The sequence below is a fragment of the Haliotis rufescens genome, unplaced genomic scaffold (genome assembly GCF_023055435.1).
Source record: "Haliotis rufescens isolate VD_foot unplaced genomic scaffold, xgHalRufe1.0.p SCAF_35, whole genome shotgun sequence".
Classification (NCBI taxonomy): Eukaryota; Metazoa; Mollusca; class Gastropoda; order Lepetellida; family Haliotidae; genus Haliotis; species Haliotis rufescens.
Genome location: NW_025964057.1, coordinates 1,407,030 through 1,479,118, shown reverse-complemented (window position 1 = coordinate 1,479,118; position 72,089 = coordinate 1,407,030). Strand labels below are relative to the sequence as shown.

The 72,089-nt window shown below is 41.3% G+C and overlaps 4 protein-coding genes across 4 annotated transcripts in view; 2 read left to right on the top strand and 2 right to left on the bottom strand.

Annotated features, from left to right (window-relative positions):
• The window catches only part of LOC124134393 (transmembrane protein 184C-like), a 9,438-nt gene extending 15 nt beyond the window's left edge, over positions 1-9,423 (top strand). Inside the window, exons 1-9 of the mRNA XM_046499174.2 lie at positions 1-330; positions 1,004-1,040; positions 1,749-1,954; positions 2,577-2,651; positions 3,151-3,244; positions 3,738-3,850; positions 4,928-5,030; positions 5,570-5,744; positions 6,286-9,423. The exon at positions 1-330 is cut by the window's left edge and continues 15 nt beyond it. Of these exons, the coding sequence (XP_046355130.2) occupies positions 86-330; positions 1,004-1,040; positions 1,749-1,954; positions 2,577-2,651; positions 3,151-3,244; positions 3,738-3,850; positions 4,928-5,030; positions 5,570-5,744; positions 6,286-6,932 (1,695 nt within the window). The 5' untranslated portion in view covers positions 1-85 and the 3' untranslated portion in view covers positions 6,933-9,423. The remainder of the gene's footprint in view (positions 331-1,003; positions 1,041-1,748; positions 1,955-2,576; positions 2,652-3,150; positions 3,245-3,737; positions 3,851-4,927; positions 5,031-5,569; positions 5,745-6,285) is intronic.
• Positions 9,424-10,640: 1,217 nt separating this feature from the next.
• LOC124134391 (protein arginine N-methyltransferase 9-like) lies at positions 10,641-23,033 on the bottom strand. Its single transcript, XM_048381110.1, has 10 exons — positions 22,706-23,033; positions 21,174-21,410; positions 19,244-19,414; positions 18,838-18,955; positions 17,734-17,813; positions 17,140-17,314; positions 15,939-16,146; positions 14,125-14,671; positions 13,183-13,339; positions 10,641-12,522 (listed from the first exon to the last, which is right to left on the bottom strand). Exons 1-10 carry the CDS (start codon positions 23,029-23,031, stop codon positions 12,163-12,165), a joined length of 2,379 nt encoding a protein of 792 aa, XP_048237067.1. The 5' UTR covers positions 23,032-23,033; the 3' UTR covers positions 10,641-12,162.
• Positions 23,034-23,246: 213 nt separating this feature from the next.
• LOC124134390 (NADH dehydrogenase [ubiquinone] 1 subunit C2-like) lies at positions 23,247-29,448 on the top strand. The gene is made up of 3 exons (XM_046499169.2): positions 23,247-23,425; positions 27,699-27,842; positions 29,260-29,448. Exons 1-3 carry the CDS (start codon positions 23,329-23,331, stop codon positions 29,307-29,309), a joined length of 291 nt encoding a protein of 96 aa, XP_046355125.2. The 5' UTR covers positions 23,247-23,328; the 3' UTR covers positions 29,310-29,448.
• A 4,623-nt stretch (positions 29,449-34,071) lies between these two features.
• Positions 34,072-68,640, bottom strand: LOC124134389. Its single transcript, XM_046499168.2, has 20 exons — positions 68,174-68,640; positions 64,483-64,618; positions 62,061-62,300; positions 59,773-61,138; positions 58,488-58,654; positions 57,550-57,715; positions 56,364-56,568; positions 55,168-55,266; positions 54,543-54,671; positions 53,304-53,474; positions 51,545-51,629; positions 50,026-50,053; positions 47,824-47,917; positions 45,032-45,130; positions 44,299-44,421; positions 42,265-42,423; positions 40,981-41,113; positions 39,555-39,782; positions 37,677-38,447; positions 34,072-35,879 (listed from the first exon to the last, which is right to left on the bottom strand). Exons 1-20 carry the CDS (start codon positions 68,198-68,200, stop codon positions 35,611-35,613), a joined length of 4,695 nt encoding a protein of 1,564 aa, XP_046355124.2. The 5' UTR covers positions 68,201-68,640; the 3' UTR covers positions 34,072-35,610.
• Between the last annotated feature and the right edge of the window lie 3,449 nt (positions 68,641-72,089).

Below are 72,089 nucleotides of genomic sequence, written 5' to 3'. Positions count from 1 at the left end.
ATCACATGACAGCAAAATGTCGGCTGCTATTCGAAATAATAAGATTTAACGTGAAGCGGTGGGTTTTCCGAGTTGAAGAAGCACCATGGATTGTTTTAATCGATGGAGGCGATGGATCCGGCCTTTGGTTATGCTTGTCTACATACTGTTATTGACAATAGCATTACCTTTATGCATATGGGAATTAAATAAGAGGAAAAAGGAGGTTCACGTTCAAGCCTGGTTTGTGGGTGGACTCTTTGTTATGATGTCGCTGCCAATTTCTTTGTGGGGAATTGTACAACACCTGGTATATTGTACACAACCACTGTTGCAGAGAAACATTATAAGGTATGTCTCATTATTCTGCTGCTCTGAATTGTCACGATTGTTAAGTTCTATGTTACTGTTGGATCTACAGAATTACGCTGATCATCATTGCTCATAGTCACTCTTGCAAAACATGGATAAAGTCACTGTCAGTTTCCTTGTTACTATTTGCTCAAGTACGTTTGAAATATTAGTTCAGTACTTTCAATCTCAGGAAAGTAGAGCATGGAAAAGTTCCCCTTGCTTGGAGATTAGGTCATGGACAGAAGGTCACACCTGTCCATTTTAAATCTTTCCACTTAATAGGTACTAAGAATTCCCTGTTAAGTTGTGTTATTTGGATATCTGTCATAGAGTTTACATTATCAATATTGTTTATAAATGTTTGTTTCATGATAGAAAACAGCTTGGACCTATTTTCAAATTTCAAAGTTGAGTATGGAAGTCAAGGTGTCTGTCATTAAACTTTAAAAGTTTAAAATTGGGGGAGGGGGGGTTCTTTAAGTTGAGATTTAAAAAAACTATAGGCGCAAACCTAAAGTACCCAAGTGGTCTATTAACTTCAAACCCTGATATTATACGGAAAAGTTAAGACCAAGACTGTGTATTTAGATATATTTTTACATTATGAAAGTATTAATTATTCTTAACTTGATTATGAATGTGAATGACTGGTACATTTCTTTTTTTTCAGAATTTTGTGGATGGTTCCAATTTATGCTCTTAATGCTGTGAGTGTATTTTTTTTGTATTGGGTCACTTGAACTGAAGGTTCATGTGAACTTATGACATGGCACATTGTTCGTCATCCATCTGTCTAACCCATGGTGATTTTGGTAATAACAGATTGCCAGCAACCTATGCTGGTTATAACTATAAGATGTGAATTGCTTGATTGGGTGGTAAGATCCTTGATTTGGTTGATTGCATGTCAATGTACACCCAACAATGTGGAACGTTGCTCACAATATCAATCACTGGAATGTTTGGTCCAGACTCAATTATTTACAGGTCGCTGGTCTCTGCTATCATATAGCTGAAATATTGCTGAGTGAGGTGTCAAGCAGCAAACAAATAAACAAACAATTTATCCTTTCATTTCTCTCATAAAGTTGTTATCCATAATATTGCCAATATGAAGAAAGATAAGCTACATGACACTATGTTTTGGGTTACTGACATTGACGACCTCAAATATAGGATATTAGTTCTAATGGGCAGGTATCACAATTCTCCTTATTAACGATATTCCAGGTGTGCCGTATCACGTTTTTTCTCAATGAAATGTTAATTGGAACAGCCAGTACTGGTCAATTATTTTATTAACTTTATTTTGGTTGCTAGCATTTAAATTAATTGTTGTGATTACAGGCGCTTTTGTAAAATATCAATGCTCATTAAATCATTAATTAATAAAATATTTATTTTATTAATTTCAGTGGTTAGCTCTCAGATTCCCAAGGGCTGCTATTTACCTTGACACAGTGCGAGAATGCTACGAGGCATATGTCATCTACAACTTCATGCGCTACCTCATGAACTACCTTCATCAAGAACATCCACATCTGGATATCGAACTGGAGAATAAGGCCCAGGTCAAACACATGATCCCATTCTGTCTTCTCCCACCATGGCCGATGGGCAAGTAAGTACAGCAGTGACGGTTCCTTCAGATTCATCCATTCAGATCATGTCGGCCAGCCAATAAAAAATCCAACCTGTCCATATCAAATCTGCAATTTACTTCCTGGCTGTTGTATGCCATAATATGCACAATTATTACTATCTTTGCGGATGTTTTCCATTCAATTTGCATGTTCCCAATAATACAACATGTGGCTGTAAAAGCCTTGTATAACATTAGCTTCAGGGACAAGATGGTGCCCGAGTGACACGCTTCTCTGCAGTGAAAGAGAGTGGTGCTCTGCTAAGCTAAATGTCTTTTCCCTGATGATCCAGTAGGTGCCCTGTCTCAGGGAATGACTACTTTGTCAATCTTTCCAGATCTTAGAAGTGCAAGATTTCTAATGGTTAACATGGTTAAGTACTGATTTCAGTAATCATAGCAATTCCAATTGTAATTCCTATTATATTTTATGAAACATGTTTAAGAGTAGGACTGTTGTTCAGAAAATTAGCAGGCCCTAGGTCCCTTGGATAAGCCTTTATACATCAGTAGGAATGTCACAGTTGGAACTGCAGTTATGATAAGTCAAAGGCTGTGGTGGTAGCTGTGTATGAAATAAAAGATTCTTTATCTTCAACAGATTGTTTCTGCAGAGATGTAAGCATGGGGTGCTGCAGTACACAATAGTGAGACCGGCTACAACAGTTATTGCTTTGTGAGTACATGTATACGTCACTACAACAACACAAGAATATGCCCACCTACAGCATGGGTGCTTTGTGATACAAAATGTTAATTTAATTGAAATTTAATAAAAACAAAATAAAAACAAATAAATAGCCCTACTTGTATATAGGATATTTGTTTTCAACCTTTAAAATTCATGCTAGCCTGCAAGCCCAAGGCTGCTAAATTGTGATGAGGACAAGTGAAAATTCTATGATGGTAGTCCTCATTGACCAGGAGTATTTGAGAGCTATTATTCTGAACCACTGTTCAAGGCTTCAATTTTGCTACAAATTAGAACTGAAAGATACTGATAGAAACTGTTAACATGGTAAATATCTCGGTCTAGTTTGAGCAGACTAACTACAGAGTCTTTACGCCCAGTGAAATAAGTTTTCCACTAATCCTCTGGACTAGTCTTAATTGTTTTTTCTAAGGCTGTGTATATGTTTTGACAAGGAATGTGATGAAGTTATTTCCTTGTGCAGACTGTGTGAACTCGGTGGAAAGTATGATGAAGGGGACTTCAACTTCACCACTGCCTGGTCCTATCTTGTCATTGTCAACAACATCTCACAGATTGTAAGTATTAGTCCTGCGACTGTGGATTTTATATAGTTATAGCTATTTTATTTTACTAAAAGCCTAGGCAAATCTAGATCAAACTAAACCAAGTCTAGTTTCCTTGATTCCATAGCAAAAGAGGAAAGTTCATTTTAAAGAAATGTTTTCATTGACTAAGTATTAGTCTATGTAAGTATGTGTTCTCTTAATAAGGATTCACACATGTCAGAGATTTTTGGAGTGTTTTGGCTTATGGTAAATGAAGTTCATGTGAATGTTTATTAACACTGACTATGGGGATTCCCCATGTGGATTCAGGAGAAGAACAGTTCACTAGTATCTCATCTGTGTTATTATTTTGTCATCTTATTAACTGAGGATAATGTGAATGAATAGTTTAAATAAGGCAATGAACAATTGTTACGAACCAGGAGATGAAAGAAAGGTATAGTTTAGCTGTCTTAGCAACAAGAAGTCCAGGAAATCCAAATAGCAGTTTTGTATTTTTTAGTGGGCCATGTATTGCCTGATCCTGTTCTACAAATCTGCCAAGGAAGAACTAGCTCCAATCAAGCCCCTACCCAAGTTCCTGTGTGTCAAGGCTGTGGTCTTCTTATCCTTTTGGTAAATGTCATCTGTTGTCATCTATTGTGAAATCAGTGAAAGGCAGCTTAATGTAAACTCTCAGACTAGTCACACAGAAATCCCAAGCTTCGAGGGATGTAGTTGCTTAATACACCACCTGTATACAGAGATAAACAGAAAATCTTAGACTAGTATCAATCATTTCCTGACCAAACGCTTTCAGTTCAAACAAGCTTATTCCTAATGATGATAATATTCAGGATTGGTTTGTTCGTTTGTTGTTTTACGCCGCACTCAGCAATATTCCTGCTATTTAACGGTGGTCTGTAAATAATCAAGTCTGGACCAGCCAATCCAGCGATCGACATCATGAGCATCGATCCACACAATTGGAATCGATGACATGCTTCAACCAACTCAGCGAGCCTGACCACCTGATCCCGTTAGTCACCTCTTACTACAAGCATAGTCGCCTTCTACGGCAGGCATGGGTTGCTGAAGACGTAATGTACCCCGGATATTCACGGGTCGGTTATTCAGGAAGGATATACAGCAGTAAGGGCTATGGTATCGAAGCTCTTGAAAGCTGTGATTACTATGGTCCTTGTCGGACATGTTTGTTTACATTATTAGTTGAGTTGAAGATGAGTAGAAGAGAATATCAGATGTTGAGTTGTGGATGTGATGGAGAAGATGTAGAGTATGGGAATGAGTGAAGGTAATCATGGTTGAGTGTGTCCTGAGCAGGCAGTTGTAAATAGCTACTGATGCACAAAGGTTAAACTTGGTAAATTTAAACAATGCAATGATATGTTTTATTCTTGATTCGTTTCTTCAATTACGTCAGGGATGATATCAACTCAGGACAAGATGGAGGATGGTCTTCACCTTTAGAAGTTGGCACTAGTCCTCTAGTCCTTGCCAAACTGCCCAATAGTTAAGGTATCATAAGGACAAGTAGAAATTTGGCTTTTTTAGGGTTTTGCTGTATGTTATCATTATAAGGACTAGTGGGACTAAAAATGTTAGGTTTTATGCTGGTATTCTAGTATGTGTTTTGATTCTGATGATTGTGAGTAACAATGGGTTGTAATGTCACTGTTGGTCTTGTTACAGGCAGTCCGTAGTGATCGCAGCTCTGGCTAAGCTTGGAGTTATTCCACAGAATGGGCCATGGTTGTTCTACAATTCAGTAAAGGAGGAAGCAACGGGATTACAGGTGGCTACTGACAGGGATGACCATTTTATGAAATAGAAATAATTCTGTAAATATGAACAAAATGTTTTTACTTGTATTTAGTGATAATGTTTTTTTGATGCCAACAATAGTTCCATCAATTGTGGTGTGTAAAGAAATTATGTACCAGAAGTCCCTGGCAGTGACATGTTGATTGAGGCTTAAAATGTTGACCAGATTCCAACTTATTATCCCCCGCCACGAAGTGAAATGGGTGCTGTCCGTCCATCACGTTTTGTTTCCAGAGCAGAACTCAAAAACCATGAGAGATATCTAAACCAAACTTGGCACATACACAGGTCTATTGGTGAACTGGTACCTTTTGATAGTTTGGGATTTTTGAAAAATGTATTTTTTTAGTTTTCATAGCAACAAATTTGACTTTGACTGAAAATGGTGGTAATGCTTGTTTCCCGAGCAGATCTTGAAAACAGTACAATGCTTCTTATCTTGCACACAACCGGACATAATATTGGCGGGGATATGAGTATTTCATGCTTGTTTGTTTTACTTTGTTTCAGGATTTCTGTATCTGCATCGAGATGTTTTTTGCCGCAGTGGCTCACTACTTCTCCTTCTCACACAAACCGTACATGGACGAGGAGGCCGACCAGAGTAACTGCTGTTCCTCCTTTCTGTCCATGTGGGACGTACGTGACGTCAGGGACGATGTCATCGAACACGCGCGCTACGTTGGTCAGTTCCACTGCATCAATCTTACCATCCATGCTTCTGTACTGTTGAAAGAGAAGAAAGTGATTCCTAACATGAAATGCAAATGTTCCTTCTGGGCAGATATTTGGGTGTGGGGGATGGGGACAGATTGTTTGCAAAATATCGAGGAGGGGGTGGGGTGGGGTGGGGTGAGGACGTTATATAAAAAAACCCACTGCTTTTCATTTGTAACAATTTCTTTCACACATTTCAGTTTTTTTGAGTCAGTGGATTTGAAAACCAAGTTTTAAAAAAGGTCTAGCCTCTGCAAGTTTTTGCTCTGTTGAAAATAGATAATTCTACTTTCATCATAGAATGGAGTTAACAGGCGATTGATGTAAAAAGGCTTCATTAATTGATGATCAATGTTTTCACTAAGTTTCACACATTAAGTCCTTATGAGGGCCAGGAAGAAACCTAGCTGGAGCCTCCAACTTAGCATTATGGACTTTCATTTCTTTTAGCAGACATCGATATTTTTGCCTGCAGCCATTATATTATATGTTTACTCTTCACTTACCAGGAAAAGGTTTAACGAGGAGATTGGTGAGGAGGAAAGACGATAAACGTGGGGAGAGGACGCCACTACTAAACGGCCCCAGTAACTGCGCCACATCAATTAATGATGAAACAAGGGGGACCAAACTTAACACACCTCCTATAGTCGTCAGTGATGACTTCATCGAATCTGTTGCCACTGACTGGGATGGGTCGTCAGTGGACCAGACCCACGATTCCTTCGTGAATCAATCAGCGACAGCCAGTATGAACAACTATGTTGACTTCAGCACGAGTGTTGAGGCAGCTGCTGGTAGAGATTACCAGGACCAAAGTCTTGCTGCCGCTGGGTCCATGTCCAGCTTAAACAAAGTCGGCAAGAGTGTGAAAGGGAAAGTTGAGACAGAGACTGTGACAGTGCATCCAGTGACTGAGTCGGGAATAGCTGTACAGAGTGATCCCCCTTTAGTAGATTTGTCCGGTGAGGATGCAGTCAGTGATGACATTCCTGCTTCAGATCAGGAGGCGGGTGCCCCACAAGAGGGACCACAGTTACAACAAACACAAAACACAAAGGATGAAGAGGTGGATATTTCCATTGATAAAGACATTTCACAAACAGGAAGTCCTCCTCCTACTCGACCGGATACAGGAAGGACAGAAAATGTGTAGCAATGTGTATTTGTGAAGTCGACATGACACTTTATAAAATGCTGAAAACACCTTATATTACAATGTACATGTATTGTAACTAAATGTAAATATGGATATGAAAGTTGTGAAAAAAACCCTTTTGTTTCAACTCAAGGTACCTATTTTATCATGTCAAATGCCATGAATTCAATTTGATATTCAACATATTCCAAGCTAACCGATACACGGAGTACTAATGAAATCAAGTGTGGGCAAGTGGGTACAGACTGTATCAGTGATATGTAAATTATGGGTTGACTTTCAGAATGCAGTGTTTTTTGTATACCCTGGAAACTGCTATCTTCATTGTAATTATTAAGGTAAATCAGTGGATTAAGATTGCCTGGGTAATACTTAATCTAGTAGTGATGAATTATGAAGAAATATGAAGGATTTGCAGGCAAATATCAATAGCAAGAGTCTAGATATTTTCCTTAAATAGCCAGAATGTATGAGATACTATCAGTCAAAATACAAAGACTGAAGGAGGTAGAGTGCCTTGTCCAGAAGTATCATGTTGTTTTATCATTCCATCAATACCATGTGCTCTAATGTCAAAAAACAAAATCATGCATGAATGTGTGGTGTTTCTACACAAATCAACCAAGATATTGTCCATGTACAATTATTTCAGTACGCATGCAAATTAGCATACTGTGGACTAATCTATCCCACCTTTGAAATTGTATAATATTATGTTTCCATTGCTTGCCATGTTTACAAGTGCTTGGTGTTGTCAATCACTCTGGGGTGTCATGTCGCTGTGGACTCCCATACCTAACATCTGGACTTACAAAGTCATAGCATCAAGATTGGTTTGAGGAACAAGGCCAAGAGAAGTATGTTGTTTGTTTCCCATTTCCACATACAGTCAAGTCCCGTTAATCCGACATGGCTGGTTGCATATGATTATGTCGGGTAAATGAGTATGTCAGATAAACGAAATTAAGTAGTACCAACATTCGTCGGTCATAGTTAGTGAAAGGTTCTTCTGACGTGACCTGTAATGGGATGTCCTCGGCAATAGCGAGAACTTGTATCTGATTTTAATGAGACTGATGTAATCTAAGCATGTGATTAATCCTGTTTTCTTTATTTAAAGCATTATTTGTTTATGTTAAGCAAAGTTTATCTCTGCAGCTTTGTAATATGCAGCTACCAGCCGACTCGTCTCGCATCAAAACACTGGCTGTGTACTCGCGGGCAGATAACCACGGAGCACAATGATCACTGTGTTGGATTAACGAGACTGATTAATGTGTGATTTCGGTAATTCATTGCAAATTAGGTGTGTCGGAGTCGGTGTGCGAGATTAACGGGTCTAAATAGCATTGATTTAATCGGTTCCAATCATTAGTGTTGGATAAAGCCAATTGTCGGATTAACGAGACTTGACTGTACATGGAATTACCCCTCAAACTCTTTTCATGTGACAAGTGAATCTTAAATTTCAGATTTATGTGTACTTTACTGATGAAAGACAAGGTAACAATGTGACAACATCATAAAAGGCACATATTAGATTCCTGTCAGTGTGTACACCTTAGTACAGTAATATGCATCATTACTCGGGAGAAAGTGTTTCAGAAACGATTGATTTCCTTTCTGAAATATAGCTATAGGAAGATCATTCATTGCTCAAAGTCTGTGATATTACTGTTAATTATTGATCTCATCCACCATATGTCTTGTATATATACTTCATGACTTGGTGTTCATACTGTGAGTTGCTTTTACTTGGTTTTGTGATTAAACATTTAAAGTTAATATTTTTGAAAATACATGTATATTTTATTACTTATGTTGACATTTAATTCAGATATGAATCAAAAACCTCCAGGGGTTAAAAGGCTGTACAAAAAAGAAAAGATTCAAAAATATAATTTGTAATTCCAGGATTATTTAATTCCATGTCATAGGGCTGTAACAATGCGCAATAATACATATCCCTGTTGCACCATCTTCCTGAGGCAAAAGCACCCACTGGCCTTTTTATCAAAGTCTTGTTTCCACATCAAACACACTTTCCTGTGCTACATATGATTGGACTATCGCACATATTGATAGTCCAATCAGAGAACGTTTCACAAAATCAATTCAATGGTACATATTTGTACGAAAGTGATTTACCACTGCCTATCTATTTGAGGTGGCAAGGGTAGAAACTAGGCTAGTGGACATTCTTGCCTTGGGAAGATGCTGTAGCACAGGAGTGCAAGATTGTCACATGATAAACAATGTCTGCTGGTATGATTTTGTGTTAACTGCGCAACTGTGTTTCGCAGCTGTTTTGTATCCAGTGTCCTTTAACAACATATTTAAAGTCTAAATGAAGTGCTGCATCTGATAAGCTATTATTAACATCATGTATCAAACAAAAAGTGAATTAGTTCCCATATTTTGTTCCCATATAAAGTGAATGGGAGTATTGCTTCAACATCCTTTAACATGATTAAACAATGTCACTGCATCTCTTTGTGACTTATTTGCTCTGTATGTCATGAATGGAATGTCACTGCTTTGAAACTTAGCTACATGGTGTATTTGCTATGTCATCAATGGAATGCCACTGCATATTCACAAATGAGGGAAATAAGTTACTGAATGTGGTTGTACATGGTCCTGTGTAAAGCACACAGTTCAGAAATCAGGTGAAGTTAAGCACCATTGGTTACAGTGAGTCCTTGGAAACTTGGTCCCTGAGAGTTTCTTCGGCTTCAGTCCTACCCCACACGGGGCTTCTCATTGGGCAAGTGACTGTTTGAAATACGCCTCTGTTCATCCATGAGTGAATGGGTACCCAGTAGGATGAGATGTTAATGTAATGGTAACCTTCTGGTTCCTTACAGGTAACTTTGATTGTATACTCCCCAGGGAGTTGAGAATTGTGTGCGCACTGATCCTTTGACCTGTGCAATAATGATGGAGTGCTTGGAGTTGTGTGCAATTTATCCATACGTCCTTAAAGAGAGCTTAACTCAGATCTTTTTCCACATTCCAACATGACAGTGTTGAACTAGTATTGTGATGCACAGACACGTCAACATAAAGTTTAAATAATGTGCTTGATTGTGCATTGAAATGTGAAATAGAAACTTCTGTGAAAGCTGTCATCAATTTCAAGCATGCCAATGAAAGACCTGACTGAGGTAACCAGCTAACACAAGAATACCCTATTGATATTAAATGTATGGTCCAGTCTGTAACTGTGGATAGACAAAATATCAAGACAGTGTGTTGACCATGTTGTCAGTTGATGTTGGTGCACCAGACACTGATTCTGAATACAAGAATTGGTTCTCAGGCAATGACTTTTGAAAATAGAGTTGGGGTGGGTGGTGGATTTTTTTCTTTGTTGCTTACTCAAACTAGTATGTAACCAAACAAACAGTTGTGTACCATCAACCTGGGAAAGGACCTCCCTACATAAAGAAGCATACAAACTCTTATTGCCCCACGACCATGACAACATGTGCAGTAAAGCAGTAGCCATGTAAAGGGAAGTAAATGCGTGCTATATTGGATTGCATTGTTTTCAAGTATTAGGATTTTTGTAATTTGTTTTGAAAGTGGAAATAAAACCGAAAAGTGCAGCAGACTTTATGATGATGCATGCGGTGCCTGAGAACCAAGACTATCATTTTTTTTAGCCTAACCATGTAGTTGTTGGAAATGATAGTACACATATTGAACAACTGTAACAAGTTTAATCCTAGAATAAACATGAACAGAACATAGGTTTCACACACTTATTACGGTTTCCCAACGTGATATAATCTTGTAAATACGGAATGTCTCCCATCACTGAAGATGTGCTATTGTTTCCACACCTTTTTACAAGAAACTGTAAATATGTAATAATATACACATATATGAATAAACAAATATGTAAACATTTGGTTGTTTTGAAGATCCTACACCACCCATAGGTGATGTATTGTTAAATAATACTATTTATTTATTGTTGATTGGTGTGTCGTATCTGTCAACTTGTGATGCATCTCAACATAATGATTTGTTTGGTTATTGTGAAACGCCACACTCGGCAATATTCCTGCTATATGACCGCGGTCTGTAAATAATGGAGTCTGGACCAAACAATCAAGTGATTGACATCATGAGCATTGATCTACACAATTGGGATATGATTACATGGATCAACCAAGTCAGCAATCCTGAACACCTGATCATGTTAGTCGCCCCTTACTACAAGCATGGGTTGCTGAAGACCTATTCTAACCCGGATCTTCATGGGTACAATGTTATGATGTGGTCATGCCTGAATATCTCACTACGTGATGCATCTCGACATACATGTAATGATGTGGTCATGCATGAATATCTCACTACGTGATGCATCTCGACGTACACGTAATGTGGTCATGCATGAATATCTCACTACGTGATGCATCTCGACGTACACGTAATTATGTGGTCATGCATGAATATCTCACTACGTGATGCATCTCGACGTACACGTAATGATGTGGTCATGAATGAATATCTCACTATGTGATGCATCTCGACGTACACATAATGATGTGGTCATGCATAAATATCTCACTACGTGATGCATCTCGACGTACACATAATGATGTAGTCATGAATGAATATCTCACTACCTGATGCATCTCGACATACACGTAATGATGTAGTCATGAATGAATATCTCACTACCTGATGCATCTCGACGTACACGTAATGATGTAGTCATGAATGAATATTCAATTACCGTGATTCAAGTCTTCCTGAACCATAACGTCACTTCTTACAGGAAGTTGATCAAGTGGAAGTTGTGGATTTGTGACTAGTGCTGGGGTCAAAAATAAAATGTGTGTTCCTGGTTCACAACAGACCTTTCATCTGAATCTCTAACATGTTTTTCTTGAGTTTCACTATAGCCTTTATCACCAGAATCCTTCATACACTGTGCCAACACTGTATGAAATTAACAATTTTTCAGTCCACTAAATCTGACCAAACATTCTATAACTAGACCTGAAACCTCTAGCAGGGTTCCTCATGTCATAACAGTCCCTTTGTAGCTACTGTGGTTTAACATCAATACAGCTGTCTCAGTTAGCTGGCTTAACATCAATACAGCCGTCTCATGAAACTGGTTTAACATCAATACAGCTGTCTCATGTCATAACAGTCCCTTTGTAGCTGCTGTGTCTCATGAAACTGGTTTAACATCAATACAGCTGTCTCAGTTAGCTGGCTTAACATCAATACAGCTGTTTTTCAGCAGCAGTTTGAATGTCTGTGTCTGGCCAGCCGACACAACCACCTGTCCGCCCATCATCTTGGCTGCTTGTCTCCAGTGAAGACTTGGATCCAATGTGCTGAATCGGATGTCGTCCATCACCTGCACCTCAAACCAGTACACCACTGCATGGACGCACCCAGTGTCTGTCACAAACACACTCACTTCCTTTTCCTGTTGAAGGAATGATGGGAGATCGGAATCAGATCTGTCTTCATTGAAGTCCAGTTGAAACAGTTCAAACGGCTCGCACAGTTTCTTGTATGTGAGGGTGTGAAGGTCGATGTCTGGATGAGTTGTTGCCTGAAAAGATATTGATCAGCTGCAAACATACCTGCGCTTCATCTTAATAATAATATTGAGTGAACATATCAGTAGTTATTTGTTACTGATTGACTGGTGAAAACTGATTCTTTTCAGTTGTTATTTGTTACTGATTGATTGTGGCGAAAACAATCATTCATTACAGATTTTGTTACTTCAGAACAGGGCCAAGGCACTGTAGCTCACCTGGATATGTAGTCAACAGTGTAATATGTCAACAGAAATGGCCACTTGACAAAGATGCAATCAGCATTGCTATTGAAATATTTCCTGTATAAATACTAAGACGTAAAACTAAACACTAAATTCTATACATACAATTCTATCTGCAAAACATATGACATCAAATGACAAAACATGATTGACAAAAGAGCACTGATAAAGGTATCCCTGCTCATTGTAAATGATTGACATGACAGCACTGATAAAGATTCCCTGAACTATGTAAAGGATTGATTTGACAGCACTGATAAAGGTATCCCTGCACTATATAAATGATTGACATGAGAGCACAGATCAAGGCTTCTCTGCACTATGTAAATGATTGACATGAGAGCACAGATCAAGGATTCTCTGCACTATGTAAATGATTGTCGTCAGAGCACTGATAAAGGCATCCATTATGTAAAATATCACTACCTGGAAGTCTCGGATAAAGTCCGCTATCTGATAGCCCAAAGTGTATTCACTGGTCACTACAAAACTGGACTTCGCCAAGTCCTCGGACTCGACACACATTCCCATCACCGTCAGTTTCCCTGGCAACACAACGCCCCCGCCAGTCATGGAAGTCAGTCTAAAACAGCAAATGTTCACACTGGATCATACCACATGTACAGGGGGAATGTAATTCAAGATACAAGGTGTACATGTAAATAAAATTTGGAAAAGCATTTGTCATGGTTAATGAACAATCCCTCCTTCAGGAGTAATGGTGTCAGAAAATGTCCTGACATAGTCCTTAAAAGCTGATGTGCTCTCCTGATAATAAATTGAAATAAACACTTCTTCTCTATCCTTATTAGCGGTGTATCGATACAGTGATACAGTATTGTATCATTACATGTTCACATGCCCTATTGCCTATCTGTTTCACAAAGCAGTAGTGAGTCTTACGTGCGTGTAAAACTGGCGTAACTCGGAAATACTGAACTAGGGGCGTTTCACAAAGCTAGTGTAATATTCCGTCCGTGTAAAATTGGCATAAACTCTACTTGTTGTCTTGGGGTGGTGTAAATATTTACGCAAGCGATAAAGATGGCGATCAATCTAAACACGGACGAGATTGCCAAAAAAGTATGTAAGCGAGAACGTGTTTTCCGTGACAGGTCGAACCCCCTCGACGATTTGCACAATTGTGAAGCTGTCACATGTACACAATATGCTGTTTTTGATCTCATTAATCTAAAAACAAATAATACAAGGTTGTGATTAACTTGCAAAAAGAAAGATATCAACTTGTGATCAAAAGTACTTATTGGGATACAAATCGGATCGTGGGTTAAACACTATATATATATTCAATATTGAAAGTCTTGGTGACAACACATGGTGCTTTACTTTCTCCAAGTGAACATTTACCGTGTAAGCGCCAAGTCCTCAAGTATCTGCTGTCTGAAGACTCCACTGGACTCCAACAGTTCAACAACAATTGTATCAAACTCCATATCCATGTCGAGTATCTCCTTCGCTTGAATAAAACAAAGCCTCTCCCTTGTTATGCTATTAATGTCTGCAATATGACACAATATTTCCCTTGTCTCCTCCGACGCAGTTGTCATTGTTATGTCACTGTAGCCAATCAGAGCCGCCTGCAGTCCAAGGGGAGACAGCCCATCGGAAAGATCTAGTAGCGACGTTGACCGAGGTATTTTCTGTCTCGTGGCTTCCAGGGCTTGCAGGTAATGTCTGTTCAGCGTGATGTCATTCAGCCGGGAGATTTCACAATGGGACAGAGAATACACTCGACTATCATCGTCCCGTTTACGGAAATGTTTCTTATCATCGGACCTGGAAGGGCTGTGAGCTCTTGTCACTTTTCGACAAAGCACCCGGAAACAGTCATTTTGCAAAGAACAGTTCACACTCACTGTGTCGCCTTCTTTCACTGCGAAGTTTTCACGCACATCTTAAAATACAAATGACACAGTACATGGACCAAAGCAATTTTGTTTAACAAGCATGATATACCCATATCCCCTGCCAATATGACGTGTCAGGTTGTGTGGAGCCATGGAAACTCGAAATATAAAAAAAAAAATAAATTACAAACTATCAAAAGGCACCAGTTCACCACAAGAACTATCTATGTGCTTAGTTTGGTTAAGATATCTCTCATGGTTTTTGTGTTGTGCTCCGGAAACAAAACGTGACAGACAGATGGACACCACCCATTCCTATATATATATACCCTTTCCACTTCCCACAATATTGCAACTTTCTAAAAATCCATTTTGAATCAACAGGAAAAATTTACTTAACAAGGGCAAAAGTGAGCGTGGCTCACTAATACCCCTGACCCGCCTCGTGTGTCAGTAATTTCGAATTAAATAATGGATAGGGTTAGGGTTTGAAAAATTCATAAAAAAATGGAAAATTAATAACATATGACACAGATTATATGTACTAAGTTTGAGTTGAATCCACTGAATAGTTTAAAAGAAATGGCGCAGACAAAGTTTTCGGACGGACAGATGAAACCTTGGTATAACTATATACCCCCGACCTAAAAGGTCGAGGGTATAATTAACAAATCAACCAAGACATGTAGGGCAACTCACAAAGGTCTCTCTGTTCAGAACTGGACATATCCTACAGAATCATACAGAAATGTGAACACAAGGCCAAACTGATTTGGAACACACCCTCCGAGCAACAGATCTATACAGACAAAAACATCCAGTATAATAAGCTTTGGTTGAACAATAATGTTAGGAACTGCTGCTGAGTCAATGAAGCGTGAGGACAAGTATGTTTGTTTGAGTTGTACCTTCGTCTTGCTGTACGTGTCTGAAGTGGGAGGACAAGTATGTTTGTTTGAGTTGTACCTTAGTCTTGCTTTACGTGTCTGAAGTGGGAGGACAAGTATGTTTGTTTGAGTTGTACCTTCGTCTTGCTTTACGTGTCTGAAGTGGGAGGACAAGTATGTTTGTTTGAGTTGTACCTTCGTCTTGCTTTACGTGTCTGAAGTGGGAGGACAAGTATGTTTGTTTGAGTTGTACCTTCGTCTTGCTGTACGTGTCTGAAGTGGGAGGACAAGTATGTTTGTTTGACTTGTACCTTCAGCTTGCTGTACGTGTCTGAAGTGGGAGGACAAGTATGTTTGTCTGAGTTGTACCTTCGTCTTGCTGTATGTGTCTGAAGTGGGAGGACAAGTATGTTTGTTTGAGTTGTACCTTCGTCTTGCTGTACGTGTCTGAAGTGGGAGGCAAGGACGGGGAACACAGCCTGGTCCCAGCAGTTGGCAATGTGTGGAGCCGTCGTTATGGTTACATTCTTGTCAAGGTCAAGGTCAAACCACATGGCAACAGCATCTAACTTGCCTCCTTGGTTGATATGCAGCTCCTCCATCATGTCGAGACCATCATACAGTGCTGCAACTTCCTGGAAGGAAGATGGCCATATTCCTTTAGCATTTTCGTTAAATGTAAGCATTGCACTTACAAGATGGAACTGTACCTTAGATATCGAGCATACCATAAATCCTACCAAAAAGTAACACTGTGATTGTAATCAAGGGTTTTTATCCCCAAATAGCGATCTTGACCTTCAGTATCAACCAATAAAGGTCATTAGGGGGTTCACTGAAGAGTGGCAGAAACACATTGCAGAATTTTGTGTGTTTGTTTTCTGTTTAACGCCACACTCAGTAATATTCCAGCTATATGGCGGCAGTCTGTAATCGAATCTGGACCAGACAATCCAGTGATTGACATTATGAGCATCGATCTACGCAAGTGGGATACAATGACATGAATCAACCCAGACTGACCACCCAATCCTGTTAGTCGCCTCTTACAACAATCATAGTTGCCTTTTACGGCAAGCATAGGATGCTGAAGACCTATTCCAACCCAGATCTTCACAAGCCCATTGCAGAGATGAGACAAATAAAGACCAACAAGCGAGGGAACTGCTATTACCATATGCATCATGAGAAATGTACAAGCTTTTCACAGTGACTTAACGGCAGTGATAGCACTGCTTCAATACTCGTACATTAACATGAACAAGAGAGTAAACTTGGTTTTTATGTGGCAATATTCCAGCAACATCACAGTAGGAGGACACCAGGAATAGGCTTCTGTCATTGTGCCCAAGTGGGGAGCCGACATGCCGAGTGACCACTAGGCTACCCCACCATCCATACATCATTAATTCCTCAAAGGCACAAGTGAGTGAGTGAGTGAGTATGGTTTTACGCCGCTTTTAGCAATATTCCAGTAATATCACGGCGGGGGACACCAGAAATGGGCTTCACACATTGTACCCATGTCGGAAATCGAACCAGGGTCTTCGGCGTGACGAGCGAACGCTTTAACCACTAGGCTACCCGACCGCCCCTCAAAGGCACGAGAAAACACCCGACATATTTACCTGTGGATCACAGAAGTTGACTTTCAGAGCTACTTTTGGTGGAGCAAGTTGCCGGTACCCCGCCCTGACTGCGGACAGCCGCTCTGTGGTGTAGGGCTCCTCCCCACTGACTGACGTCTGACACACGAGGTCAATGCCCCGGAGGTCAAGGTTCAGCAGCACAGGATACAGCAGTCTGGTGAGATATACACAATGTAGTACCAAACAGCAAATGTACACAAGACAAATCATAGACATAAAACAGTGAACTTAAGTATATCAAAATATCTAGTGATTCTTCAATAAAGGTAGTACCAATTTAATTTCTTATTTAACATATTTGAATCCCTGAAGACAGAAGAACAAATAAGAAATATAAAAAATTTCTAAAACTAAAAGTTTCACCAAGTGAACTTATCACTGCATTGTGCATACTTCCGTAGTTTCCCTTTCATGTCATGTGAGGTCTGTGGTGGAAAGAGCTGAGAGAAAAAACACGGTCATGAGAGAGAGAGGGGTGGCTAGTGGAGAGATGGCTACAAAGTGATAGATGGGTCAGTATAAATGGTTCTGGCCTATAATGATATGTGATGGGAGTATTGACAGAAAGCTTACCTATTTCCTTTTCTGATGGTTTCTGACTCTACAGGACATAGGTAGACCGTTGCTGCAGCTGGGATCACACGGCCGCCTCCCTGGAGCAGCAAGCAAAACTTGAAACAATCATATTTAGGCTGGCGTCTCCTTCCACTTGACATTGATATACCGTATATGACCGCGTATAAGTGTGTGTGGGGATGGGTGTGTGTGGGGTGGGTGGGGTAGGGGTGGTGATGTCTGTCTGTGTCAGTAATATTCAAGCTTAGTGACGGACTGTAAATATCATAATCAATAACATAATGATCCATGTCATCTGGGCACGTTATCACACTATCAACCAAGTGACCCAGCCTTAACCACCCAATCCATTAAGTTGCCTCTACCAGTGATCGTAAACTGCTACCAGTTTATGGTTTAGGTCTTGCATTCAATACTATATCGTGGAGATGGAATGGGGTTTAATGTCGCATTCAAGATCATTGCACTTATATAGCAATGTGCATGCACGTGTGTATGTGTGTGTGTGTGTGCTTGTACTATCTGGACTAATGACAATTTTATAGTGATAGCCCACTGAGATACCATGCTGCAGTAAAACATGAATACCCCACTGAGACACAGTATACTGACTCTGAGCCGACCAGTCCTTGTTTTAGCCCCTTAATGCCGAGCGCCAGACAGGGTAACAAAGTACCATCTTTTAACGTCTTTTGGTATGACGCGGCCTGGGATTGAAACACCGACCTTCCCCTTGCCAGTCAGAAATTCACTGCACTTTGTGGCACATTCAGTATATTGAGTAAGGAAGTACATTATTGAGGTTGGTGATATGTTTGTTTGTTGTTTATCGCTGCACTCAGCAATATTCCAGCTATATGATGGCGGTCTGTAAATAATCGAGTCTGGACCAGACAATCTAGTGATTGACATCATGAGCATCGATTCGCGCAATTGGGACTGATAAGGTGCATCAACCAAGTCAGCGTGACTACCCGATCCCGTAAGTCGCATCTTAATTTACAACAAGCATGGGTTGCTGAAGACCTATTCTACCCTGGATCTTCATGGGTTGGTGATATGTACAGGCAGAAGAGTGTTGAGATATGACAACCGTCTCACCTGTTGTGAATGTCCCGCTGGGGGCAGGAGAAGGTGTTCCCAGGCATGGTGGAGTGTTGACACGATGTGCTCCCCAAACAGGCCGGCATCAAATGTTTCTGTTACAACCAGGGATACCCTTGAAAACAAAACCCAAAATAATTAATACATAAACAAAGAAAAGCATTTCTTTATTGTCATAAACATGATGCACATCAACACATGGCACCCCAAAAGCCAGGATTTAATAACATTTCTTGTCTTATGGCATTCTTTGTGCAACCTATAAAAGAAAAAAAAGATATTCAGCTTAATATCGTTCTTCATATGCCAGCCAGAATAGTCCTGCAGTTTAACATACGGTATCAGTATGCATTATGGGTAGGGATGAGAGTAATCTCCCTTTGTACAGTGAACCAAAGTTTACCTTGAAGGAATGTCCTGTGGAATAGAAAGGTCCAGTGAGAGTTTGGGTATGAGATTAATTTTGTCAGCGGCACTACAGTTTGCTGTGATAATCTCGGCTGCCACATCACACATTGACTTGGACACCTCACACGCATGGACGCTCACAGCGCCCGCTTCCTCGGCAAACAAACTGAAGCAAACGTGGATAATCACAAAATTAATAGTGAGTGGATGAGTTAGGTTTACAGCAGTAGAAACTAACAGTTTTAGCCCACTAGTCCTTATAATGACAACTTATAGCAAAACCCTTAAAAGGGCAAAATTCTGCTAGTGCTTATGATACCTTAACTATTGGGAAATTTGGCCAGGACTACAGGAGTAGTGCCAATTTCTAACGCTGGTTTATCGTTTTAACAGTATTCCAGTTATATCACGGCATGCCAGTTGGATGTGGGAGGAATGCCAAAGTGATTCCGGTCTATAATTTACCACTTTGGTGAAACCCACATCATGTCATGACGGATACCTATTGTCATGTGACACAATTGGGTGTTCTTCAACTTCTTTTGAGTTGTATAAACAATTACCGTATTTGACGTAATAAGCGCCCACTGCGATATTTGCTAAAATATTGGCTAGCGAACAATCCGAATTAGCACCCCTTCCGATTGATCAATGTACACAAGACTTATATTTTCGTGTATAATACGCACTTGTGTGTTATATGCACCCTTAATTATGGGCAATTAAATTCTGGAAACTATATCTGTCTTGTATGATACGCACATACTTTTCTTTTGTATCATTACAGGCTGTCAGCATAAACTATGAAATTTACAAACTTTCAACTCCGTTTTCTTTTCTCACCAAAATTATATTCAAATAAGAGCCCCTTATTTCTAATTTTGAGAGCGCCCCGGGCGCTTATTAGGTTGAATACGGTATATGTAAGGGTCGAGTAACACATTACTTATTCAATTGTAGGGCTGGGTATCAGAAAGGGAATCCATATAGCTCAGAAACAGAGGGTCATTTCTTTCTTTCAAAGGTCAATAACCATGACCCCTTTGCCATCTTAAGAACCATTATTACTAAATTATTACGTTAAGATCCGGGGTACAATAGGTCTTCAGCAACCCATGCTAGCCATAAAAGGTGACTATGCTTGTCGTAAGAGGCGACTAACGGGATCGGTTGGCTCGCTGACTTGGTTCATGCATGTCATCGTATTCCAATTGCGTGGATCGATGCTCATGATGTCCATCACTGGATTGTCTGATCCAGACTTGATTATTTACAGACCGTCGTCATATAGCTGGAATATTGCTGATTGTGGCGTTAAACAACAAATAAACAAACAAACTTATAAGACATGTTAGAAATGCACATGCAGGGCCTGATATTTGTGTCTGACTAACCCTTACTTGTCCACACAACAATGATCTTCGAACACACTCTACCTCTATGCTTTATTTACCATACTATATCAATAATTGCTGTGTTATGTGCAATCATCAGAGATCTGGGATGGTCTCATCGAACCTACAATCATCATCTTCCTGAGGCAAGGGAGTTGACTGACCACAAAAGTCCAGTTTCCACCCTTGTCGAACTAGGCTGGAATTCTGGAGTTACATTTTGGCTGGACTAACTAGACATCTGGTTCGTAACTATGGATTTCAACATGATTTTGGTCGATTGCAGGATTTGCAAAGCATGTGTACTATCAACTGGGCGTCGTCAGATATTTTGTAAATCTAGTCATGTTTTAAATCAAGGTGCTCAAGTGATTTGATGCACTTCGCAAAGTAAGAACCCTTTTTATTACAATATAGATCTTGATTATCGATCAGATTGTCTTGACTGGGTGCTTGTGTAAAACATGCTAAAATTACTAATACATCATCATTTGTATATATTAGTATTAACAAGCGAGGCATGATTTTCACCTAAGTAAGCCAGTTCCTGCTCCAATGTCAAGCACCGTGTTGAAGCCCTGCGTCACTGCCAGGTCAATACCATCACGAAATGCCCTGTTTCGGGTCATGTCATTCAACATGCGAAAGTGCCAACGCTCAACAAGGTGACTGCAGATATTCTCCAGATTCTCTCTGGCAGCAAGAAAATCAGGACACAATTTCAGGGCCCGGCGAACATAGAGGGCTGCTTCATCTGTGTAACCTAATCTGTATATGTAAAAGTACAAATACGTTACCATGGTAATAGTGAGTAGGGATTAAGACTTCAGGGATTTATTTTTTATTCCAAACTAATTGCCCTTTGCAGGAAGAATGTTAAAATCATTAACAATATATATGTCCGCTCCACATAAGTATAATATTAGTTATAACTTTATTCACATGAATTAGGAATTTATTAATTCCAATTTGGGCAGGTATCTTAACATTTGCTGCAGATTTGGGCCTGAATATCGGCCTCTGAGCAGGTCCAGATAAATCCCTGACTTTGAACAGTTTTTTTCTGTTTTATCTCAACGCATATGGGATTAATGTAATATGTGTCATTTGGGGCTATCAAAACTTAGCAAAAATACAACATGATAGAAAGAACAAAAACAGTATGGGTTTTGGAAACAAAATGCTGGGCTTCAACCAAATTGCTATCTGTATTTGTTTTCGATCTGGAACCTTATTCAAAGTTCACTGTTGATGAAATGAAGTGATTAAGGAGAAGATTGCTATAATCATGATAATATACAGACATTTAAAAAATTATTATTCTAAAAATATCCAATCAGAGATGTTGAAGTGTGCTGTCTTTCTTCCATCACATCACTGTATTAATTCGAAAAAGGGGTAAGACGGCTAACCCTAACTCACAACTAGCCCTAAGAGGTGTTTGATTGGCAAGGAGTGCTCAATCATTCAAATCAGAACTTTTTCTCTGATAGCACACATCTCTGTGTGGAGATCTGGGCATATCTGGTTTCTGTATCTTGATAAAGAGTATAATTGGGGAATTCAGAAAGCAAAAAAGATAAATCAGCACCATTATATTATTGTGGATACTTTTTACACATCCTTCTGTTTATGAACACCATGGCATCTACACCCAAAAGGGTGTAGTATCAAGGGTATATCTGTGTTCTGTAGTGATTTTCTTTTTAGGAACCTGACATCAGATTGGCTCAAGAACCCATGTATCCTTACTTTAGGCCAGGCAGTCATTCAGGATTCATCTCACAAGACTTCCTATGGAGATTTTGTCTGATTCTCAAGCTGAGGATTGCATCAGAGTAAAATATCGGACTTAAATACTTAAATGAAACTGACAGGTATACCGTAAGGGTTGTGAAGGGGTTTTTGATTGGAAAGGAATGCCTAACCTTATGGATCGTAAAAGGGTTGTTCTGTACAGTGTAAGAGGCACAAACATGTCCAAGGGCTAAGGATTTAAGACTATAAAAACACTTCTATTTTAAAGTAGAACTACTGACACGGTGAAAACATCACTTTAATACCTAAATAATTGTGCCCCGATGTTATTTAATGCTGCTTCGCACTCCGGAAATAGCTCGCACGCCTGGTCATAACACTTGAACATATCATGGATCCTTCCTTGTCGCTCGAGACCCTCCGTCCATTCCCTCATTGACAGGACAAAGTCGTCCTTGAGCGCACTCTTCATGCCAGGACAAAGCTTTAACACGAGGAGAAAGTGAGCGAATGCTCTCCCATAGTTCTTTTTCAAAATGCATTGCTTAGCGCTTGCCAAAGACGACTGCCACACCAAAACTTCGCGATCATCAGAACCCTTTTCGTTCAAATGTTTTTCATGACCCGCCATAACGGAAGTTGTCAAAATTAAAACTACAACAATAAAACGGAACAGGACAATATCACCAACTAAGTTCCTCAAACTACCGTATGTTCATATCAATTTAATAATACACCAGACAATGTTGTCTTAGTGTAAATATAAACACTGTCGGAAAGAATATTGTAAGAAATACTTCATATTCGATCAACACGACCATGCGTCTAAAAGTTATCCTTTTGTATAAACCATTGCTACTTCCTTCCGGTATCGACGAGGTTCACCTTGGACAAACTTCGACCTGCTCAATCACAAACCGACAGCAATATGCCCACAATAAGCTTCGGTGAAGCGTTGTGTTGTGCAGCAGGCATTGGCGGAGCCTGTATATTAAATTTAACTGCCAGGAAACCTATGATGACAGGTACGGACAGCGTTAGAAATTTAGATTGCTCTTCGATCTTGGTGCCAAATGTAGGGTAACTGTCATTGGCATTCTAGAAGTTGGTGAGTAAGTAAGAAAACGTAAAACTTGGCAACAATGCAGTTTACCGGGCGCAGCCCGAGCTCTACCATCCGCTCAATTACCGCGCTATAGTGCCACCGCTGTCTCGTTATACCGTTACCGTGCCTCACGCTCTGGTGACTCGCTTCACGATCCAACACCCGTTTTCGGTCTTAGGGAAACTTACACATCTTTACAATCAAACACCCATTCTCGGTCTTAGGGAGACTTACACATCTTTACGATCAAACACCCGTTCTCGGTCTTAGGGAAACTTACACGTCTTAACGATCCAACACCCGTTTTCGGTCTTAGGGAAACTTACCTATCTTTACGATCCAAAACCCCTTTGCGGTCATTAGGGTTAGCTTGCTTTGGGCAAGGGTTAGCCGTAAATTCTTACCTTTTCAAGCGTTAATCCGGTTAATCCCATTGGTCGGTCATGTTGACATAAACAATTGCGGGTGTGGATTCAAGAAAAGATGAATGGGAGAGCGGACCGTGACGTCACACGCATGCGCAATTGATTGTTTACTGAATTACGCATGCATGTCTATGGGGATTCTAATGAACCGTTAAACGTGCACTGATTACATGTGATAGCGCCTGTGGTCCAGTGGTAGAGCGTCGGCTAATTAACGCATTAATTAGCAGAGCCGGTGAGCCGGCGAAGCGCGTTCGAGCCCCCACAGTGCTAATTGGATCTGAAAAAGTGCGCCCGGTAAAGTGCACTACTCCCTAAAACTTTATGGATAATAACTTCTGGTTTTTATCCATAAAGTTTTACGGGCAAAAATACAGTTTACCGGGCGAAGCCCGAGCTCTACCATCCGCTCAATTGCCGCGCTATAGTGCCTCGATCTGCTGTCTCGCTATACCGTTACCGTGCCTCACGCTCCGGTGACTCGTGCTTCACGATCCAACGATCCGTTTTCGGTCTTAGGGAAACCTACACGTCTTTACGATCCAACACCCGTTCTCGGTCTTAGGGAAACTTACACGTCTTTACTATCCAACACCCATTTTTCGGTCTTAGGGAAACTTACACGTCTTTACGATCCAACACCCCTTTTCGGTCCTTAGGGTAAGCTTGCTTTGGGCAAGGGTTAGCCATAAATTCTTACCTTTTCAAGTGTTAATACGGTTAATCTGATTGGTCGGTCAAATAAATGAATGAGAGAGCTGACCGTGACGTCACATGCATGCGCAATTGATTGTTTACTGAATTACGCATGCATGTTGATGGGGATTCTAATGACCCGTTAAATGAGCACTGTTTACATGTGATAGCGCCCGTGGTCCAGTGGTAGAGCGTCGGCTAATTTACGCATTAATTAGCAGAGCTGGTGAGCCGGTGAAGTGCGTTCGAGCCCCCACAATCTGAAAAAGTGCGCCCGGTAAAGTGCACTACTTCCATTTTACGTTTTCTTAAATGTAAGGGTGGCGGTAAATTCTGGTTTTAATCCATATAGTGAAAAAAAACCCGACAAGGGTGCAGTTAACTTCAATGGGCATTTAAAACTCAAAACATTGCCCAAGTGCTTGTAGGTTTGTTAGCAACTTCTTAAAGAAATGAAGTAGCAGACAAAATGGAAGGTCAACACACTTTATTTAGGTTCACTTTTTCATATTCCAGTTAGCACCTGGTTTACAGAAGAGCTCAAGCTCAAGTTGTCAATGAATTTGAAGCTAGGTGGTAACAATGCTGTGGCCTACCTTTAGAATACAGTACCACAAACTTTTCAAACACGTGACAATACCCTAAGTCGTAATTTGTATTATTTTGTTGCCATTCACTCCCGCGAAACAAAGCTTTGTGACTGCAGGGGTCATCGAGTGTGCATAAGCTCCTCCCAGTGATCTATCATCTCTATACGCAATGTCATTGAACACGCCCAGCGATGTTGAGAGTTTTGAATATTAGTTTACTAAATATAGACTGCGGCAGTGCATTTTATAGCAAGGGCTAGTTTATGAAAGCACTTTTATTTTCAATATATATTTTATTTCGTTTTTTTTCGTAATTCAAGTGGCTTAAATGGTGATAAATGGGAACTACTATACATATATCATTTTTTCAGTACATAAATTTTCATTATTATGCACAAGAAAGCAGTCTATTAGGTATATTATATTGGAGCTGAACAAATGTCGCCGGTGTTAGGGTAGGTTACCCCGAACTCTTTCCTTAGCCCTTGGATCCCCTTTACGATCAATCACCCCTTTACGATCATTAGGGTTAGGTACCCGTTTAGTGACTATTAGATTACCTGAACTCTATCCTTGAAATGGATGAAATGGTTTTGTGTCAAATATTTTGGCTACTGAAAACTGTCCTGGAACATTCACACAAGCAACTTTCACCCGCTACATTTTTTCAGTACTGATTCGAAAGTGAACTCACCCTTGTGTCATCACTAGCCATGCTCATGTCTCCCTCGTTCCTTACTATTATCCACATGTTCTAACTGTACCAACCAGGAGATTGAAGACAAGTTTCATGTTCTTTTTATATGTGAAAAATATAAAACGTTGAGATTAAAGTTTCTACCTAATTTAGATATTACACACAAAGACAATCAATTAATGATCAATTTGTTGAATTCGACCAATGAAGAAGTTATCAAATCTTAAGCAATGTATTTGAAACATGTATTTAGACTCAGGTGAATATATTATACTATGTTCAAGATCACGTTGATTTTTATGTATCTGTTAAAACTGAACTGTACTATGGGCCATATGGCCTTGCATACTGAATACTGTCTGTCTGTCTCTCAGTTATCCACATCATCCTTACAGTGTTCCCAACCACACTTTTCTGTCACAAAAATGGCATCGGGATCATTCGTAAGTGTCCGTAGACTAAACATGCTAAAGTCACGAGACACCATGCCTGCCAGTAACCTTCGTAAGTGTCCGTCACCTATTCGACCCTTTTCGTTCAGTTCCATAACGTCGTAGGCCTGGCTAGGTAAATTTGCACTTTGTTTCACAGTGTGAATGTAGCTAAGTCGGTTAGCTGTCGGGCTAACAATCCGAAAGTTCACAAGTTCGCGTCCGACGGATTCTCACAAAAACTGGTTGCTTAACTTTGAGACATGTGACCTATGGCAGAGAGGTTGTGGTACTGTATTTTAAAGGTGCAGCTTACTATAACGCAAATTTGCTCAGGCTGCTGACTGATGGATTGGAAAGGGTGACCTAACCCTTATGACCGTAAAGGGGAGCCTGTTCGGTAAGGGGATCCATGGGCAAAGGATAGAGTCAAGTAACCTACCCTTACCCAAATGCAATTAACCCTAAGGGTCAAAGAGGAACATAAGATGTGTGAAGCGAGAGCCACAGTCGGTAGCCTGGGCCAAATAGAGCTATACTAAGCAATGGTAAGCTCTCTCCAGTAAAACTGCATTGTTTCTCCCTTTTCTTCTGCAAAACTCAACACTTGTACAGATTTACCTTGGATTACATTGGGGGGGCATGGGTGGCTCAGTCCTCAAAGGCGCCGTGATTCGCTGTGCAGAGTTGCATTCCTTGGGCACTCCAGAAACCTATGATTGTGGGTTTGAATCTTGGTTCGCCCCGGTTATGTTTCTAGGTTTGTCAGCACCATACCATGCTCGTGGGTTTCACCAAAGTGGTAAACGTCTGAGACCTGCATCAATTAGGTCATTGTTTTGTTTTATCATGTTAGAAATGAGAAAATTGTATGCGCAAATGCATTCAATTATTGAATCGAACAAATTCAATTCTCTGTCCTACAGACAGTTGTACCAATGGTCTTAGGGCTCGATGCAGAGTTGTGTACCTTAGCCATGCCAGGAACCTCTGATGGTAGGCTTTGATCCCAGATCCGCTCTGATTATAATAAAACTGTAAAAATGTAAACGTCTTTGTTGAGCCTTTTCACTTTCTCCCAAGCTGAAGCGAACGTCCCAGAATATAACTGAAATGCTGTGGTCCTGGTGATTCAAAGCTTAGGCTCCCTCTCCCCTTCCTGCCTTGTAATGTATGTTGGCACCCAGCAGCTGACATGGCTGTTCATATGATCATGCCAGTGTAGCTTTGTTACTGCACCTCTCACCAAGGACTATGGCGGGGTTCCAACATATGTTTAGAGGCAAATAAATCCACCACAATGACCACCTGCTTCCTGTTCCCCACACTCCAGCCTGTACTGTGTATGTTGCAGGGATCTACAAGCATGCCGTGCTGGGTGTCGGAGGGTTCTACCTGGGCACGGCCATCGACACGTGGAACAACAACAAGAGGCGCGAGAAGCTGCTGATCCTGGAGGACTATGTCAAGCAGCATCCTGAAGACTTCCCTGAACTAGGTCAGCCAATGTACAACATGAATAATGTCATTTTAGACATATATTTATAGTTTCAGAGATACTATAAGGGAAGGCCTTCAGGGCCTCTTTAATTTAGAAAACTTATGTAAAGATAGTTGAGAAGTTTGTCAGGTTCTTCTCCAGCAATCGCAAGAACATGGTTGGCCCAGGTGTCTTAGGTGTGAATGTTTGCATTAAGTGTTCAAACTTACGTGGTCCATGAGGTCCTCCCTTATGGTATTTGAATCCACAGACCTCTTAAATCTTTAACCTTTAAACTTATAACATGAGGTTATGACAAGGACCCCATGACTTTCATGCTAACTTTTGACCACTGATGATGATGATGGGTTGGACACCTGGACTTGACTTACCATTATGATTAGTGATGTGTCAGCATGCTTGTCTCATCTGGTTGTCTTCTTGCTGCCACTATTGACCATTATTAACTTACTTAACCCAGGGGGCAGTTGGGTAGCCTGCGGTTAAAGCGTTGGCTCGTTACCCTGAAGACCCAGGTTCGATTTCCCACATGGGTACAATGTGTGAAGCCTATTTTCCGGGGTCCCTTGCCAAGATATTGCTGGAATATTGCTAAAAGCGGTGTAAAACCATACTCTCTCTCTCTCTCTCTCTCACTCTCTCACTCTCTCACTCACTCACTCACTCACTCACTCAACCCAGGGAGTTACAATACAATGCTTGCTTTTCAGATTCATGTATAGGACAGGTCATGGGCTAATTTTGTCCCACATGGGTTATTTAGGAAATGAACAGAACTTCTACTATTTCTTATAAAATTCATTCATGTCTTCACATCTATTGTTTTCAATTTTCCACCTTTCATGTTAAGGTATGGCTTAAATGTGCTGAGAAGGCTGATTGTAGAGATTTTAAGGAAGCATGTTAAGGAGCATCCGGAAGTGTTTGACCTATGCTTGTTATTTTAGGACATGTAGACAGTACAAACATGTGTTCATCCTGGTAATGGACTTCTTCATTGTTAGATTTTCTCTCTAAGTCTAAGGGGGCGGTCAGGTAGCCTAGTGGTAAAGCCTTCACTCGTCATGCCGAAGACCTGGGTTCGATTCCCATCATGGATACAATGTGTGAAGCCCATTTCTGGTGTCCCCCACCGTGATGTTGCTGGAAACTTGCTAAAAGCGGCGTAAAATCAAACTCACTCACTCACTTTAAGTCTGAGAAACATGTCTTTTGTTAAATGAGCCATTTTTATCTAACTAATTGCGTGAGACAAAAAGTATTTTTGAACATTTGAACACATAAGTTTCATACATTATTCATTTTTTTGACATTTCAATTTGAACAAAGAGGGTGCTTTTCTGTAAATTTTCATGTTCTTTAATTGTGTAGATTTCATTAGTCTTAATATATGTATGTGCAATTCCCTTTTCAGAGCCGAAGAAATACAAGGATCTTCTAGTCCCATGGAGTCCAGTGCGCTAGGTGTTCACAGTCAGGTGGTGTAGGCTTTTTCTGGCAAGGAAGAAGCTGTTTTGGACTTGTGTGTTGTTAGAGTGAAAAAAAACTATCATAACTGTGTCTGCAAGTAACTGTAAATATTGACAATAAAGACATAATAGAGTATGTCATTTTGTTTTCAGTTACCATGGTTACCCTTTTAACTGACTTTGCCATTGTCGGTCTTGCTGGAACAGTCTCCTGTCTTAAGCACTGCTCTGATGAAGATGTAGCTCGGTACCTAATATTCCATGTAGTAGTATAGGTAATGGTGACTTTGGACCACTTCCACTGGAGCCAGATTTTTACCCCAATACCACTGCTACTACTACAGATGTAATTTGTTCTGCAAAAAACGCGATGCACACCAATGATCGTCATGCGACTAAGCTCAATTGCCAACATGTCGAAGGATGTAATAGACAAAGGGATTCCGGGTTAGAATTTGTAAACTGCGTTTGTCGCACAAGGCGACTGAATGGGTTGGGTTTTCAGACTCAGAGAATTGTTTGATTGTGTGTCAATGTACCCCAATTACCTGGGTTTTCATATTCAGAGAACTGTTTGATTGTGTGTCAATGTACCCCAATTAAGTGGGTTTCAGACTCAGGGAATTGTTTGATTGTGTGACAGTGTACCCCAATTACGTGGATTTTCAGATTCAGAGAACTGTTTGATTGTGTGTCAATGTACCCCAATTACGTGGGATGTTGCTCATGATAATTAACACTGGATTGTCAGGCTCAGACTCAATTATTTACAGACCTCTGTCATCATATAGCTGGAATAGTGCAGAGTGAGGAATTAAACAACCAATAAGCATGTTCATTTATTATGAGATTACACAAAGTTCTTTGTCAAAACCAAGCGACAGTGGAAATTATGACAAAACAGATATGATATCATTTTTTTTTCCACATACATCAGGATTATTCCAAAAAAACAATACATGTAATAACAAGGGCTTAGGAGAATATTTCAAGCATTCATCTGCCGTCTCATCTCGCAGCCTCTGCCAGGATGATACAGACTTCGACTTAATTGTTGTTAGGGCTGCAATGATACACCTAGGTCATGATAGGATAGGTATCTCGATACTTACATCACGATTCAATATGTATCTCGATACGCTACGATACACATAGTGACAAGAGATAATGAATTAAACTTAGTTTATTAAGATAAAAAATTAAATAAAAGTGAATGAATGTTCATGACTCATATAATATATACTTTTCGGGTCAAGGACATTTATTACTTGGATGGTGGTCCAACAGTGTTAACCCTCTATGATCTGATTGTGGTATCCTTGATGGCATCAGTAATTAATCTATCGCCACCTGTCAATCAAACCACATGAGTGACCAATCAGGGAATATTGGTCAGGGCGTCAATATTTTTCTGCTTACCTAATATGACACCGTATACAGCAACTAAATACACCATAACTAATAAAGTACACAATTGTGAATACCATTTGTTTACACATACAGAGAACACATGGAATATTACGTAGGATGCAATACAAGATGCAGTGTTGGATATATAGCATTCCTGTACAACTGGCTGTGTTTTCTTAAAATAAATATTTACACATATACCATCATATTTAGCCTGGATTTAAGATGTTGCATCAGTTAGAGGTGAGGTGAAATAGGGTTTAACGTTGCATTTAAGTTTTTGCACTTACATAGCTACATGCATACATGTGTTTATGACAGCTTGTACTTGCCCAGACTGATGTCGGTTTTATAGTGCTAGCCCACTGAGGTATTTTACCCGAGTTTAACATAAATACCATAATCAGACACAGTTAAGCCGACTAGTCCTTGTTTATCATGTTAACGCTGAGCGCCAGGCAGGGTAACAGCAAGTACTCTCTTTTAACATCTTTTGGTATGACGCAGCCCGGGATCGAACCACCGACCTTCCACTCTCCGGGCTGATGCTTTATCACCTAGACTACAGGGGTGGTCTTGATCAATGGAAGAAGCAAAGTGAACAAGCTATTTTATAAATGCATGATGTCACAATCGAGGGGTGGCACACGTATTGTACAACATAAAAGTGTTATGGGCGGATGGGATTGCGTAGAATGCCAACCCAGTATGATCTGTGAGACACTAAAATCTTTTAAAACTATTTAAAAGCATAAAGTATATGTTACATGAGGTATGCGTATGAGGTGCTAAAAACAAGTAACAAAACATTATACTTATATTTCCCCATCCCCTGACACTCCAGCCATGTACAACCATCTTCCTGAGGCAAGGGAGTTAACGGACTGTAACAATCCAGTTTCCACCCTTGCCAAACTAGGCTGGAATTATGGAGTTATTCTTTGGCTGGACTGACGAGTCTGTGCGTATCGCCTAACGAAATCGACATCTGGTTCGTAAACTGCCATGCAGATTTCAGTCAATTGCAGGATTTGCAAAGCATGTGCACCGACAACATAGCGTCAGTTCATCTTCACTGGGCGACTCCATGATATTTGAAGCAAATGCAAGAGATATAACAGTCTGATTGGTCAGTAGGAGGGACATAAATATAGAATACTTAACGAGCTAATACCAATTTTATGAAACGAGTGAATAGTTGTGGTATCTGACGAGCGAAAGCGAGTCAGATACCACAACTATTCACGAGTTTCATAAATTGGTTTTACACGGGAGCGAGTTTAGTATTTTATTTATTACTTGCAATTTATATTGTTTTTAGAATTATACTGTTGAGTATGAATAGGCTGACAACTACACGATCCATGGCATAATCCAACTGAGTTTAACACAATAATACTTCAAACACGTCAAAAGTTGAAACGTATGAATTTACTACCATACACGGCCCACCTTTAGAATTCAGGCATCCGTTCCACAAAATTATCGTAGCCCCAAAGTTATCGCAACTCACATACTTTAACTTAGACCAACGGCTGTCGTTGCGCTACAGTACGATCGCCTTGTGGAACACTGCAGCTCAAAGTTTACAATGACGTCACAATACCCGATGACCTTATTTGTGGAATTTTGTTGCAAGATCCTTCGGCGAAACAATGCCATGTGACATCACCCTAGCAACAAGGTTGCTGGGGTCATCGAGTTTGCATAAGCTCCTCTCAGAGATCTATCAACTCCACACGCGATGTCGTTGAATAAGCCAAGGGATGTTGAGAGCTTTCAATATTTGTTCGTGAAACGTGTTCCGAGAGTACATAAGCACGCGTTTTGGTATTACACAATGTGTAATACAGCTGTATGTTTATTAAACGGGTGATCTCTTCACGGGCAAGTAATAACTCGTAATAACCACTGGTGGCATCGATCGAACCCAGAAATTCCAACTTAGTTTGGCAAGGGTGGAAACGACTTTTATAGTCAGCTCACACTCTTGCCTCGGTAAGATAGCGTACAACATATTTCATATTTACACACATGCACTAGTACACCAACCCATTCCCACTCATGAGCCTGTATCTCCCAGGGGCGGTCAGGTAGCCTGGTGGTTAAAGCGTTCGCTCGTCACGCCGAAGACCCGGGTTCAATTCCCGACATGGGTACAATGTGTGAAGCCCATTTCTGGTGTCCCCTGCCGTGATATTGCTGGAATATTGCTAAAAGCGGCGTAAAACCATCCTCACTCACTCACTGTATCTCCCTTTAACCATGTTACAGACCCAATACAAGTATTCATTCTCGCATACACTCACACAATCATGTCCCCTTCCCCCATACACATATACCCCCGGTATATCTACTTAGTATATCCTCCTTCCCCCATACACATATACCCTCCTATATCTACTTAGTATATCCTCCTTCTCCCATACACATATACCCTCCTATATCTACTTAGTATATCCACATTACCCTCCTTCCCCGCCCCTATTACACAAATAAACACAGCATAACTTAAAACAAAAAAAACAGTATTATATTTTTTAGATGGAGTGAATTTGTACTTCAATAGCTTTCCTAAGTTTGAAGTGTTGAACATCCACACTGAGTATTTGGGCATAAATCATTTCTCACAGTGAACAGGGTTTACTGTAAAAGAATGGATCTTCTGCATCTCGGAAGTAGATGAAGATGAGTTGCCAGGGGTCTTTCAAGCAGATCAGACGGCATTAAGTTCAAGTTGAGGGAAATAACAATAGACTTCAGATGCAGATCTCCATTGTGAGAATCTAATGTCTGAGGTGAGGTGAAATGGGGTTTAACGTCAGGTTCAAGATTATTGCACTTATAAAGTGACTTGCATGCAGGTTTGTTTGTGTGTGTGTGTTTGGCTGCTTGTCCGGACTGATGCCGATTTATAGTGCTAGCCCACTGAGATACCAGTTGAAAGTGAATACCCCACTCAGACACAGTACACTGACACCAAGCTGACCAGTCCTTGTTCTTGCCCCTTAATGTCAAGCGCCAGGCAAGGTAGCAACAAGTACCTCTTTCAATGTCTTTTGGTATGACGCGGCCGGGAATCAAACCCCCGACCTGCCACTCTCCAGGCGGACGCTCTACCACTGGACCACGGAGGCAGCCATCTAATGTCTGAAGACAAATGGGTAAAAATCTCAACGAGCGGAAGGTCTGGGGTTTGATCCCCGGCCGCGTAATACCAAAAGACGTTAAAAGATGGTACTTCTTGTTACCCTGTTTGGCGCTCAACATTAAAGGGCTAAAACAAGGACTGGTCGGCTCGGAGTCAGTATACTGTGTCTAAGTGGGGTATTCATGTTAAACTGCGGCATGGTATCTCGGCATCAGTCCGGACTAGTATAAGCTGCCACACACACACGTGCATGCACGTTGCTATATAAGTGCAATAATCTTAGACGTCACGTTAAACCCAATTTCACCTCACCTCAAGACTATTCTCAAGTAGATAATGTAAAATGCTAAGAAAATGAACTTTCAAGTTAATTTGTTTTTGTTCATAAGCAAATATTTCCCAGGATTTACCTAAAGCATGGCTGCCCCTCAGCTGAACCAGAATGAAAAAAAATACCTAAACTATATCTAACTATTGCAAAAATGTAACAAATTGCGTTTTTCAGACACTCAAAGAACATGAATTATACATATGCTGTCACTTATGTCTAAAACCAACAGTAAATAATACATTTGAAAAAACGGATGTCACTCAAAAAACACTCAACTTGGGTACAAAATACCTTATTGTTTTTGGTTTATGAAAACAATTGTTTGGTTAGCCAACCAAACACCATAGAATCATTTGACATATGATAAAGATAACAAATACCTTTTGGGCAAATAAATTTGTGAGGTGTCTTTAGTTGCTGCATACGGTGTCATATTAGGATAGCTGAAAAATATTGGGCTCAGCTGACGCCCTGCCCTAATATGACACCGTATACAGCAACTAAATACACCATAACTAATATAGTACACTATTGTGAATACTATTTGTTTACACATACAGAGAACACATGGAATATTACGTAGGATGCAAAACAAGATGCAGTGTTGGATATATAGCATTCCTGTACAACTGGCTGTTCTTCAAACAGGTTATACAGTACATATACAGTAAATTACGGTTATAACGAACACACTTATAATGAATTGACGGATGTACCAAAGTTACTTTTTTTGTCCCGACTATTTGCTGTAGTTATTTGGTTTATATGCTTGTAACGAACTACGGTTATAACAAACTAAAATTAGTAGTGCCTTTGAGTTCGTTATAACCGTAGTAACCGTAGTTTACTATATCTATGAAGGATTGTTACTTTCCTAAAGGACTTTCTGATACGGTTTATTCAATATTCCAGAAATATGATGGTGATGGCCACCTATGGTGAACATCGAACAATGTGCCCAATGTGGAACTGAACATGGACCTTGGGTGTGGTTATCGAAACTCCCGCCACTTGTCTGACAGCCTGGTGAGTAAAGTATCCGACAGACCATATAACATCAAATTTTCAAAATCAGCACCTAAGGCGTCGCAATTCACTGTGACGAGTTGTGTCCCTTTAGAACATCAGAAACCTATGATAATGGCTTTGAATTCCTGTTCGCCCCGATTATGTTTCTAGGTTTGTCAGCACCAGACCCGTGCTCGTGGGTTTCACCCAAGTGATAAACGACTGAGACCTGCGACACTTCTGGCTTTCCTCCCACATTAAGCTGACATGCTGTAATATAACTGGAATACTGTTAAAAGTGGCGTTAAACCCAACTGCTCACTGTTCAATTCAGAAGCATCTTCGCACTCTCATCAAAGACCTGTCGTACCACTGCCCTAACATCAGGACCGCGGTCTAAACTCGGTTGTATGTGATGACATACTCAGGATAACACAGTTCTGGCTCGTACACTACGAATTCCCGGAAGAGCCAAGTCCCCTCCCCGATGACAGAGTGAAAGTATCCTCCATGAGTAGGATCACTGCAGCCGTCATCCAGATGTGCTTTGTTCTTGCACGGTGGGCGCCGGAACTTGTTGGGTTTACTGCTCAGATAGGGGTGTCCGAGAGTCATCCTCATCAGCACCATCTGCTTGTCCCCTCCCGTCCTGTTGTTTTTGTCATCTGTTGAAAGTAAGTTAACATTATCACACGCATTAAGACTAGCTCTCTGATTGGTAATTCATCTCCCATACCAGCCGGTCAGCCTGAGGGAATGTCAGAATGTTGGATGTGCAGTTCCAGTAGCCCATTATCATTAAAATCAGATCAGAGTTCTCACTACCACTAAACAAAGCGAGAACTTAGATCTGATATTAATGAGACTGCATACTGACAGTCTGACTGTGGTCATAACACAACCCATCGATCCCAATTGCGTGGATCAATGCTCAGCATATCAATCACTGGATTGTCTGGTCCAGACACGATTATTACAGACCGCCGTCATATAGCTGGAATATTGCTGAGTGTGGCATTAAACAAGAAACCAACCAACATAACACAACCTGTTTGTGACACATCTGGACCAAGTTTGGTAAAAGAAATATGAAACATTTTTTAAAATCAGCTCCAGAAACGGTTGTTTTCAGCGGTTAAAGTTATTGCCCAAAACTCGGAATTTTTTTTTTTTATAAATCCCAAACTATCAAAAGGCACCAGTTGACCACAAGACCTATCTATTTACCAAGTTTGGTGAAGAAATATTGTACAGTTTGCACGGATGGACGCACGCCTGCATGAATACATGCATGTGCATGCATGCAGGGACAGCCTTCATTGTAATACAATCAAACCAAGAAGGATCTGGTCTGAAAAAGGGTTACTGTATTCGACGTAATAATCGCCCCGCTCTCATAAGCGCCCACAGCGATATATACTAATGCATTGGCTAGTGAACAATCCCAATTAGCACCCCTTCCGATAGATATAATGTATACAAGACTTATTTATTGATGTATAAAATGTGTGTTATACTTAATCCTTAATTATAGAAATTAAATTCTGGAAAAATATATCTGTCGTAGTACGACAGTCGTACATATAAACATTTCAGGCTGACAGCATAAACCATGAAATTTTGGATCTTTCAACTCTGTTGTTTTTCACCAAATTAATATTCTAATAAGAGCCCCCTATTTCTAATTCTTAGAGCGCCCTGGGCACTTATTATGTCAAATACGGTATGTTTACTGGGTTTTACCCTGACCGACGAAACTAGGCGTCCAAGGGATCCCTAACTAATACATTTCGAGGGTCCTTACAGGAAATATGAGGGTTCTGTAATGTAATGAAATGTGTAGAGTACTGTACTGTAAGATTTGATAATGCATTAATAACAGGTCTTATAAATGTCTGATGGAGAAATTGGTACAATGAATATTACTGTGCATGCCTCGAGATGCAATATATTTTTTCTCTGCGTACATTCAAGTTATTTGTGAATGGTGGACACATATTTTTGAGTCATATAAAACCATGTGTTTACCAAGTGTCTCTACCAATACACCTGGTGCTGGATCTCTGTTGTCATCCTCTGTGTGGAGTCTGAGGTAGAATGTGTCCCTAGCAGCCTACTCGTGAAGATCCGGGGTAGAATAGGTCTTCAGCAACCCATGCTTGCCATAAAAGGCGACCATGCTTGTCATATGAGGTGACTAACGGTATCGGGTGGTCAGGCTCACTGACTTGGTTGATGCATTGCATTGATCCCAATTGCGTTGATCGATGCTCATGCTATCAATCAAGGAATTGTCTGGTCAAGACTTAATTATTTACAGACCACCAAATCGTAAGAGGTGAGTTAAAGCATCAGGTGGTCAGACTTGCTGACTTGACCGAAAGAGTGTCATCAATGGATCATCAATTATTTACAGGACACTATCATATACCTCCAATATTGATCTCTCTCAATGAACTAACCTGTATACTGATCAGCTTTAGTGGAGCTCTCTGCACCATATATCCCACTGCCAAACATCGCAGTCACACTTCCAACCCTGCTATCCAAACCGTGAGACAAGATCGCTTGGAGTCTCTCCACCTTCGTGCCATGGAAGAAGTAGTGCTCGTTAACTTCATCAGAGTACACCTCACACTGCAGCTCTGGGCCAGCGTACTGGGTGGTGAGCGGCACGCCTCTTTTACATCCGAGTATTTTGTGAAGAGAAGGACAATTGCCTCCAGACTTGCAGGCTTCCATGAACCTGGTCGATCTCTTCTGACAGTACTTGATGAACAGTTCTGGATGTTCAAGTCTCTCTATTTTGTTAACCTTAATGCTCTTGTGTGTAAGGCCCACTGCATCCTTACCATGGCCAGCATGGGTGGTGTCCCAGGTTTTTTGAACCAGGGAGTCAATGGCTTGATGTGTTGCTGTGTCCACAGACGTGAGTCGCCACGTCCTTTCTTTGTTACCTGTTATTTTGCCTGCCCATTTTGTTATTATGTTTGAGAGCGGATTCTGAGGCTGATAATGGCTCCAGTACTTGGGTGGGTAAAACTGGGCCATAGTACCCATGTGTGCGAGGAAGCCTTTCGTCCCACGCTTGGCACTTGTTGTAGAGTGAGATGGCTTGCTCATTGCTCTTGTCATGGCTGTCATGAGGATTTCATGGACCTGTGATTTGACAAAAAAGACAGAGTTCTTCTCTCCTTTTAACTTCAGCTGTGGTTTTCCCCTTTTCCGTTTGTCTGTTAAAATGATATAATGGATGAAGGCCATTTACAAAACATCTTTTATATCAAGAGTGGAGGGGAAAATCTTAACAAAAAACATTTTCAACAGTATTGATTTATGTCCAAGAATTTCCCTTTTGGAAAATGCAAGTATGAAGACAATGCCAAACATATCGACAATGACGTATAAAAGCCAATTCAAATATTGAAACAACTTATTAAAGAAATATGTGTCTTTTTTAAATTCAACCAATCAGATAGATAATGTCTCCTTATTGTCATACAATACGATTTTGATCATCAAACAAAATATATTTATACATACAGGAATTTGAAATATTCAATTTTGGCCAATCAGATATCGGCTCCCTCATAAATATTCAAACAAATGAGCAAGCACAGCGCACCCACCTCATGATATTTAAGCTAGCTACCAATTTCAAAACATATGTATTTTATTGTCTTTTTAGCTTTTATATCAACATTTCCTTGAGCTGTCATCAGGCACTGACGTTCACTTGGTTTCTTCCTCAGCAGCTCAGCATGTCAACAAAGGTTGACAGCCATTAAGATATAACTGTTCAAAGAGTACCCCAGGTGAACTACACGTTACCCAAGCATGTTCTCGTACAGCTGTTTTTCCTTGTTCATTGATTGATGGCCAGAAGTTTTATCCAGTAGGGATGCTTTGAAAAAATAAATGGCCACTCATGTTTTATCATCATGTCGGCCATGTTGAATTTCTAAGCACAAACCATTATGCTGTCCTGGAGAAAAAGTTGATAAGGAGAACATCTACAAATGACCATGAAGATCCAGGGTAGAATAGATCTTCAGCAACCCATGCTTGCCGTGAAAGGCGACTATGCTTGTTGTAAGAGGCGACTAACGGGATCGGGTTGTCAGGCTCGCTGACTTGGTTGATGCATGTCATCGATCCCAATTGCGTGAATCGATACTCATGATGTTAATCACTGGATTGTCTGGTCCAGACTCGATTATTTACAGACCGCCGTCATATAGCTGGAATATTGCTGAGTGCGGTGTTAAACAACAAACCGACCAACAACCAACCTACCCGAGGATATCGTAAGTTTTGAGATTACAAGTACAAGAAATTACCTGGATCAGGAAACTTAATCCATATTCCACTCTTCTCAGCAATGTTCTTCATCTTCTGGAAGATGTCTGTGGGTAGCTTCAGTATAGTTTCGTTTTCAATGGTCTCTGAATGCAGGTACTCCGCCTTCAAGTGTTTCGCTAGAGCTGCCTTTGAGCTGTTACAAGTTTTCTGATTGGCCCCATACACCACAATGTTGGCTGCCTTGGTGTCCGTGGAGGGCTCCCGACCTAAACCATCAACATATGGTTGGGATATTCATATGTTTTCATTATTAATAATGCTTGTGTCTATTTAAAATAAAATTTCTAAAACATATAAATAAAGATGAAATAGTGTATATAAAACTGACACGAAAAAACGACAGGCGAAAACCTCCACAAAACGAAAATTTGCTCACCAGGGAATCACCTCACTGGAGGTCAAATCGGGTTGCCGATGTTTGAAGTGATGCGTAATTTTAATGATCATGATGATCGGGCCGATGCCAAGTCTGCTAGAACTTTTAATAATTTAAGTCTTTTTTTTCGTCTGCTCATCCAATTGATTACCGTGTCCACTACCCAAGTCACCTTAGTAACAACACTGAATATGCCTTTAGCTATTTAGTCGGGAATAATTTATTGTGTGGAACAGGACTGAGCCTGGTGTTGTTTTACCCAAACAGGATCAAAAGATCAAAAGTTGTTCCATACATTCAACAATGTAAGCAAGTTTTACAATGTCAAGATCAAAAGTGGTTTCATACATTCAACAATGTATGCAATTAAGTAAGGATAAGATATATGGATGAACAACTTTTTATTACATTTAGGAGCGATGTTTTGGGTGCTTGATAACGGTGTTAGAACCTATACTGAAACGTCGCTCCTAATTGTAATAAAGAAGTTGTTCATCTATATATCTTATCCTGACTTTAGTACACCAACTTCTAAATGCCTCTCAACGAAATGTATGCAATATTCAGCAATATTCCATCTATATGATGGTTGTCTGTAAATAATCGAGTCTGGACCAGACAGTCCAGTGATTGACATCATGAGCATCGATCCACACTTTTGGGTAATGATGACATGTATCAACCAAGTCAGCAAGCCTGACCACCCGATCCCGTTAGTCGCCTCTTACGACAAGCAGAGTCGCCATTTACTATCTGCAAACCACACAAACAGAATACATGTGATGCAATTGGAGCATGAATGTTTTCATAAACCTGAAGGAGTGGTGGGTTTGCCTAGTCATTAAAGCATTCGCACATCACGCCAAAGACCCGGGTTCGATTCCCCACATAGATAAATTGTGTGGAGCCCATTTCTGGTGTCCCCCGACATGATATTGCTGGAATATTGCTCAATGCGGCGTAAAGCCATACTCACTCACTCCCTCATAAACCTGAAGCCACGTGACTGTTGCTGTGCTGGCACCTACCTGATTTTGAGTACTTGGCATATTGTCTGAGAGTACTGATGTCTTCTGAGCCTTCCTCCTGCAGATCTCCGCCGGTCAACTCGTCCAGGAAGGTGTGCATCACTGACCTCTCATATATCACCAACTTCACATTCTGGCAACAGATATTTATTCATCATGTGATATATCTGGACCCGTGAAGATCCGGGGTAGAATAGGTCTTCAGAAACCCATGCTTGCCTTTAAAGGCGACTATGCTTGTCGTAAAAGGCGACCAATGGGATCGGGTGGTCAGGCTCCCTGACTTGGTTGATGCATGTCATCGTATCCCAATTGTGTGGATCAATGCTCATGATATTAATCACTGGATTGTCTGGTATAGACTTGATTATTTACAGACTGCCATCATATAGCTGGAATATTGCTGAGTGCAACGTAAAACAACAAACCAACCAATATTATATCTGAGTAGGTAATTAGTTTATCTCGATATAACACATCTATTGAGATGGAGGTGAATAAATCACCAAACCAATGGTCGAGATTGTGAGCAAGACGCAAGACTTTTGTTTGTTTGGTTGGTTTGTAGTTTGACGCCGTACTAAGCAATTTTCCTGCTATATGACGGCAGCCTGTCAGCAATCTAGTCTGGGTCAGACAATCCAATGATTGATATTATGAGCAACAATCCACGCCGACGAGGACACACTATCAACCAAGTCACCGAGCCTGACCACCCAATCCACTCCGACGAGGACACACTATCAACCAAGTCACCGAGCCTGACCACCCAATCCACTCCGACGAGGACACACTATCAACCAAGTCACCGAGCCTGACCACCCAATCCACTCCGACGAGGACACACTATCAACCAAGTCACCGAGCCTGACCACCCAATCCACTCCGACGAGGACACACTATCAACCAAGTCACCGAGCCTGACCACCCAATCCACTCCGACGAGGACACACTATCAACCAAGTCACCGAGCCTGACCACCCAATCCACGCCGACGAGGACACACTATCAACCAAGTCACCGAGCCTGACCACCCAATCCACTAAGTCACCTCTTACAACCAGCATAGGTTGCTGGGGACCTATTCTAGCCCAGACTCCCAACAGGGTGACAATGTGTAAATGTTCTGTAGTCTTCAACCCATGACAAACCTCAACTTGTTCAACCTAAATAAGCTGATAAGAATAAAGTAGATTGTGCTATCATTTCTGCATTATATCTATATTATATCTATATTATATATATATTATATTCCATATAATTCATGGCTTCAACCTCACTTACCGCCACTGTTGACTTTTTGGCCTGTGATATGAGACAGGAGGCCACGAAGTCTGGAGGGTACTTCAGGAGGGCTCCACACCCAAGAGACGAGAAAGCAATCGACTGCACATTGTAGCCATTGGCCAACTGGAAGCAGTCCCGGACAGCTGACTCGTACTCCTGCAGAACAACCATATGTTAGAGGTTTCAAGAGGTTCCTGTGGGTGTGGGCAGTACTCAGTAGGCAGTAGGCAGTACTCAGTGAGCAGTACTCAGTAGGCAGTACTCAGTAGGCAATACTCAGTGGGCAGTACTCAGTAGGCAGTACTCAGTAGGCAATACTCAGTAGGCAGTACTCAGTGAGCAGTACTCAGTAGGCAATACTCAGTGGGCAGTACTCAGTGGGCAGTACTCAGTAGGCAGTAAGATCAAGGGGCTTCAGGCAGATGGCAGTAAAATTGTATTCGGTCAATAAAATCAATTGAAATGTGTTTGAAAACATGTTCAGTCAGTAAACGATTGAACAAAAAAAAAATTTCCTTATTCTATCATAAAGTCAATTTCTGGTGTCTCCTGCCATGATATTGCTGGATTATTGTTAAAATAGTAAAACCATACTCACTCACTCACTCACTCCTTATTCTATCTTTCTGTATGGAATTTATGTTATAACAAACAGCTTGCACTGATGTGAGGTGCTTGATGTTATTTATAACCAGAGTACCACAGGGACAGAAGCTCACCTTTATTCACAGGTTTAACATTCAAAGTGGTGAGCATGTGCCAAAATAGTTACCGTATTCGACGTAATAAGCGCCTAGGGCGCTCTCAAAATTAGAAATAGGGGGCTCTTATTAGAATATTAATTTGGTGAAAAACAACAGAGTTGAAAGATCTAAAATTTCATGGTTTATGCTGTCAGCCTGAAATGTTTATATGTACGACTGTCGTACTACGACAGATATATTTTTCCAGAATTTAATTTCTATAATTAAGGATTAAGTATAACACACATTTTATACATCAATAAATAAGTCTTGTATACATTATATCTATCGGAAGGGGTGCTAATTGGGATTGTTCACTAGCCAATGCATTAGTATATATCGCTGTGGGCGCTTATGAGAGCGGGGCGATTATTACGTCGAATACAGTAACCCTTTTTCAGACCAGATCCTTCTTGGTTTGATTGTATTACAATGAAGGCTGTCCCCTCACTCCTTATTCTATCTTTCTGTATGGAATTTATGTTATAACAAACAGCTTGCACTGATGTGAGGTGCTTGATGTTATTTATAACCAGAGTACCACAGGGACAGAAGCTCACCTTTATTCACAGGTTTAACATTCAAAGTGGTGAGCATGTGCCAAAATAGTTACCGTATTCGACGTAATAAGCGCCTAGGGCGCTCTCAAAATTAGAAATAGGGGGCTCTTATTAGAATATTATTTTGGTGAAAAAAAAACAGAGTTGAAAGATAAAATTCGAGGTTTATGCTGACAGCCTGAAATGTTTATGTAGATTTATTTTTCCAGAATTTAATTGCCCATAATAAAGGGTGCATATAACACACGAGTGCGCATTATACATGATTAAATAAGTCTTGTGTACATTGATCAATCGGAAGGTGTGCTAATTGGGATTGTTCACTTGCCAATATATTAGCAAATATCGCCGCAGGCGCTTATTAGAGCGGGGCGCTTATTACGTCGAATACGGTAATTTTTTTTAATACTCAATAATTGGATATGCATGTATAGTTATTTAAACATTATCTGTTCAATGGTACATGAGGAGAACAGGTTGGCATGGAGGCTGTATTCTTCAAAATAAAAAGCGTTACTCTGAAACAAGTAGGGGACACTTTTTGTGAAAACATTAGTTTTGAGAAGAACAGATAAAGAGATGAAAGGGTGGACAGGCTGGATCATAAAAATACTAATAACAATGCCAACAGAGATGACAAGAGCAAATAGCAAATGATTGAGAGAAAGTCACAAACAAACATCGCAAATGTTGATGGAACAAGCTGTGGATTGGTCAAGCTGTAGTACCTTTTGAGTGTGGGCGTGATACTTGCCGAGGACCACGTGATACACATACTGACACGGCAGATTCCCGCTGCTAGTCACGATCACCTTGTTTCTTGCTGGAGTGGCCTTCTGGGACTCAAATTCCTGAAATATGAAACATTTGAACAACTCAGAGAGAGTGACCTTTTACAAAAAAAACTGTACCTTCATAATTCTTGTTTTTGTTACCATATTGAGTTTGATATTAAACCAACTGAATGGCGTTTAGGAGTGATACACATAAGGAAGAGAATTTATGGATGTGAACTTCTTTATTATGAAGAACACGTTTCAGGGTTTATGTTGCTCCTGTGTGCTATTGACATGATAAAGGAGTAAGTTTTACTCCAAAACGTTGTGTTCTTCATAATAAAGAAGTTCACATCCATAAATTCTCTTCCTGATATAAAACCAAATTGAAAATATTGAAGATGAATCTTGAAGTGTCAATTGAATGCATGAAGGAAGCTGAATGTGATGAAGGTCGTACACATCAACCATCTTGGTGAAATCCATGAGCATGTTTATTTTGCTGACGGACCAAAAGATCAAAGTCAGGTCACCACCGGGATTCAAACCTATGACCAGTGAATCTTGGCAGCTAAGGGAAGCAACTCTGCACACCGATACAGAAATTCCCGATCCCAGATATGACTGGCCACTAAACAATTAATATATAAATAAACACGACTTCAAAGTGATTATATATACACACATCAATAAGTGATTGTCCACCGGCACGCGCAAAGGCCTGTGATACTGCTGTAGATCCAAGGTCAAGGTCAGCCGTTACCAAATTCACCAGGACATTTGCCTTAAATAGAAGTGCATCACTTTAAATCAAACATATATAATATATCTATATAGAAACAGACTGGAAATGACATTCCGACTGTCACTTCCCCAATCTGGTAAGCAATTGGTCAGACGGAAGGTCGTTCTGACTGGGTCTGTGATTTACTAAATTTACTACCCAGGTACCCAACCCCCTATTACCCGACCCTACACGGGTACCCAACCCCCTATTACCCGACCCTACCCAGGTACCCAACCCCCTATTACCCGACCCTACACGGGTACGCATACCCCTATTACCCGACCCTACCCAGGTGTCCAAACCCCTATTATCCGACGCTACCTAGGTACCCAACCCCCTATTACCCGACCCTACACGGGTACCCAACCCCCTATTACCCGACCCTAGCTGGGTACCCAACCCCCTATTACCCGACCCTACCCAGGTACCCAACCCCCTATTACCCTACCCTACCCAGGTACCCAACCCCCTATTACCCGACCCTAGCTGGGTACCCAACCCCCTATTACCCGACCCTACCCAGGTACCCAACCCCCTATTACCCTACCCTACCCAGGTACCCAACCCCCTATTACCCGACCCTACACGGGTACCCAACCCCCTATTACCCGACCCTACCCAGGTACCCAACCCCCTATTACCCGACCCTACACGGGTACCCAACCCCCTATTACCCGACCCTAGCTGGGTACCCATCCCCCTATTACCCGACCCTACCTGGGTACCCATCCCCCTATTACCCGACCCTACCCAGGTACCCAACCCCCTATTACCCGACCCTTACCAGGTACCGAACCCCCTATAACCTGACTCTAGCTGGGTACCCAACCCCCTATTACCCGACCCTAGCTGGGTACCCAACCCAGCTATTACCCGACCCTATCCGGGTACCCATCCCCCTTATTACCCGACCCTATCCGGGTACCCAACCCCCTATTACCCGACCCTATCCGGGTACCCAACCCCCTTATTACCCGACCCTATCCGGGTACCCAACCCCCTATTACCTGACCCTACCCAGGTACCTAACCCCCTATTACCCGACCCTAGCTTGGTACCCAACCCCCTATTACCCGACCCTACACGGGTACCCAACCCCCTATTTCCCGACCCTATCCAGGTACCCAACCCCCTATTACCCGACCCTAACCAGGTACCCAACCCCCTATTACCCGACCCTAGCTGGGTACCCATCCCCCTATTACCCGACCCTACCTGGGTACCCATCCCCCTATTACCCGACCCTACCCAGGTACCCAACCCCCTATTACCCGACCCTAACCAGGTACCGAACCCCCTATTACCCGACCCTATCCGGGTACCCAACCCCCTATTACCTGACCCTATCCGGGTACCCATCCCCCTTATTACCCGACCCTATCCGGGTACCCAACCCCCTATTACCCGACCCTATCCGGGTACCCAACCCCCTTATTACCCGACCCTATCCGGGTACCCATCCCCCTATTACCCGACCCTATCCGGGTACCCAACCCCCTTTTACCTGACCCTAACCGTGTACCCACTGTTGCGCTCGAAAGTTGGTATATAATGTCCAATTGGGAATTATGTACCAGAGCCTGGCAAAAACTATTCAGATAGTTATATAATATCGTCGAATCATGAGGTTTACGGACATCATATGTTTTCAGATGGGGTAGCATCACACAGACAATGCAAATAGCCAGATGATGGCTTGTTTTTAAGAGAAAGTTGTCTTTTATAAGTGAATGAGATGTTTTACAGTTTTCATGTGATTAGAGAGAAAACTACGAATTTTCATAAACGTCTGAAAACCCATAACACGGGATACACATATAAAAGGATCTGGTCATGCATACACTGCAGTTGAAGCTTATCTTTAATAAAGCATATGAACGCCAGGAAGGAATGCGTGCATAGTCAGAAAGAAATGCGAACATTAGTGACTGGTAGTGTAACCATGGAGTTTCAGTGAATCTTTGTCATAAACGCTACTCAGTACCCACCCGACCCAAGTACCCGAGTTAGCCGTCCCAGACCTAGTTCTGACATGTCATGTAATTGGCGTCCTCAGATCTTTGTTTAGCAGTAGCGAGAACTGACATATGATTTTAGTGAGATTGAGTGAAACATGATCAGGACACAGCAATATCTGTAAAAAGAATTATCAAGAACATGATTAAAATGTATTAGGGCTGGGACGTATAACGCGGGTACCCGGGTCGGGTGGGTACTGAGTAGTTCCAGGGTACCCACAGGACTACCCGGACCCGTGGATAGTCACGTTATATATTGTTTGATGACAAAAATTATTCAGAACTCTATGGTTACACAGTGTCACTAATGCACCCATTCCTTCTGATTTTTCATATGGTTGAATAAAGATTTAACTAAATTCGACTTTAGTGTGTGAATGACCAGATTGTTTAATACATGTATCTAAATACGTTTTGCCAGGGTTATGCTAAAAATGTTCCCAATCAGACATTTTGAGACATCTCCTGGGACCTAAAGTGGGTACCCGGGTAGGGTCGGGTAATAGGGTGGTGGGTACCCGGGTAGTAAATTTGGACTCATCCCATCCCTAAAATGTATAAATGTACAAACTTGCAGCCAAATAAGTTGAGCACATGGATGACATATAACACTCGATCATCTCTACAGACAGTTTCAGTACTGAAAATAGCACATAGTGTGTAGCTCGTTACCCTGGTTTTGGTTATGTCCCCCTGTTGGATGCTGATCGTCGTGCCCCCAACAGTCACCGACTTTCCCAACGACTTTCCAACCGGCATAGATTCCCTACAAGGAATACATATTCTGCAGTTTTATGTCCAAACTGAACAGAAAATAATTTTGTTAACTGTTTAAAGATTTAGAAGAGGTCACACAATTTTTTATTTTTCGTTTCACAGGGCTACTGTCCCTACTGAAAATCAGATCCTTGGCGTATTCTCAGCTCAGTGGCAGATTCTCATTGTAATATGACGTGATGTTTGCAATGATTTCTTATCCGTGAATGGACAATCAGTTCAATTGTTATATGATGTCATCCTTGAGATGACGTCAATAATCCTTGCCTGTGAGGATGTCATGTAAGTTTAACGTCTCACCGATAGACATAACGATCAGTCAAAATCAATGAAGCCGGACACAATAGAAAATGAATGTTTTCTTTTATGGCGGATTCATGCCGGCAGAGGAAGAAACCAGTTTTGAAATGTTCTAATGCCGAATCAGTTGTTGAATGAAGGGGGAGAGGGGGGAAAATATTCAGGATTTTATCAACTCCGGCAAATGAACGGATGTTGCGGAAGGTCTTTCTATGATGAAACTTTGGGGAATGTTTTAAGAAAAGTACCGATATGCAATCTCTGCACCAACGATTCCGTTCCAATGGGGAAATGTTCAAAATCACCCAGAGAAATCACAAAATTGATCACTGAAAGTCTGCCACTATACATGAATCTATACAACATATAGCACTATAGAAATTGCCAATTGTTGATATTATATGATAATCTGCCATGGATCAGATAGCGTCCTACATATTTGTACAGTCGTGCCTCGTTTATACGGACACTTGCGTCATTTCACCATTCGTCCGTATAAACGAATTTCCGTATAACTGAAACCAGCTTCTTACTGGAAGAGTTACTTCCCTTTAATTACGCAACTCATGACAGATGACAGAGCAAACAGATACATCCACTCAATCTTCATTCAAGACATACACGCCAAAAATCGGTCATTGAAGTTTGAACTTTACCACATTTTGAGGTTTGAATTTTAAACAATAATTCCAAATTGCTTAGATCGCAATATTTATCGAATGGGATTACATGTACAATAAACAAGCTCGTCTCAAACGTAACTCAGTGTCACTTGGTTAATTGACTTTTCACAAACCAAAGGATTACCACCAGCGGAAGGATTACCACCAGCGGAAGTGTATTGTCCGGGTAAGTGAGACAATTTTGTGTGCATTTCAGTGTTTTGTGTATGAAAATGACCATCCGGTTCTGGAAACTGAATATCCGCATATACGGGTAAATTTATATAGTAATGATTTCGTTTTGAATGAAAATCGTCCGAGAACCGACGTTTCCGGATATCTGAAGTCCGTATAAGGGGGGCATGACTGTACTATGAAAGTAAGATGGTACTTAGAAAATATTATTTATGACATATTATTTTAAAATATGCTGATAAAAGTAGATCTACATCTTGGATTAATAAACAAAGAAAAATTGTTGGATTAAAATCATTCCATTTACTGACAACAGCTTTCAACTCAAACAAGCTTCTCCAGGCCTCACCATATCTGGCATGGTGAGTGAGTGAGTGAGTGAGTGAGTGAGTGAGTGAGTGAGTGAGTGAGTGAGTGAGTGAGTGAGTTAGTGAATGAGTGAGTGAGTGAGTGAGTGAGTGAGTGAGTGAGTGAGTGAGTGAGTGAGTATGGTTTTACGCCGCTTTTAGCAATATTCCAGCAACATCACGGCGGGGGACACCAGAAATGGGCTTCACACATTGTATCAATGTGGGGAATCGAACCTGGGCCCTTGGCGTGACAAGCGAACGCTTTAACCACTAGGTTACCCCACCGCCCCTTATGGCGTGAAGAGGATTATTTGAGCCTGAGACTTGAATGTTATCAACTATATAGTGAGTAGATTTTTTCTTACAATGAAGTACATGTATGTTCCATCTACACCATCCTGTAAGACTGCATGGCTGTATGAGCTGGAAGATGTGACACTACACTTTGTGTGCACATGGACATCCCCGAGCTCCTCACAGAGATAGCGTAAGAGGAGTTATGACTCATTACATCTTGAATAGGTGTATATAGAGCTTATGGAATAGATCAAAAGTATATTTTGGAGACACTAAACAATGAAAATACATACATGAGTTCTTCATACTGTGGCCTATGATCTGCAAAAAAATTCACCAGATTTAACTCTTCATCTCATAACGTGTGAGTGAATTAGGAGATAAACATTCTGTGTTTTCAATGTAGAGCTAGGTTACCTTTAGATTTAACCCCGCTCAATTGAATTTGGAACCGAACGCGCAGCGTGAGGTTTCAAATGTTAAATTTAGCGGTAACCTAGCTCTACATTGAAAACACAGTATGTTTATCTCCATTCTACCATGACTAAATAAAATGCGAACTCTTTGGAATCACCGAACAAAATATGGTGCTGTATATACTCAAACAGTTTGTTTACACTGTAATACTTCACTCGAACATATGACATTGAAAGCATATAAGCACGGCAACTTGGTAAGTTAACATGAGGCGGGCATCCTTAAAGAAAACAAAGCAAGCTTTGCAAAGCTTTCGCTCTACATCGCACGTCACCATTATGACGTCATATCGCTCATTGTGACGCAAAAGATATACATGTATAGAAAAGCGCCAAAATTCCAAGCTCTCTGTTGTCTCCAAAACGTAAACACACTCCCTTTGTACATTTCTATCGTGTTTTCTGCATGAAATGTATTGCCACACATCCTTTGAATATTGTAGTAACCGCATCTGTGCATTTTGTAACCTGTAATTGTAGATATAATTATTTAAACATGCCTACCGACAATTACTGAAAATAGTACTATCCTATGAATATAAGCTTCTGCGGTGATGCGGCCGTCTAACCAGCTGTTTCAATCAGAGGGGGTTTATTGTGATTTAATAGCCTCTGATTGACCAATCAGAATCGAGTAAATTTAAAATTCATGGTAGAATTGGGTTTTATGCCACTTCCACAGTGTTCCAGATATATCACGGCGTATCAGCTTAACGAGCAAGGAAAGCCTGAAGTGATGCAGGTCTTAGATTACCACTCTGGAGAAACCCACAAGCAGGGTATGGTGCTGACAAACCAAAAAGCATTATTGGAGCAAACTGGAATTTGAACCCATCATCGTAGGTTTCAGCCGTGCCAACACAAGGGTGGGTGGGGGTGGGGGGACCCCCCCTCTGTATCTGCCTATGCAGAAATAGACAATGTAAACAGTAGTGAGTGAGTGAGTTGGGTTTAACATGTTTAACGCCGCTTTTAACAGTATTCCAGTCATATCACGGCGTGTCAGCTTAATGTGGGAGGAAAGCCCGAAGTGATGCAGGTCTAAGACGTTTACCACTTCAGTGAAACCCACGAGCACGGGTATGGTGCTGACAAACCTAGAAACATAATCGGGGCGAACCGGGATTCGAACCCACAATCATAGGTTTCTGGCGTCCCCAAGGGACGCAACTCTACACAGCGAATCGCGGCGCCTTAGACGACTGGGCCACCCGTGCCCCCCATGTAAACAGTAGAACTATATGACACGAGCTGACTTCAGCCAAGGTAATCAAGGACTGTAATCATGGAGAAGTTATCAGCGTAACAAATAACACAGCGTTGTGATTACACTTACCAACAAGAGTGTGTCTAGGTCGAGGGCTTATTTCATCCAGGAATGTCTGGTAGGTCTTTGCGTCATACAGGATCAGGTTGACATACTACAGCAAAGTGGGACAACATTGAAAACAGGTACACAAAGCAAGGGTATGAATCTATATTGTACAAAGAAACTTTCAGAGTCTGTGAATGTCATTTAACACCATTGTCAGAAATATATTCCAGCTATGTGAATGCTGTTTGTAAATAGTGCAGCCTGAACCAGACAAGCCAGTGATTGTACACATGAGCAGCATACCTGCCACCTGGACATGATGGCAACAATCTGCCAAAATACCGAGCCTGACCACCACTCCTACAAGGTTCTGAGGACCAATTCTACCCTGGAAACCCCATAGGGAGACAAGCATCAGTGCTGGGGACCAATTCTACACTGGAAACCCCATAGGGAGACAAGCATCGGTACTGGGGACCAATTCTACCCTGGAAACCCCATAGGGAGACAAGCATCAGTACTGGGGACCTATTCTACACTGGAAACCCCATAGGGAGACAAGCATCGGTACTGGAGACCAATTCTATCCTCGAAACCCCATAGGGAGACAAGCATCGGTACTGGGGACCAATTCTATCCTAGAAACCCACTGGGGAGACAAGCATCAGTACTGGAGACCAATTCTACCCTGGAAACCACATAGGGAGACAAGCATCGGTACTGGGGACAAATTCTATCCTTGAAACCCCATAGGGAGACAAGCATCGGTACTGGGGACCAATCCTATCCTGGAAACCCCATAGGGAGACAAGCATCGGTACTGGGGATCAATTCTAACCTGGAAACCCCATAGGGAGACAAGCATCGGTACTGGGGACCAATTCTATCCTGGAAACCCCATAGGGAGACAAGCATCGGGACTGGGGATCAATTCTATCCTGGAAACCCCATAGGGAGACAAGCATCAGTACTGGGGATCAATTCTATCCTGGAAACCCCATAGAGAGACAAGCATCAGTACTGGGGACCAATTCTATCCTGGAAACCCCATAGGGAGACAAGCAGCGGTACTGGGGATCAATTCTATCCTGGAAACCCCATAGAGAGACAAGCATCGGTACTGGGGACCAATTCTATCCTGGAAACCCCATAGGGAGACAAGCATCGGTACTGGGGATCAATTCTATCCTGGAAACCCCATAGGGAGACAAGCATCAGTACTGGGGACCATTTCTATCCTGGAAACCCCATAGGGAGACAAGCATCGGTACTGGGGACAAATTCTATCCTTGAAACCCCATAGGGAGACAAGCATCGGTACTGGGGACCAATCCTATCCTGGAAACCCCATAGGGAGACAAGCATCGGTACTGGGGATCAATTCTAACCTGGAAACCCCATAGGGAGACAAGCATGGGTACTGGGGACCAATTCTATCCTGGAAACCCCATAGGGAGACAAGCATCGGGACTGGGGATCAATTCTATCCTGGAAACCCCATAGGGAGACAAGCATCGGTACTGGGGATCAATTCTATCCTGGAAACCCCATAGAGAGACAAGCATCAGTACTGGGGACCAATTCTATCCTGGAAACCCCATAGGGAGACAAGCATCGGTACTGGGGATCAATTCTACCCTGGAAACCCCATGGGGAGACATGCATCGGTACTGGGGACCAAGACTTAAGCATAGCTTACTGGGGACCATTTCTATCCTGGAATTCCTACAGAGTCTTAACTGTCATACTCTGAAATGAACAATGACCAATGACTTCACACCTTCAAGTTTTTCAATGAACTGTTGGCTGTAACGGTTGCCACAGTGGCAGCTGCCACAAACTTCTCAGGGTACTTCAGCAGTCTCCCACAACCCACTGCAGCGAGTGCAATGGACTTGTAAGAAGCCGCGTCCGCCGTCTTCAAACATGAATCAATCAAACTCTTAAAGTCCTGCAAGAAGTCACACAGAACCACGGTGTACAAATAGAGATTATTAGCCAAGTGTGATTACACATCGTCAACACCATACAACAGGAATACATTACGTCAGCCTTTGGCATGTGAATAATCTCTTTATCTTATAGCTGTCTTTGTAAACGTAATTAATGTTTAAGACATAATTTCATTCACTGAACCTTTAGAATGGCATACGGTAAAAGACCGTAGATAAGTAGAAAGGTTTGGTTTGGTTTGTTGTTCAACGCCACACTCAGCAATATTCCAGCTATATGACGGCAGTCTGTAAATAATTGAGTCTGGACCAGATTAATGATTCCAGTGATTGACATCATGAGCATTGATCCACGCAATTGGGATACGATGACATGCATCAACCAAGTCATCGAGCCTGACCACCCGATTCCGTTAGTCGCCTCTTACGACAAGCATAGACGCCTTTTTTACGGCAAGCATGGGTTGCTGAAGACCTATTCTACCCCGGATTTTCATTGGTCTGGTAGAAAGGGTATGAGAATCATATAGTGATGATTTGGTGTGACCTTCCCCACTGAAGAACACCCCATGTACAATCTCATTAAAATCTGATCTTCGTTCTCACCACACCCCTTTACAGGACTTTGACAGACCAGTGGAATGACTGACAAGAAGCCAATCAGAAGGTAGCTTTTTGGTGCTTTACAGCACTGATTACAAATAGGCGACTACGCTTCAAAACATATGTTGACAAATTCTTGATAAAAAATTTGAAACCTGAACAAAAGAACATTCTGGAATGGCTAATAAGATGGTCTAGATTGTATGGGTTAAGTCGTTAAGACTGTAACTATCGTTCGGAATACCCCGTGTTAAAGTTGCATGGTTAGAAATCACATTCCGACTGTCGCTTTCATGATCTGGTAAGCGACGCTCTGATTGGTCGTATGAAAGGTCGTTTTGATGTGCCCCCTAATGGGATCTTTGTTTAGCCATAGCGGTGATTATTATGAGATTGAGCCCATGTATTTTGGCTCCTGGCACAAGTAAGGTGTTTAGGAACCAAACTGTGCGTCCCAGTCTCACCATCTTAGATTGAGGAGGATTCCACTTGTCCAACACAATGGTGAAAACCCTCTTCCCTGGCAGATTCCGACAGGTAGAGTTTTGTATGATGCCCCCAGCCGACCAGTTCAGCTTGGACATCTCAAATTGCTGCAAAAAACAATAATAATATATATCTTAATAAATATTTATTAACATACTAATGATTTCTTCTGGCCTGGAATTCCCTCAGGGAGACAAGCATGGATTACTAACGATCTATTCTGGCCTGGAATCTCCTCAGGGAGACAAGCATGGATTACTAAAGATCTATTCTGGCATGGAATCTCCAAAGCGAGACAAGCATGGATTACTAACGATCTATTCTGGCCTGGAATCTCCTCAGCGAGGCAAGCATGGATTACTAACGATCTATTCTGGCCTGGAATCTCCTCAGGGAGACAAGCATGGATTACTAACGATCTATTCTGGCCTGGAATTCCCTCAGCGAGACAAGCATGGATTACTAACGATCTATTCTGGCCTGGAATCTCCTCAGGGAGACAAGCATGGATTACTAACGATCTATTCTGGCCTGGAATTCCCACAATGTTTTCCTAAAACTCTCCGTGGTGCATCCTGACATGGGGCGGTCATGGTTACATACCTGTATAAACTCTGGCCCTCCAGACCTCATGATTGATGTTGAGACGGCTGTTTCTCCGAGGTTAAGGGTCTTAGAAACCACATTCACCAAGACATCACACTGATCCAACATAATTGTACGAAACAAAATAATTAACATTATTACACTGAATGATTTAAAATGAATTTAATATATTAAAAAAGTCGAGATCAATTCAATTGCACTTTCAACTTTTGACGCCAGGGTAAACATTGTGGAAGTAAAACGATAATTTCAAAGAAATATTGTGACTCATATAATACATGTCTCCTTACTACTAATGTTGAATAGATTCTTAACTCAGATCCTGCCATGGGTAAGGGACACAACTCTGTGCAACACAATGCATCACTAAAGACATGGACACTTAATACGATGAACTGGAGGCCACTGTGCCCACCACTGTTGATCTCGCCGCGCTTGACTGGTCACCTGCGCCTCCCCCCAACCCACTCCCACCCCCCACCCCCCTGTGTTGGTGTAGCGTGCGCAACAGAGGCAATATTTAGGGTCCATGCTTAAGACTACTCATCAATTCGTCTGTATCCTTAACAAAAAAATCATGGAGGTCTAAAAAACAAAAGTCATCAGAAAATAACAAATTCCCCGGCTCCCACAACAGCAAATGCACCAATTCAGCCCCTGGTTAATACATGTACCAAGTTTGGATGAAAAATCTTTCACAGTTTTCAAGTTTTGCTCCGGAAACGAAATACAGACAGACAGGGGGATAAAAATAAGTCTATAACAGACAAACCAGTGGTTGATAGCATGAGCAGCATTCTATGTACGGGCAACAGGGCACAGCAAAGGAGGCCGGACATTGTAACTACCAGATCACCACTAGTCTGCTTTTATTACAAGTACAGCCAACAAGGTGCCTACAATGTCCTGGAATTCCAAAGCAATCATGATCATGGAATTTCCAGCATCATGACAAACATTAGTGTTTCTATGCTATAGAATATTTTTTGTTCAGTCAGTGCCTAAAAACTTTTACAATTTTGTGGGACACCACAACTCACTACTTTTCACAACATCAGCATGTCCAGCGACCTATGTGTTGTTGTCCAACCTGAAGACAAATCATTTTTTACAGAATTTCCTGGACCTTTTTTTTGACAAATAGCCCAGGCCTCAAAGACATACAATCAAATGACCAACACCTTAATGCTAACCTTTTCCTTAGTGAGGTCACCCTTTTTGACAGATATCTTGATATTTCCAACTGTTTTGGTACTTGATTGTTGAACTGTTGAACGAGGGGGTGTGGCACGTCGTGTGAACTGACTGAGACCTTCGAAGATATCTATCTCCTCCGGTTTACCTTCTGAAGTATCAATGTTTTCTACAGATGCAACCCGTCTTAGATGGCTCTCATATCTGAAAAGAAAATTCCTGCATATCAAATACCATTGTAGCTGTGTATGTTTTGTCATATGTGTGTTTGGTGTGTGTGTACCATCTTTTAAAATCTTTTTGTTATGGCCCAAGTGTTTTTTTCAGACAGCGGTCTATTCGAAATTCTGACTCTGTTTTAAAAAAAAAAAAAAATTCAATGAAAACTCAGTTGTGGTCTTATTGTATTTTTATTCTTAAGCAACAATGATTACTTCAATTGCACATGTATTTAGTATACAACCTTCAAGAAACACTCAAGTAATACTTCATTAACAAGGATTAATCTACAATGAACCAACTAACTTTTCATGCTTGGTCAACACGTTGATTCTTAATTGTTTCCATTATGTTTCTAGGTTTGTCAGCACCATACCCGTGCTCGTGGGTTTCACCGAAATGGTAAACGTCAGAGACATGCATCACTACGGGCTTTCCTCCCACATTAAGCCGACACGCCGCGATATGACTGGAATACTGTTAAAAGCGGCGTTAAACCCAACTCACTCACATAATTGTTTCCATAACCTATTAGCTGGATTACAGAGTGAATCATTGAGGTTCATTCAGCCATGAGACTCTCCGACGTTTTCCCCCACTCATTGAGTGCCTCGGGGAAATGTGGGTAATAAGTTTCCCAGATATCGCACAAATCGGAATATCAACGTTAAGCCTTCTAACTACACATTTTAAAATTTCCTGACATTTTGTGCAAAAGTGCTAGGAAAAGAAAAAACTATATTTTTCAAAGTGGCTGCTGTGACGGCCATATTTGACATCAGATTTGTCCCTCTTCAACAAAATGGGGTGCCATGATTGGTGGGAACATATATGTGAAACTTCAGCTTCATTGGTCCAGTGGTTTCAGAGAAGACGATGTTTGCGACCGACGTCGCACATCGGATGCCGGACATACATGGGACTGCCAACTCAACGGAGCCTCGTCCTTCACGTGGGGTCTCCTACCTGCTGCTGGCTGCTTCCGGCACCTGCTGGATGATGCTGCTTCTGTTAGATGCTGGTTTCTTGCCAGGCAGGTTGAGCTCCAGGAAACAGGGATGCTGAGCCTCAAATGCAGCTACCATGGCCTTTGGGTCAATGCCATGTAACCCTCTAATCAACAGGTTCAAGTCTGAAAAAGAAATGCCATATATTCCTGATAGATATCATGACAGTTGTTAAAAGATTCACTTCACAAAAATTTGGCACCAGCATTTCTGAGTCATGTCCAACCTCATAAGTCAGAACGACCTTTCATCCGACCAATCAAAGCGTCGCGTACCAGATCATGAAAGTGACAGTCGGAATGTCTTTTCTTATCATGCAACCTCAAAAACGTTAACACAGGGTATTCCGAACGACAGTTATGGCCCGTACGACTGAATCCGTCAAAATTATCGTCTATCTCTTTGTACAGAAGAGGCGTTGCACAGTACATGGGAAGCACTGCCATATAATCGCAACCATATATTAGACATTCTAGAATGTTAATTTGTTCAATTTTCAAAATTTTAATCGAGAACTGCGTCAATATATTTTTCAAGCGTAGTCTGAAATGGAAGTCGCCAGGTTGAAACGAGTGCCGTAAAGCTTGAGAAAGCTGCTTTCTAATTGGCTGCTGTCAACTTCTTGTTAGTCATTTCAGTTGTCGGTCAAAGTTCGCGAAAGGTCGTTCTGCCGTAATGACCCGTAATGGGATGTCCTCAGATCTTTGTTTAGCGGCAGTGAGAACCTAGATCTGATTTTAATGAGATTGGAATCATGTCCTTCATGGAAATGTACAGCTGAATCCTTATTCCTGCAGATAAACACATAAACAATCAATAAGCTGCTTCGTAATGTGCATGCATCTTTCTCTTTTGTCAATATTCATGGTGGAAGTTTTCAAAATGTTTCAGGCTGACCTTTCTCCTTGGCGACGTCCTTGCCCAGATGTAGTCGTTCATGCCACACTTTGCCTTCCAGTTGTTTCAGCTTCTTCAGCTTGTCATCCACCTCCCTGGGTGGTCCCTCCATCTTCAGGGTGAGGCTGGACATACTGCCTGAGTCGTCCACTCTCCCTCCCTGGTCACTGAAAAACAGACACCACACTGGACAACAAAACACAACACTAAACAACCTTAGTAACACTAAACAAACCGACTCTAAACAACAAACGCCACACTGGACAACAAAACACAACACTGAACAACAAACGTAACACTAAACAAACCAACACTAAACAACAAACGTAACACTAAACAAACCGACTCTAAACAACAAACGCCACACTGGACAACAAAACACAACACTGAACAACAAACGTAACACTAAACAAACCAACACTAAACAACAAACGCCACACTGGACAACAAACACAATACTGAACAACAAACGTAACACTAAACAAACCAACACTAAACAACAAACGCCACACTGGACAACAAACACACTACTGGACAACAACACAACACTTGACAACAAACACAACACTGAACAAGAAACACAACACTAAACAACAAACACCACACTGGACAACAAAACACAACACTGAACAACAAACGTAACACTAAACAAACCAACACTAAACAACAAACGCCACACTGGACAACAAACACAATACTGAACAACAAATTTAACACTAAACAAACCAACACTAAACAACAAACGCCACACTGGACAACAAACACAATACTGGACAACAAACGTAACACTCAACAAACAAATACTTAACAACAAACACCACACTGGACAACAAACACAATACTGGACAACAAACGTAACACTAAACAAACCAACACTAAACAATAAACGCCACACGGGACAACAAACACAATACTGAACAACAGACACAACAATTGACAACAAACACAACACTGAACAACAAACACAACACTAAACAACAAACACCACACTGGACAACAGACACAACAACAAACCAACTTTAAACAACAAATACAACACTGAACAACAGACACAACACTAAACAACAAACACCACACTGGACAACAGACACAACAACAAACCAACTTTATTTAACAACAAACACAACACTGAACAACAGACACAACACTAAACAACAAATACAACACTTCGGGCATCAATTCAATCTAAACGCTTTGTTAAGATTGCTTTTTGGCCCCCAATTCACCAACATACTCCTGCAGGGTTAGATTCTTTCACACATATCATATCCATTCCCAAACATACCATAACTTTTTCTTGATGTCCGCAAGATCATTCTGGTAGAAGTTCTTGATACATTTGGCCTTGGCCCCCGAGAGGGAGTAGTTCACGGAAGAGTGAGCATGCTTCTTCAGCTCCCCACACAACTCCCCCTTGACCAGTTTCACATCCTCACTAAGTCCATCAATGGTCAGACTCCTCTGGCCAGCATTGCAGGTCACCTTGACCATCAATTGTTCCTCAAAGGAGTCATGCCTTGCTTTCCAATCTGGACTCTTCAAGTAGTGCTGGTGGGATTGATCAAACTGCACAGTTTCTTGGACAATCAGCTTCTTCACATCCTCTATCATAGCGCTGGTTTCCGACGCCGAGAAAGCCACACAGTGCATGGTGGTACCCGTGACGTACCACTGTGAAGGCCCTGACACCTTCAACTCATTGTCCAGGTAGCTCTTCCCTTTCTTGGAGTTCAAGATGTCAGCTATCACCAGGGGAACTGTATGAGTGGCAGCGCAGATGTCTTGGTTCTTCTCGTACAGCTTCAGTTTCACTTCCTGTAGTTTGGATTCAGGACCTTCGATGAAGATGGAACCATTTTTATAGGTAATTGTACACATGGGAAACTCATTTTCCACACCTGAAACTTTTAGGAGCTTTACATGGGCCACAGGAAAGTCAACAGATATTTTAATTGTTTCCTCAGGAACAGCAGCATGTTGCCAAGGTTTGGGCTTGACTTTTGGTTTGGTCTTTGGTTTGGGGGGCTTCTCTGGAGGGGCAGCACTTGTGAGAGCTGCTTCATAACATCTGGCAGGCTCATGAACAGAAGCTATAACTTCTCGATTGAAGACAGAAAACAAGTCATCTTCGTCAACATCTTCAAGACTCTTCATTCTTTCCCCATGGTAAAGATGTGAAGCGGCCAGTTGGGGTTCACTTTGATGTGGAGCACCAGTCAGTGAAGTCAGGTTATCCGATGACTGCAATGTGGGTGGAACTGGTAACACACTCTCCATAATATGTTTGAGATCTGTGTGTGGAGGATGAGGAGCAGGTTCTGCTGCAGGTCCTAGTAAACTCATCCATGGTCCAACAGGTTCAGGTGATCTGAGGCCATCTTCCTGTAAACTCCCAGCATCTTCCTGTGAACTCACAGGATTGGAAAAGGCTTCAGGTGAAATCACAGAGCTCCAGGCTTGTTCAGATGTTGGTGTAGTCACAGGACTCCCAGTTTCTGGAGTAGTGTATCCAGATGAGGCTGGAGATGACTGGAGACTGCTAAGATACTGAAGGACGTCCTTATGAAACGCCTCATAGTAAGGCGTGATTTCAACCGGTGGACTGTTCTTCTGTGGTTTGTGTGAGTCCTTCTTAAGTACACGTTGTACAACTGCAACGAAACAGAGCATGAGAGTCAGGGTTAACACTGTGACGACCTTGGGTCTGACAGCCCAAGGTCATGTAGGTCATAGGCATGTACGACCTGGATGGAACCCCAGTGTATAGTTCTGGCAGATCATGCATCGAAGACCACATATCACGGTGGATCAAAGAGGTGTATTGTTTCACCTCAGGACTTCTATCACTAGGTCACCCATGTCGCTAGACATTAACTATTGTGTTCACAATTCCTCCATAAACATGTTTCTGTGACAGCTTACTGTCCGAATGGTGAAAACACGTGCTAATTTCAGTACTGCATTTTTACGGTACATTTGTCCATGTTCAGACTAGACTAATATTATTATTTCTTTTATTACACATCCACCAATCTTCTTCTTCTTTGATTAAGAAAAAAATGATAAGAATAAAAAATGAAGATTTAAAAAGTATACATGACGCCAACAACACTCAAATATTGATCGTTTGTATGCATGTATAGTGTGTAACCCTCCTTTTCACATCTGTATTTTTTTAAAGTGCACAGTATTCACCAAAAAACATGGTAGGCACTCCATAGGTCAGGAAATATTTCACATTTTTAAGGTTTTTGTTTTTGTCCTCATCCCTCTAAACAATTTAGCCCCATACATGTATACAAATATCTTTTATTGACCTGAGCATATACTTTTTTCCCCAGCTCCATCCAGCCAGTTTGGTTAAAAAAAACCCAGAATATAAGAGAAAAACATTGGCCTGGCTTCACCATAAGGTCAAATTACTAAAGACAGTTTATTTTAAATGACTCATTTTGCAGTAGATTATCATTTGTTTTTTTCCCCAGGAAAATACAATATCCATTCATTACGAAAGTAACACACTCATCGGTACCATTCAATTCTTACAAAGTATAAACTACAAAAGATTTTTACCATTTGTGTCATTAAACAAGACAGTTGCTACTTGGAGATTTGTGAAGATGATACTGTCAGTAACAGCATCATCAGCCCCTCCCGCCTTGGGGGTTTCAAAGTAGAACCTGAGGGTGTCCTCGGTGATGCCTGGGGGGAGATCCCTCACCAGGACGCCATTAGCTGGAGACACCTCGACCAGGCTCACTTGCTGACCTTCAATAGAACGCTTCTTGGCCTTTCTTTGACAGCTGGAGAAATCTATCAATAAGAAAGTCTTGTAGAACTCAAAAGACATCCTCAAAACTAGTTGTATAAGGTTGATAACCATGAAGTATCTTTAAAATGACAATTCCTATTAGGGCTGGGACGGGTAACTCGGGTACCCGGGTCGTGTGGGTACTTAGTCAGACCCCGGTACCCACAGGACTATCCGGACCCGTGGTTGGTCACGTGATACATTGTTTAATGAGAAAAATTATTGAAACTCCATGGTTACACTTCAAGTTACTAATGTTCGCATTTCTTTCTGACTCTGACTGATTTTGCATGTGGTTGAATAAAGATATAACTTAATTCAACTTCAGTGTATGAATAACCTGATTGTTTAGTACATGTATCTAAATACGTTTTGCCAGGGCTATGCTAAAAATGTTCCCAATTGGACATCTCTTGAGACCTACAGTGGGTACCCGGTCAGGGTCGGGTAATAGGGTGGTGGGTACCCGGTCAGGGTCGGGTAATAGGGGATGGGTAAATTACGACTCGCCCCAGCCCTAATTCCTATTGTAGGTTATGGAAAGAGGTGTCAAAAACAATGTTCATATAATCAAGGGTCTCATGAAGTGGACAGGCTCTTAATGCCTCATAATCTGCGAAATTTGTAGTTTTGTTTGTTTGTTTCTTTTTGTTTAACGCTGCACTCAGCAATATTCCAGCCATAAGAAGGCGGTTTGTAAATTATCAAGTCTGGATCAGACAAACCAGTGATTGACATCATGAGCATCGATCCAAACTATTGGGATACATTGATATGAATCAACCAAGTCAGCGAGCCTGACCACCCAATCCCGTTAGTCGCCTTTTACGGCAAGCATGGGTTGCCGAAGACCCATTCTACCCCGAATCTTCACAAGTGCAATTTGTAGTAGTGTCATGATACAGCAATACAGTATTGTATTCAATACAAGGCTCACAATCCCTGTATACAATACATACAATACAATACATTACATGTATGAAAAGCATGTGAATAATATCATGATATAACAATTATACTAAGTTTTCATATAACAATTAGATCCACAGCAAGTGCTTTTATGAGTTATCATGGTGTAACATTTATACAAAATTTCATATGATTATAGTTTTGCGAGAAGTACATATTAATCAAGGAAACATTATATCAGTAGTTTCAATTATAGTTTTTTGATAGATGCTAGTCTAAGGTAACGAGAACCCATCTCACAGACATACTATTCCATTAGACAAAAGTTATGTCTACATAGTTTATTAGATTTGAAGCTTTTAGATAAATGCTAGCCTAAGGTATCAAGATCCAATCTCTCAGACAAAAGATATGTCTACACAGTCTTATAGATTACCTTGAACTATTTTATTTAAGTAAATCTGTCATCACCTGTATTAGAATGACATTCAGCCAATACTTCAATTTAGACTCATGAAGGATTAGCCCCCATACAAGCTCGTCTATAAGTGATACATGTACCATAATCTCTTTACAAGCACCCAGTAACTATGTCAACACGATTAGTGCCAGTCCAATTAAGTATTCCCCTTGTGTCTAACCATACATTAACCCCATTGTGTATCAACCAATCATATTCCTTTTTATTGGTCTAAGTTTTGTTAAATACATACAAAAGCAAAATGTTAAGCAGAAGGGGTTTGACGCTCTAACCAAGCAGATCTCTCTCCCACAGCCCAGAGGGTTGTACCAACTCTCTGTGGCACCCTCAGCTATATTCTAAGATACTGTAAATTGTCCAATGTTAATTGTTCTTGTAAATAAAAGTGTGTCCGGCTCTTTGCTGACTAATTCCCCCAAGAAAACCAGCATGCATTTGGAAGGTTTTGTTCAACCGAACAGAACCATAATAAACAACAGAATCTGTTCAACAACCAGCTTGCGCAGATTCTCTAGTATACCCCAGTTATTGTTATTAGCATAACACTCATGATCCCCTCCAATCTATATGTTTCTGTCCTACAATATCCTATTTTCACTCTCTGAAATTTAAAAACAAATGTTTCAAGTTGTGTTTCACCTGCAAAAAGAAAGAATATCAACTTATGAAATATAAGTGCTGTATTGGGATATGAATCGTATCGCACCTATAGTATCGGGATATGTATTGTATCACGTTCCTACCGCATCGTTACACCTCAAGTAATTTGGAGCAATATGACACAACTCCCCTACCTTCCAGGTCCTCCTCCATTGTAACCATGGCAATGTGTTTTGCCCTGTCATCATAGAAGTGAATGTCTTCCACTCCGTTGTCGCAGATGACCTCAAGGTAGTTGGTGATGGTGTCCTCGGAGCAGTCCGGGAGGTCCTGTCAAGAGTGGAGAACATGACATGTGTATTACCATCTCTACCCTGCATATCTACATCACTGTAGACCCCCTCCGTGGTCTAGTGGTAGACCCCCCTCCATGGTCTAGTGGTAGACCCCCCTCCGTGGTCTGGTGGTAGACCCCCCTGCATGGTCTAGTGGTAGACCCCCCTCCCTGGTCTAGTGGTAGACCCCCCTCCGTGGTCTAGTGGTAGACACCCCTCCGTGGTCTAGTGGTAGACCCCCCTCCCTGGTCTAGTGGTAGACCCCCTCTGTGGTCTAGTGGTAGACCCCCCTCCGTGGTCTAGTGGTAGACCCCCCTCCGTGGTCTAGTGGTAGACCCCCCTCCATGGTCTAGTGGTAGAACCCCCTCCATGGTCTAGTGGTAGACCCCCCTGCATGGTCTAGTGGTAGAACCCCCTCCATGGTCTAGTGGTAGACCCCCCTCCATGGTCTAGTGGTAGAACCCCCTCCGTGGTCTAGTGGTAGACCCCCCTCCATGGTCTAGTGGTAGAACCCCCTCCATGGTCTAGTGGTAGAGTGCCCGCCCAGAGAGCAGAAGGTCTGGGGTTCGATCCTTGGCCGCATGTAAGTGTGATTGTGAGTGCGTGGACATTATTTTTTTGTTTTGAACATTTCAAGACATCCGAAGATTTAATTTGGATACTTGGGATTCCTAAATGAGCTTGAGACAACCAGCAATTGCACACATCCAGTTCAACTGATCGGAGTATATATGAGGATAAATATAGAAGAAATTTGCTGGGACTGGAAGGTAAATACGAGACAACCGGAAATCAACACATTCAAGTTTGACACAACCAAGTTTGACTCTGTTACCAAAAAGATTTCTTCAGTGTCATTGATCTTTAAACTAGGTTTTTCCCTACTGCTTGTTCTCTGAAATTCTTTAAAACAAATTAGCTGGTTGTGTATGGTCTTAATGATCACCCCTTTTGTCAATTTTCTTAACACCCAGAGCGCTCATTATGGAAAATACACTACATGGAGAAATTACTGAGATAGATATTTATTTATTATTCTTCAGAGTCTGCATTTTTGTGTCTGTTATTCTATGTTGAACTTTTACGCCATATTAGTGGTTAGAAGATTAAATGTAGGTCAGATGTGCTTTTTGATGTAAGCCTTGAACAAACCCAAGCTGATTGGCCAAGCTAACCCTCCACGTTAACCCTCCAAGTTAACCCTTTGTCTCAGTCTGCAAAAAATTCACACATTATTCCTTTAAAGTTTCAGGGAGTGAAATATATTATGCTTATCCACTGGCTGAAGAAGACAAACACACTCTACGGGTGTCGCTAAACAAAGATCTGAGGACATCCCATTACGGGTCACATCAGAATGACCTTACAGCTGACCAATCAAAGCGTCGCTTACCAGATCATGAAAGTGACAGTTGGAATGTGTTTTCAAATCATACAATCTCTAAAACGTTAAAACGGGGTATTCCGAACGACAGTTACGGCCTGTACGACTGATTCCGGCAAAATTATCGTCTATCTCTCGCTCCCGTGGGATGAACATTTGAATGGAGGAGACGTTGCACAGTACATGGGAAGCACTGCCATACAATCGCAACCATATATTAGACATTCGGGAATGTCCGTTTGTTCAGTTTTCCAAATTTTAATCCAGAACTGTGTCAACATATTTTTCAAGCATAGTCAAAAGGGAAGTCGTCAGGTTGAAACGAGTACCGTCAAGCTCGAGAAAGCTGCTTTCTAATTGGCTGATGTCGACTTCTTGTTAGTCGTTTCACTGGTCGGTCAAAGTTCGTGAAAGGTCGTTCTGACGTGACCCGCAATGGGATGTCCTCAGTTCTTTGTTTAGCGGCAGCGTGAATTTAGATCTGATTTTAATGAGAATGGCTCATTTACTTCCCTACAGCACCTACATCCTACATCCTACATCCTCATGTGTTGGACTAGTGACAGCTTCAGCTATTGTCTGTTACACTGAAACAGTGGACAAAAGCCTGTGTTATGTGAAGTTTAGGCCCTCCATCTGTGTCGGCTCGGGACTTCCTGTCATTTCATATTTCTGTATCAGAGATGTAATATAGGTGTCCTGACAGGTCCCCTTGACCCAAAGCATCATTGTAAGTCTGAATCCATCTAGTATACTAAAAAATTGATCATGAAATACTGCTAAGCATAAAAATGGAATTTTCTTTTTATCCAAAACTGTGAAAGTGAAAGTAGACCTTCTCACACAGCATTGTTATTTATAGCTTTGACATGGCGGTTAGAACAAAAAGTGAAAGCAGAATAAAATATATATGCTACTAAATACCTACTGACTCAAAATTCTAAAGGGATATATGTTACTGCCCGGTCGTATCTCAACAACCCACCCTCTCAACCACCCACCCCCTGAACCACTCACCCCCTCAACCAACCACCCTCTCAACCACCTACCCCCTCAACCACCCACCCCCTCAACCACCCACCCTCTCAACCACCAAACCCCTCAACCACCCACCCTCTCAACCACCCACCCCCTCAACCAACCACCCTCTCAACCACCAACCCCCTCAACCAACCATCCCCTCAACCACCCACCCCTTCAACCAACCACCCTCTCAACCACCCACCCCCTCAACCACCTACCCTCTCAACCACCCACCCTCCTCAACCACCTACCCCCTCAACCACCTACCCTCTCAACCACCCACCCTCTCAACCACCCACCCCCTCAACCACCCACCTTAAGCTACATATACCCCTCTGAACAGTGTGCTACAGTGGCCCGATCATCTGATGTGCCACAATTTGCTGTACAGAGTTGTGTCCCTTGGTCTCACCAGGATTCACTGAGTTGGGGTTTCAATCCCAGATTCATACTCATTAGCCAAGGTTTATCGGCAGCACTTTTAGCCACTTTCGATTTATCTCCCACATTAACCAAGAGCCTGTGATATAACTGAAATACTGTTCAATGCAACATTAAACCCAAATCACTCGTTCAGACTTTTGAACACCTAATACAGCTCAGAATGAATGATGGTGACATGGAGTTGTTTTTCAAAAGTTGTCCGTCTATCGGCCGACAGAGGGTTGAGTGGGGTAAACAGGGGTTTACTTGCAATATAGAAAACCTCTTTAATCCGGACGGTTCCATTCCCAATGAAATCGTCCAGATTAGCACAAGTTCTGGCTAACAGTCATCCGTACATAGTAACGTCATGGTCATTTAGATGTTTCCAACACTTAATCAACTGCATTGCAAGATTCAACATGACATTTAGCACATTTAAAATTTATCATTGTTATAGCTGACAGGTGTACTTCATACTCTAAAAAAACATTACTATAACTGTTATTCATTGTACTGTGCATTCGTGTACATATTTGTTGACTTCTTCCAAATTGGAAAAAATAGGTTAGCAATTAATATTTTGAAATTCATAAATTAAACCTATAAACTAAACTAAATATAAAAGTTACAATAATTATTAATTATATTTAGTTTTATTTTACCATAAGAAATGTGGTATATGCGACAGCATACTGGTGTGCGTAAAGATTAACTCACTTTGACGACAAGCAGTTTTCTCTCCATAATGGCTGCCTCTGAGCTCCCCGTTAGCCTGGCTTCTCACGTGAAACTGCAATCGGCCCCTCCTCTTTGCTCTTGTACTCCCCGTCTACTACCGTGGACAGCTAAGAAGGAAGTTTACCAATTCCAAATTAGTTCTCATTTGGTATCTTTTGTCCTTTGATCAACAAATCTGAGACACATCTGTCAATCAGTTCTCATTCTTGCTAAGCTGCGTCGTGTGGGAGACACCTCTACTTTCTCTTTCGTTTTACGGCGGAAGTCACATGATCATAGATATGGTTTGGTGGTATTGGTAAACAGCAACAAGAGAACGAAGCAATAACACACATGCCAGTCATATAAGTAAAAATAATATACACCACCATCAGCAGCTGATTTGGGGAAGAACACACGGTGACAAACTTTGTAGGGGATTCCCCACAATTTTGTGACGTCAGACCCGCGGTAAATAAATGAGAGTTACTTCCCTTACACGTGGTTAAACTGTTAAAGCCAACATCTTGTAAAAGCTCTATTCGTCGCGTTTACTATTTACTTTTTGTTTTTAACTAATTATTCTCACTTTTTGTGTATGAATTAAACGAGTGTATACAAGTAGAATTTTCACTTATTTTTTATTAAGCGGTTGTTTCTTGTGTTTGTACGATTAAGGTAACTTTGTCAATAGATTGAAATCATGCAGTACTGTTACCGTTCGCCTGTGTAGATGTAACGAACTGACATGTAAGTCCACTTAAGACTTGAGCAGTGTTTCAGTTATATCACGGCGTGTCGGAGGGAGGAAAGGCAAGGGTACTGCATGTCTTACAGTTTATAATTACAATTTGATGAACCCAACAAGCACGGTTATTCGCATGATGCTGGCTGACCAATGATCATAATCAGGGCAAATATAGGATTCGTACCAACAACTGGCGCGGATCCTGGCAGCAAAGGGGCGCAACTCTTCATAGCGAATTTTGGTGATTCAGACTCCTGACATGATGAAGCTGATTTTCAGAAGAGAATAGATCGTTAAGTGTGAGAACCCGTGTTTTGTATGACGACAACGATGCTGTGTTTTCCTTTTGTTATTTTCCTTAAGATAACAATGCTTGTCATGGAGTCGATACCCTAAAAACACTAGGCCGTATGTTATTAAATGCATCCCACAGACGAATCTCATCACCATCGTCATCATCATCATCATCATCATCATCATTGCATGCTTTATGCATTATATGTTGTAACTCGGATACCCTTTACAGCCTCTGTGACTTTCCCATCTACACCTGGACTTCCCCGATCTATTTTTAGATACACCAACCACCTCTTATTTTCTGTTATTACTGTTATATATCGACTTTCACTCCATCAGTCAGATGCTACCTGTCTTCTGATTGGCCATTGGTCTTCTTTAAACTTCGTTTCACACCTGCCCTCCACATGCATTCTGCATGACCTCTACTGGAGGGAGAACTTTTGTTTGCAGGTGAGAAATATTTCAACATTCTTATCTTTTCCATCCTGTTAAAGAAATAAGTTTATAATAAGTCAATAAGTTAATAACCCTTATAGAAAGGCTATTCATTAAAGTAAAACATATTTAATTACAGTGTAACGAACACCCTTATTACGATATAACGAACTGTTTTCTTTTTGGTGCAGGACATTTGCTGTATATATATGCTGTATATACGCTAAAAACGAACTACGGTTATAACGAACTAAATTAGTGGTCCCTTTGAGTTCGTTATAACCGTAGTTTACTGTATTATCTAATGTAATTATATCTAATGTTTGCCAGCTTACACATTTTGTAACATAGTGTGAGCACATACGTCTTCAACGGTGTTCTACATAATTTATATATTTATATATTGTAAAGATCTTACTTTCGTCATTAGGTTCAATTGCAACAATTATATAAATTCTGCATGAACTCTTTGGGGGGGGGGGGGGGGGGGGGGGGGGAACATGTATTTTTTAAATGAAAGTTCAGGACAGAATTGGTCCGATGTTGCATAAATGCGTTTGTTGGGCCCATTTGAGTCGGAGTGTGTCATTTCAATACACTCGAACCCCTGTTCATCAGGGGATACACGAAAGGAAGATGCAGTTAATTCCCTTTGGTTTTCTTTACACGACGAGCGAAACCGAGTGTAAGCTCGAACCACACTTTACGAAGCAAGCCGGAAGGAGTTTCCGTATCCAAACTTTCACGAATTTGTTTTAAATCATTCTCGGGGATAGCTGCATGATGTGTTATCTGGTCAAGTTTTTTTATCGTGGACAGAAAAAACATTGTTTGCAGTGTCAAATTCCCGGTCTTGGATAATGTTTATGCTGCGCTCAAATGGCGGTCCCCTGATGTGCCTGTGTATGGCAGCACGCAACCCAACAAAACTCGATTTTGAGTAAAGATCTCCCTCAGCATTTCTGACTTCGGCATAAAAGAACCTCAGTCTCTCATTCAGCTGATAGCAGGAAGCTCTTCGAACTTGGGTTCAAAACCTCGGAAACCAAGCCATTCTGGAAGTGAAAAGATTGCCTTGTTCAGGGTACAAATGTGACAGTAAGTGGGAGTAATTTGTTGATATTACGGCGTCGTGTTTAAATGAAATTTCCGTATATCCATTCAGCATAACATGTCTCAAATCTTACAAAACGAAATATTTAATTTACGTTAAGATTTTGGTCAATCTCGTTATATTATTGCCAATTTTTGCGATGACACATTGGTCACGCTTTATATGGGTTGCTATCATGGCAATGGTGTAAGGGAGGTAACTCTCGCTGATGTTGATCGAATCTGCGTAGGAATGTTTGGTATGTGTTTATGTATTCTTTTATGTTTCAATGGCTTACGTCGACATATTTTAACTCCCCAGGAGGTATTACGCCCAATAGATTTGGAGAGGTTCCCATCCACGATGTCCTGTACTGCTTTTGCATCAAGGGACGCGAAGGGTCTCTGGACGCTTGAACTTTGGGCTCTACGGAAACGCTGGCTGTATTTCCTAGTTCAGGGGCCATCTCAGAACGGTTTACAGCTTCAAAAGCTGTTGTGAGTAATAATAATAACAAAATTAAGTGGGTGTATGGAAGTCATAACTATTATAGATTTGCAATAAATGTTTTTTTACTGTTAAAAATTGATTTTGATTTGTTTTTTCCTTTGGCCAAGCCCAAGAAAATTACATCAGTTATGATTATGATTGTGTAATTAATGGAAAAAGGTAATTTTCATTTACCTTCAAATTCTTGAATTATCTCAGAAAATGTCTCGTCGTCCCATTCACTCAATATTTCATCGAAATCTCCGATGTGGAAGTCAGGGTAATTTTCCATCTGTTCCTCCATGTTGATGATTTCAAAAATAGTTCCATTAATTAATGTATACATACACGGTGATGAGACCCCCCCAAAAATCAGTGATGTTATGCTCATTCGACAACACTTTTTAACCAATCAGATCAGGGAACATACCTACTTTTATGTTACAATAGAGAGTGAATTGCGTTTGTTTTGTATATTAAGAGAATAACCGACGTGCAACGAGGAATTTGAATTGCCTGTACCGTGTGAACTACTTTCCGAGACGTGGAGGGCCATTTTAACATTAATTCACGAGGGATAGATTCACCGAATTTGCTAGTTAAGAGTAGGCTCTCCTTCATATTACTCATGGTCTTTATTTTCATTTTGAGAAAATGTAGTGAAATGTGGGTTTCCTGATCTTAACTGGAGACCCGTGAAGATCCGGGTTAGAATAGGTCTTAAGCAGAGACCATATACCGGTATATGGTCTCTGTCTTAAGCAACCCATGCTTGCCGTTAAAGGCGCCTGTGCTTGTCGTAAGAGGCGACTAGCGGGATCGGGTGGTCAGGCTCGCTGACTTGGTTGATG

What these genes read in the sequence shown, in the direction of transcription:
- LOC124134389 (XM_046499168.2), bottom strand. Translation starts at nt 68,200, where the DNA reads ATGGAGAGAAAACTGCTTGTCGTCAAA. An exon ending in GTGGACAATCACTTATTGAT is followed by an intron (nt 44,422 to 45,031) that starts GTGTGTATATAT and finishes TTCATATTTCAG; the next exon opens with GAATTTGAGTCCCAGAAGGC. An exon ending in CCAAAAAGTCAACAGTGGCG is followed by an intron (nt 41,114 to 42,264) that starts GTAAGTGAGGTT and finishes ATCTGTTGCCAG; the next exon opens with AATGTGAAGTTGGTGATATA.
- LOC124134390 (XM_046499169.2), top strand. Translation starts at nt 23,329, where the DNA reads ATGCCCACAATAAGCTTCGGTGAAGCGTTGTGTTGTGCAGCAGGCATT. An exon ending in CAGGAAACCTATGATGACAG is followed by an intron (nt 23,426 to 27,698) that starts GTACGGACAGCG and finishes TGTATGTTGCAG; the next exon opens with GGATCTACAAGCATGCCGTG. An exon ending in TGAAGACTTCCCTGAACTAG is followed by an intron (nt 27,843 to 29,259) that starts GTCAGCCAATGT and finishes TTCCCTTTTCAG; the next exon opens with AGCCGAAGAAATACAAGGAT.
- LOC124134391 (XM_048381110.1), bottom strand. Translation starts at nt 23,031, where the DNA reads ATGGCGGGTCATGAAAAACATTTGAACGAAAAGGGTTCTGATGATCGC. An exon ending in CCACAGGACATTCCTTCAAG is followed by an intron (nt 18,956 to 19,243) that starts GTAAACTTTGGT and finishes TTTGTTTTCAAG; the next exon opens with GGTATCCCTGGTTGTAACAG. An exon ending in GAGGACTTGGCGCTTACACG is followed by an intron (nt 13,340 to 14,124) that starts GTAAATGTTCAC and finishes TTGCTGTTTTAG; the next exon opens with ACTGACTTCCATGACTGGCG.